Raw genomic sequence first — 72,089 nt, 5'->3', positions numbered from 1 at the left:
TCTTCCATTTCTTCAGCACTTACTTACACATCTTAATGTTGCGTGGGGTCTCTAGATATCTGGGGTTGTCTCAGGAGTGGTCTTAAAAGTGCTACGATCCATTCATGCAGTGACACCAGGCAAGGACATCTTGGGTGTGTACTTTTTCGGCCTGCTTGGCATCAGACTTGTGGTCATATGGGGTTGTCTCAACTAGAGAGCCCTCCTGCTTGGACCTCTGTGGCACCAGATCGGGGTCATCTCATTCCAGGCTTGCTTCTCCCAGATCCTGACTTTTTACATGAATACTGGGGACTTAAACTCAGGTCCTCATGCTTGCACAACAAACCATCTTACCCACTGACCCATCTTTCTAGCCCTTAAATTATTTATGTGAGCTTTAACAGGACTTTTGGAAACATCTACATTTCTGTCACATATTCTCAGACACTTCCAAGATATTGATCACCTTCATACCTACCCAACTTCATGTTTTTTCTCTCACAAAACAACAGGAAAACAATAACAAAGAAAGCACTCAAAGTAATAATTTAGAAAGAATTCTTCAAGTAGGAGTAATTGTTCTGAGCATAATAGTTTTTACCGCTGAGGCAATAATATTCTGACTAAGAAAAGTTTTAACCATGTAAGAATCATTTGAATATAACATTAAGACATATTTTTACTCATGTTCTTGTGGCACTTAGGTAAATTCTACTCATTGTGTTGCAAATAATCCATGCCACAGATGGATAGATCATAAAAATCTTTGGTCTCCAAACTAATTCACTAGTTCTTTTATCCTTTCAAAGTAAATACAAATCCTTAGTTTTGTAAGTATGAAGTCAGAATTAATTTTTATGTTAGTGTACATAAGAAAATTTTAATAGCCTTTAACTTAGTGAAGTTAATCATATATACAGCATCATTACATTTTATCTTTCAAGCATTGGATAATGTAGGTAAGCATCCCACTTTCATCCTTAATCACTTATTTTCATCCTTAATCATTTATGCATTCACATCTGAAAAAATCATTAACTGTTGGAGCCAAACTAATTTACATGCAAATTTTTTCCAATCTCAAAGTGTTTCCTTTTATGGTACTTTTCATAAAAAATATGTTTTAGACCTATCTTCTTTATATTTCTTTTTGCATTTGATAGCCATATTATATTTTACTTTTTATTGAAAATACCCATATAATACATCCTGATTATAGTTCCCCATTTCTCCACTCTTCCAATGTTTCCTCACCTTTCCCCTTCCCCTGATCCACTCTCTTTCTGTCTCTTATTAGAAAAGAAAAGGCTTCTAGGAGATAACAGCCAACCATGACAAAATAAAACATAGTAAGATGAAGCAAAAACTTCCTTATTGACTTTGAACACAGCAACCAAACAAGAAGAAAAAAGTCTCAAGGGTGGGTGAAAACATCAGAGACACACTTGTTTTCACAGTTACGAGTTCCATAAAAATAGTAAGCTAATAGCTATAATATATATCTGGAGGACCTGGTGTAGACCCAGATAGACCCTGTGACTGCAACTTCTGTCTCTGTGAGCTCATATGTGCCTAGCTTATTTAAATCAGAGGGCCATGTTCTCCTGACATCCTCATGACTCTATTTTTAGAAAATTGGATATTTTATTTATTTACATTTCAAATGTTATGTGCTTTCCCAGTTTCCTCTCTAGAAACCCCCTATTCCATCCCCTCATGACTCTTATAATTTGTCGACATTCTCTTCCACAGGATTTCCTGAGCTCTGAGGGGGAGGAATTTGATAGAGACTTCCAATAATGTAGACTCTCCTCACAATGTCTGCCTATGGGTCTTTCCATGTATTTCCATTTGCTGCCAGAGGAAGCGTCTCTGATGATGACTCATAAGATCTATGAGTATAGCAGCATATCATTAGGAATCATTTTAATGTTTGATTTTTGTTTTTTTTTACTTGTCATATTTGGTTTTACCCTAGGTATCTGGTCTATCTAGTCTTCGGTTCTTGGTTACCCAAGCAGTGTAGAGTATGTGTTTCATCTAATGTAGCTGGCCTTAAGTTGAATAAAACTTTGATTGGCTCCACTCACAAGTTCTGTGCAACCATTACACTAGTATATTTGACAGGAAGAACATATTGTGGGTCAAAGTGTTTGTGGCTGAGTTGATATCCAGGTTTTTCTTTTGGCAGCCTGCAGAATACTTTTCCCACACCAAAGATGGTAGAACGTAGGTGTGATGAAACCATGTAGACACCAGGTCAACTTCTTCATGTTCTATGAGTTATTTGTATGTTGTTTTCAGAAATGTGGCTTTGCTGTCAGTTTGTAGAAAGTATAAACTTTTGTCTTAGCATCATCCTGGGTTGTTTGAAGATACTCAAGGGACCCCTTTGGCCAGCAACTTAATTGAATGCAACTCAGTTTCTCTACTGTAAGCTTTGCCTGGCTTCCAGAGATGACAACTCTATATCTTTCTTTACTAAGAGTTCTCATTAGGAACACATTAATAGATTTCAGGAAGTTTCCACTGTACTAGGTTTCTACACCACACACCAAATACCCCACAATTCCAGATGTCTGTCTTTACACTGTCTCCCTTCATTCCATCTCCCCAACAGACACATGCTCTTTCTCATTCCTGTCCCTCATATCCCAACCACCTATAAGTTAAAATCTATTTCTCCTTCACAGTGGGGAGATCCACGCCTCCCCACTAGAGCCCTCCTCTTTTCCTGATTACTCAAGTTCTACAGATTGTAGAGATTTTTTTAGATGTATTTATTTATTATGTATACAGTATTCTGCCTGTATGTAAGCCTGCATGCCAGAAGAGGGCACCAGATTTCACAATAGATGGGTATGAGCTACCGTGCTATAGCTGGGAATTGAACTCTGGGCCTCTGGAAGAACAGCTGGAGCTCTTACCCTCAGAGTCATCTCCTCAGCCCAGATAATAGTTTTGTTCACACATACTTAATGGATAATATGACTTATAAATAGTATACTATATCTTTCTGTATCTGGGTTATCTCACTCAGGATGATTTTTTTTTTTTAGTTCTGTCAACTTGCCTGCAATTTTAATAATGTTATTTTTAAATAGATGAGTAATTTACATAGTCAATTTAAATTTATTTAAATTTAAATAATTTAAATAGATGAGCTCCAATGTGTAAATGTGTCACATTTTTTTTCATTATTTTATTGGGGGATGTCTAGGTTGTTTCCAGTTTTGGGATATTGTGAATAAAGCCCCAATGAACATGGCTGATCAAGTGTCTTTGAGGTAGGATTAAACCATCCTTTGAATACATGCACAAAACTAGTATACTTGGATCTTGAAGTAGATTGATTCCAAATTTTCTGAAGAAACACCATGTTGATTTACATAGTGACTATACAAGTTTTTACTCCACCAGCAATGGACGGGTGTTCCCCTTGTTCTAAATCCTTGCTAGCATGAGATGTCATTTGTGTTATTAAACTTAGCCATTCCCACAGGTGTAAGATGGAACTCCAAATTAGTTTTGATTTGCATTTCACTGGTGGCTAAGAATTTTGAACAGTTGTCTGTTTCTCAGCCATTTGAGATTTCTCTATTAAGAATTTTTTTGTTTAGATCTGTAGCCCATTCTTCAATTTGATTATTTGGTTTTTTAAATATCTAGTATCTTGAATATTGTACATAGTTTTGATATTACTCCTCTATTGGATGTGAAATTGGTTAAAAAAATGTTTCCAATTCTTTTGTCCAAATTGTGGTGTCCAGTACCTTACAGAAGCTTTTCTGTTTCATCAGGTCCCATTTATTAACACTGTTATCAATGTTCTGTTCAGAAAGCTGTTTCCTGTGCCAATGCATTCAAGGCTATTCTCCACTTTCTTTTTTATCAGGATCAGTGTATATGGATTTATGTTGAGGATTTTTATCCACCTTGGACTTGAGTTTTCTTTAAGGGTGATAAATGTGGATACATTTGCATTCAACTACATGCAGGCATCCAACTGGCCAGCACTATTTGTTAAAGATACCCCCCCCAACCCCCGCCAGTGTGTATTTCTGGATTCCTTATAAAGAAAAATTAGGTGTTTGCAGGTATGTGTGTTTATGTCTGGTTTTTTTTATATTACTGATGTATCTATTTTGCAACCAAATACCATATGGTTTTATTACTACAACACTGTACTATAACTTGAAATACAAAATGGTGGGATTTCCAGCAGTTCTTTTATTCTGTTTTTTTGTTTTGTTTTGTTTGTTTTTCCATATGAAGTAGAGAATTATCTTTTCAAAATATGCAAAAATTGTGTTGGAAAGTAAATTGAATCTGTGATTGCTTTTTCTATGATGGTTATTTTTACTGAGTTATCACAAATCCAGAAGTATGGGAGATCTTTCTATATTTTGATATGTTCTTCAATTTTTTTCTTCAAAGATTAGGTTTTTCTTATATAAGTTTTCTAATTGTTTAGTTATAGTTACTTCAAGATATTTTGTGTTATTTGAGACTCTTGTGAAAAGTATTGGTTCTCTGATTTCTTTTCAGCCCATGTGTTATTTAAGTATAGGCGGGATAGTGATTTTTTTTCCTTTTTTAGTTAACCTTGTATCCATGCAGTTCACTGAAAGTGTTTATCAGCTGTAGGAGCTGCCTTGTGAATTTTTAGGGACACTTATGTATACTATCGTAATACCTTCCTTTCCAGTTTGTAATCCTTTGATCTCTTTCAGTTGTCTTGTTGCTTCAGCTATAACTTCAAGTACTCTATGAAAATGGCCATCTTTTCAAAAGCAGATTACAGATTCAATATAATTCCTATCAAAATTCCAACACAATTCTTCCCAGACATGGAAAGAACAATTCTCAACTTCATTTAAACACACAAACATCTGGAGGAATTGCCATTTGTGACCTCAAGCTGTTCTACAGAGCAATAGTGATTAAAAAACACATGTGTTACAGAGACATACAAGTCGATCAATGGAATAGAATAGAAGACCCAGAAATAAACCCACACACCTATGGACACAAGATCTTTGATAAAGAAGCCAAAACCATACAGTGGGGAAAAAGCATCTTCCAAATGTGATGCTGGTCTAACTGGTGATCTGCATGTAGAAGAATGCAAATTGATTCATATTTATTACCATATATAAAGTTCAAGTCTAAGTAGATCAAAGCTTTCAACATAAAACCAGATATACTAAATCTAATAGAAGAGAAAGCGGGAAATAATTCTCGAAATTTGATAAAAGCATTCCATTTTGGGCTGAGTGCTCCAAGGTTTCTCACTGTCTGGATGTTCTCCACTTGTTGGTCTCTGTGTCAATTACCATCTATTACAATAAGTTTCTTTGATGAGTGTTGAGTAATGCACTGATCTATAAAAATGGCAATGTATCATGAGGAGCCATTGTTCTGTGATCATTTAACACAATAACAGTACTAGTATTTCACCTAGGGTCCATGGCCTATCTAGTCTCAAGTACTTGGCATCATTAACTGTGTCAGGTGTTAGCTCCATCCTTTGGAGTAGTCCTTAAATCCAAACAAACGTGCTTGTTTTTTCCCATAGCATTTTATACCACTGTGTTACCAGTATATCTGAATCTTGTAGTGAGGTAATATTAGGCCACAGGATTCATACTTGGTTGAGGCTGATAATTATTTTCTACATACATAGCATTTATACTACCTTCAGCACCATGAATACTAGTCAGTAGGGCTGAAACTTCTTGTTGGGAAGCAGCTCGATTTTTCCATAATCCATGATGTAAGCAAGCAGTGTCTTTGGCAATAGGAACTTAAATCAGGTTTTTTGGCAATGTTTGCCAGAGGTAAGGGAGTCTATGGGTTGTCTTTGGCCAGTGATTCAACAAGATATAACTCATTTCTTCACAGAAACTAAAAAATCCTCTTCAGCTTCATATAGAAACACACATACACACACACACACACACACACACACACACACACACACACACACTAGCTATAACAAATCTAAATAATAAAAGAACTATTGGAAATATCCATCATGCCAGATTTTAAGTTGTGGACACAATTTCACACGCCCAAAGTTATCTGGTTCACAATAAAGAAGTAAAAAATACACACTGGAAAAAAATAGCATTTTAAGCAAATGTTACTGGTCAATCTAGATAACTTCATTCAGAATGAAAATAGATTTATTTCTATAATCCTATGTAACACTAAAACCCAAATAGATAAAGCACCCTAATATAAGATCGGATCTCCTTTATATTCTGATAGAAGAAAAAGAGGACAATGTGTTTGACATCATGAGCACAGGAAAGGGCTCTCTGAACAGAACACTGATAGCAATGGAATTAAGACCATATACTCATAAAGGGGACTTTGTGAAGCTGGAAGCCTCCTTATAACAACGGACACCATCACTTAAAGCAAAATTATAGCCTACAGAAACAGAAAGAATTTTTCTGAATTATACCTTGAGTAGAAGACTAGTATCTAGAGTGTATAAAGAACTTAAACACTTGGACACCAAGAAAAATAACCCAATTTTAAAATGGAATACAGAACTAAGAATTCTCTAAAGACGAAACACAAATAAGGCAAGGTTTAAGTGCTCAAATCTTTAGCTGTAAGAGAAATCAGAGAAATATAAACTAAAAATACTTTTGAGACTTTATCTTACCCTAGTCATAATGGCCAAGATGAATATTACAAATGACAGCACATGTTTGCTAGGTTATAGGGAAAGAGAAACACTTCTTCATTGTTAGTAGTAATGTGTTGGATTGCAGTCAAAAGAATGACACATGGTGAAAAATTCCTTGGGGAACTGTGAGAGAGGCTCCAGGAAAAAAAAGGCAGAGGGTCTTTAACCTCAGGTGAGTTTTGTTCCCTGGATTGTTGTTGAATGTATTTTGTACCTCCTGTGACATACATTCACATTCTGTTTATAAGATTTGTTTATTCTTGTTGGATTTCAGATCATAGTTATAGAACTCGGTCTACTCTGTGTACCCTGAATCTGGATATCAGCTTCTGCCTTGCTTTTGTGCTTTCCCAGACATAATAGTAAGTATATGCCAGGCAACTGTGTTCAAATTGGTCTGTCTTGAGAAAGTTCTGGGAAAGGGGCTGCGGTTAATATTTAGTATGTGCTTACTGATGTTTACTTACGTGTTTCTCTGATCGTGTTTTTCTGAACTCAAACCACCTTCCTTGGGTCATTACTTTCTTTGTCATATTTGTGTATAAAAGTACATTGAAACCGAAGTGAAATTGTCTGCAGCATTAAACTGTAGTCTGCCTCCTTTCTTTTAGGTTCCCAGATCCCCGCTCTAGCCGACAAGATCTGCATATGTAGGCCAAAAGTGTGCAGGAATATAATAAAGGTGTAAATCCTCTACCCATGACCAGGAGAAGCAGAATCCATAAGTATACTCTGTATTTGCTCATGATACACTCACCATATCTCATTACTCCTTACCATCAGCAAAGTCTTCCTTCATCACCCAGGGCATTTTATGACCAGAGAACCACATATCCAAGAGTGGGCAGCACAGATTGGACATGATGGATGGAAATCAAACGAAATTGACACAAAATTGAATGAAGTTGACTGAATAGCAATGGGGCAAGGATCTGGGAGGAGGTAGGGGAAAGGGTTGACTATGATTACAAACATATTGCACAGGATTTTCGAAGAACCAATAAAATATATTTAAGGAGGAAAAAAATTTGGAATGTATTATTGTTCTCTTAATCCTCCACCAGAGTAATCTTCTCAATTAGTAAACTATACAGACTGTGACCAGGCCTCCAAGTCCTGTGTAATCTCAAACACATTGCTTTATTGGCCAATTCTTTCTCTTCTGTTTCTTTCACTGCAGAAATTTCACATATATAGTATTTAGGGTTTTTGTTTTCCTGATAATTTTGCTCTTTCAGTGATGGCTTGTCGACTACAGTGTCCTCAGGCATCACTTTACTCAAAGTAGACTCCTCCTCAGCCCACTCAACTACTTCAGCAGATTGTGCATTTTAACAAGGTCTACAGAAAATTTAGATGCCAGGCTTTGATGTCTGGAAATGATGGATATATTCTTTTCTCTACTGCAATCCTGTGCCTGCAGTTTCCTTTCTTCCTTTGTGACTAAGGTTTGCAATCCAATTACTAATGAACCATTGATAGAATTGTTTTGAAACATATTTTGATACACATGTAATTTTATCCATAATTAAAGAAGAAAGCAAATTTCAATAATGAATGATTGTACTTACATGTTTTAAAGTATTGATTAAGTCTGGCTGAATATTTACTACTGCAATATGGAAATCATTGTGAATACTTTTGAGACTTGATTACTATTTTGACTATATGACCTTCAATGCCAACAATATCACTTTGCAAAACCATTTAATACAAAATGGCAAAGTATATTCATGATCATTTCAGAAATTGATGGAAATTCTATCATAATTCCAAGTACAACTTCATTTAATAATTTTATTTTAGAATTATAAGCTATACTGTATTTATCTTCTTTCTTTCTTCCTTCCTTCCTTTCTTTCTCTCTCTCTCTCTCTCTCTGTCTATCTTTCTTTCTTTCTTTCTTTCTTTCTTTCTTTCTTTCTTTCTTTCTTTCTTTCTTATTTTTACACTCCAGATTTTATCCCCCCCCGTCCACCCTCTGACTGTTCCATATCCCATACCTCCAACCCATGAGGCTGTTCCCGCCCCCTACGCCCCCCACCCCCCCACCCCACCTGACCTCTAAACTCCCTGGGGCCTCCAGGCTATTGAAGGTCAGGTGCATCTTCTCTGACTGAACTCAGACTCAGCAGTCCTCTGCTGTATATGTGTTGGGGGCCTCATACCAGCTGGTGTATGCTGCCTTTTTGGTGGCCCAGTGTTTGAAAGATCTCAGGGGTCCAGGTTAACAGAGACTGCTAGTCCTCCTACAGGGTTGCCCTCCTTCTCAGCTTCTTCCAGCTTTTCCCTAATTCAACTAGAGGGGTCAGTAACTTCTGTCCATTGATTGGGTGCAAATATCTGTATCTGACTCTTTCAGCTGCTAGTAATAGTGTCAGGCCTTGGTGTTGGGGACCGCTCTGCCAAATGTTGAAACCCGCACTGCCAAAAGCTTGGGGTCCAAAATTGTTAGAGCCTGCACTGCCCCAAGCTTTGGGGGCTAAATTGTCCTGGCTCATACTGCTGCTCTGGTCCACAGGTCAGGGTTCAGCAAGAGAGAGAGTGAGGACAGACTCAAAGAATGGAGACCAGACAGAGTGTGATTCAGTCCCGTTTATTCCCAAGTCTCTCTTCTCTCTTGCCAAGTCCCTTGTTCCTAGTCCAAGTCCCAAGTCTCGAGTTTCTAGTCCCTAGTTCCTAGTCTCTAGTGCCTCCAAGTTCCAAGTTTCCAGTACCTCTTCTGTCTGCCTCTCGACTTTTATAAGTCTCATTTCTTAAGTCACACCTTTAAGTCATGCCTTTAAGCCACACACACCCAAGGGAAAATCCTGTGTATATAAAACAAGATGTTATCAGAGTGTGCTCAGCTGTTGTAGGTTGTTGAAAACAAGTCTCTTGTCAGGGTATATGGCTCAAGATGGCTGCAAGGATGATAGCCGCCTTCTGTCGGCTCCCCACACCTTGGGACCTCCCTTTGAGCTGGATCCCACTTTGAGCCTGTTGCTGGACCTTTTTTTCCTCAGGCTCCTCTCCTTTTCCATCCCTGTAGTTCTTTCAAACAGGAATAACTATGCATCAGAGTTTTGACTGTGGGATGGCAACCCCCTCCCTCATTTGATGGCCTGTTTTCATGCTGAAGGTAGGCTCTACAAGTTCCCTCTCCCCATTATAGGGCATTTTTTCTAAAGTTCCCCACTTTGAGTCTTGAGAGTTTCTCACCTCCCAGGTTTCTGGTGCATTCTGGAGGGTCTCCCAACCTTCTACCTCCTGAGGTTGCCTGTTTCCATTCTTTCTCCTGGCCCTTAGGGCTTCAGTTCTTTTCCCTCACCCAATACCAGATCAGGTTCTCCTCTCCCCCGACTCCTGTCCACTTACCTTCCCAGGTCCCTCCCTCCCCACTTTTGATTGCTTTCTTCTCTCTCTCCAGTGGGACTAAGGTATCCTCACTTAGGCCCTTCAGATTCTTGACCTTTCTGAGTTTTGTGGACCATATCTTGGGTATTCTGTACTTTATTTTGGGGGGGGGTGGCTAATATCCACTTATTAGTGAGTACATACCATGCATGTCCTTTTGCGTCTGAGTTACCTCACTTAGGATGATATTTTCTAGTTCCATCCATTTGCCTGCAAAACTCAGAATGTCCTCATTCTTAATATCTGAGTAGTATTTTATTGTGTAAATGAACCACATTTTTTGTATCCATTCTTCTGTCATGGGACATCTGGGTTGTTTCCAGCTTCTAGCTATCACAAATAAGGCCACTATGAACATAGTGGAACACATACCTCTGTGGCATGGTGGGGCATGGGACTTAATTTTTAAAACCAAAACTCATTTGAATAGAATGGTATCAAAACAAAGGCCAATTTGATATTGCTATGAAATGATAAGATTTTTTGTTTTTAGTTATATGTAATAAAATCAATGTGCTGATGTAAAAGAAAAAATATACCTTGTATACAGTAAAAATTACAACTCATATCCCACAGTAACCTGCACTCTGAGTCAGGTGTTTAAAATAGAATTTTATGTTGCTTAAAACAATGGCGTTTGCAGTGCAAGCAGCACCAGTATATTCACCAAAGCTGTAGTGGAAATCTAGTGCAGCAGGATTAAGTATGGCCACAGCTACCCCGGATTCATTACATATGTCATTTTGAATGAATTTCAGGGCTATTATACATTTAGAAAACCAGTACAACAAGCAAATATTTCACATCCCACATGTGTGTGTGTGTGTATGTGTGTGTGTGTGTGTGTGTGTGTGAGAGAGAGAGAGAGAGAGAGAGAGAGAGAGAGAGAGAGAGAGAGATGATCATTGACATGATCTTGTCATGTTTGATGAACTCAGGAAAAGCACACTATTGTATGCTTTAAAAATATAAAATTGCATATTAGTTTGGCTAAACCTGTCACAGTGTGTTAGGAAATAGCACAATAAAGTATAATTTCTGTGGCAAAATTAGAGTCTCTTACAGTAAATGAAGATTTATGGTTTTGAAATCTACAGTGCCCAGTGGAACTAATTTATAATTTTGTCCAATCTTGAAGTGTCCAGCAGAGAAACCTCATCTTTGCCTCCAGTGAACCCTGGTGCTCTGGTGGGAATTCTAGTTCTTCCATCCTTCTTTATGAAAAAATGATGCAATGGTATAAAGATTCTTGTATTGGATGAAAAGTCATATAAACACAGTTTGCTGTGCTTAGTCATGAAACTTCCAGACAAATTGTGATGAAGATGATCATTGCACATTGTCTCATTGTTTTGTGCTATTGTGTTTTTTCTGCTTTAGAACACTCAACATTTTATAAGGACCTTTGCATTTTCTAACTAGAAATGGGTAAGAAACAAATAAGTTGTGTAGTATTCACCATGCTTTCCATAGAAATTTAAGAGGCCATTTTAATTCATAATAATTTTATATAGCTGATATAAAGGAAAATAGCAACTAAAAATTGCCTATATATTTCAATTCATGACTAAATATAAATGGGCAAAAGAGCTCTAATTGTTCTCCTTAACATGTTTTAGAAATCTTTTTACCAAACTAAATTTACTTTTTGCTGTGACCCTGGCATTAACATCTGGGCTATCTTTCCTGACTATAATGACTTTTAAATTCTCCTGAAGTAGGGTGCTAACTCAAAATTTAGTATGAAATAGGAATGATTCTCATATAAGCAATTATTCTGATAATTTTGGTAAGAGAGCCATCCATTCTTTAGTTCTGTTCCTTCATATGTCTTTAAAGTTCAGTTACTTCTAAGTAGAAGATTTAAGTTGCTCCTTCTACTTATAGCAATAATACTTACATTTTTACTTATTTATACATATGCATATTATTTATTAGAGAAAACTTTACATGTAGAATGTTTCATCATGTATTATACCTTGATATATATATATATATATATATATATATATATATATATATATATATATTGGAATATGACAAAGATATTTTGGTTATTCTTTCCTGTATCAATTATTTGTTTCAACTCCACATATCAAGAAATCTGAGAATTTGCCTCTCTTGATATGCTTTGAGATCTATGAAAGAAACACTATCCCCATAAAAATTACCCTAAAATACAAATTGTTGGCATGGTGCATATCATCTCTATGCAAAATTGATTTGGATCATTTTTATTCTATTAATCAAACTAAGAATAGAATTGAACCTGCACAATTGTTGGAGAGTAATGTGGATATGTGTTCTTAGTCAAACTATTAAGATTTTTAAAAAATATTTTCTACTTGTTTTGACATCAAAAATGCATCATATAAATACAGGAACAAAAATTTATCCACTCACCATATACATTCAAATACAAATACATCAACTACAAAAAGTGTATTTTGATTTTTATAAAAAGAAATGTTTTATGCAAGATCAATAATAGTTAATAAACAACAAAGCTAAGACAAACATTGAAAATATAGCATCAGAAATTTGTTTTTCTATATGTATATCAAGTGTACATTTAAATAAGCTTTAACTTATTTATTTTTAATTTGGAAGACTATAATATATTTATATCATTTTCTCTTTCTCTTCTTTCTCCAAATAGTCTCATGTTCTCTCTCCAAATAGTCTCATTAGTCATATGTATATATATATACATATATATGTATATATATATGTATATATATAGCATCATATATCTCATATAGATATCTCCCTAAATGTGTGTATATAATACATATATAATATATATGTGTATGTCTGTGTGTATTAGATGTATAAATGTGTGTGTATTATATATCTGTGTGTATATATTATATATAGTGTGTATTTATATGTATATAAGTATATATGTGTGTGTATTATGTGTGTGTGAACTATTATAGAGAAAGAAGCATTCTAAATTTTCAGTCCTATGTTCTGCACTATTCTTTCTCTCCTTTTTTCTAGATAAATCCATCTTTGTTAAGCACTGGCTGCTTCTCTTTCTCCATTTTATTTCTTTTTATCCATCCAAGTCTCTCATTCCATGTTGGTTGTGAATTTTCTCTTGTTAGTGCTCTCCTCTTCTCCTTTGATATTTTTCAGGTAAAAAGCTTTTCCTTATAATTTCTACAGGTAAAAGATAGGGCCACAAACAAATGACAACTCTTCCCCCATACTTTCCAGAACACAGAGCATCATTGCATGGCCCTCTCATCCTCATTCTCATTACCTGCTATTTTCTGATTATATGCAGAAAACTACTTTCACCAAGCCATTAAAATTTTCTTAATCTCAACACTTGGGGATCTCAACATTTACCCATAAAGATCCTTTATTTTTCCTTCTGACACCATATTTATCTGCTTTATTTTTATTAACGTTTTCCCCGTTAAAACCACACCTCTCAAATATCTGGTTCAGTTCTGGTCTGTATTATTACTGTATTATTTTCTGTGTTTACTTTGAAGTAACATGGACTCTGGAAATGATTGGCTTTAACATAGAAATTCTGAGAGTGTCAGAGTAATTGCCTGGGAAAACATGGTCATAAGAACAGAGCTAGCTAGTGATACCTAGTCATTAGTGTCAAACCTTCAGTAAACAAATACTACTAAATGTACCATTAGTGTTCAGTGATAATGGTCAGTAGAATATTGTGAAACCCATTTTAAAAAGACTGCATTCATAACCAAGAAATGTTATTTTCATTCCATTGAACATCAGGTTCATAAGGGGTATGTTGCTGTATAATAGTGGGTTGATATTACAAGTCGTTTCAAATTCATCTCTTTGTCTTCCTAGTCATTCGTGAGGTCCAGTTACTCATGTGTCAATAAATGTATTACATTTAATAGCACCTGGGGAAATTTTATAAAGGTTGGCCATTAGATTCTTGTTTATATACCCTAAGCCAAATTATGATCTTACAATCTACCATTTGAATAAATGTTCCCAGACAACTCTGCAGTACATAAAAGCCTCTAGGTACATTAAGAGTTTTCTATATTACTGACTTCTGTTTTCCATATTAGAACATGATTTTCTCCACTTAATTATCATAAATTTTGAAGGAAAATTTTAAGTTACTATATATTGTAAGATTTCACTTTATTAAATGAATGTATTTGAATTGACTAAGACCCTTCAGTTGAATTTATTGTTTAATCTAGATTCTTAAAACATTTCTTGCCTTGATTATGAACCTGTAATATAGATAAAGAAATTTCACATCTAGCCAATTTGTAATTTCATGCATTTCACACAAACTTAAAAGGTATTTTTTCTTTAAATTTGTTAACATGTTTGAGATCTTTTTTGGAACAATGAATTGAAGTAATTTCTTCACTCAGAAGAAAAGTTTTCATCATATATAGTGATATGAAATGAAATCTGGTAGTCATTCCAATACATAGGTGTGTTTTAAATTCTACTACCCAACATTTCATTTTACTCTACACATTTTAGTGAATGCTGTGTGACATCAATCATATTTCATTTCAGGGACATCCAGTGAGAACATGGGAATGGAGAACACAACACTGCTCATTCAGTTTGTTCTCTCAGGACTTGTTCATCTGCCCCAGTGGAAAATCCCCCTGTTCCTGCTGTTCTTGGTCATTTATCTCATCACTGTGGTGGGCAACCTTGGTCTGATCACTCTCATCTGGAATGACCCTCACCTTCACATACCTATGTACTTATTTCTTGGGAGTTTAGCTTTTGTGGATACTTGGTTATCATCCACAGTGACACCAAAGATGCTACTAGACATTATTGCCAAGAGTAAACCAATCTCTTTCTCTGAATGCATGATACAGTTTTTTTCATTTGTAGTGAGTGCAACCACAGAATGTTTTCTCTTGGCATCCATGGCCTATGATCGTTATGTAGCCATATGCAAACCTTTACTCTACCCAGTGATTATAACAAATAGACTCTGTGTACGTCTTTTAATATTGTCCCTTGTAGGTGGATTTATTCATGCTTTAATCCACGAAGGCTTTTTATTCAGGTTAATTTTCTGTAACTCTAACATAATATACCACTTTTATTGTGATGTTATGCCACTGTTAAAGATTTCCTGTAATGACCCTTCTCTCAATTACCTGATGCTTTTCATTTTTTCTGGCTCGATTCAGGTATTTACTATTACAACTATTTTTGTCTCTTACACACTTGTTCTGTTTTCAATCCTAAAGCAGAAATCTATCAAAAGCATGAAGAAAGCCTTTTCCACCTGTGGAGCCCATCTTCTGTCTGTGTCTTTGTACTATGGTCCTCTTCTATTCATGTATGTACGTCCTGCATCTCCACAAGTAAGTGACCAAGATATGATGGACTCTGTATTTTACACTATCATAATTCCTGTACTGAATCCAATTATCTACAGTTTGAGGAATAAGCAAGTAAAAACCTCACTGGCAAGATTATTAAAGAGAAATACTTAGATTTCACATTATTATCTGTTGTGCCCTTATTAAAACATGGCAAAACTGTGCAGACTTTGATGTGGCTGTATTTTGTACATTGTCAAAATATTTTTAAAATGAATCAAACCTAGAATTGTTGTTGTTGTTTTGTTGTGTATGTATGTGATGTGGGCATACTTATTTGTGAATTGTTACATTTGGTCATGGAAGCTTGCACAGAGGCCAGAGAAGGTCAAATGTCCTGTTGAATCACTCTTAATTACTTTCTTGAAACCCTGAATTATAATTTTAACCTGCTAACCACAGTAATCTTTCTACACCCTCTATATCACTGAAATAGAAAGCATGTGTGGAGCCATGATCTGATCTCCAGTGGAAGCCCTTTCCTACTGACATTTGGATATCATGTTGCTAGGGATGCAACCACAATTATTCATCTTGAGCAGCTAGTGCTCTTTCCCATTGCACTTTCACAGTCCTCCAGAGCTGGTGTTAAATTAGCTATTGTTTATGTAGCCATTTCCTTAAAAATATTTGAAATGAATTTTAAATTATCCAAAGACTTAGTATAATAAAATAAATACAACAGAAATCAAATTCAAACTGTTTAACATGTTTGTATATTATTATTATGATATCATCAGTACATTAGCTCTTGTAGTAGTGTAGTTCCAATGAAAGTAACACGAATATGATGTCATTGATGACTTGGAGACTCATAGAACATTTCCCTGATCTGATGAAGCAGTGCTACGTCTCTGTAACAGATGCAAACCTTGGGATTGCTGCTACAAATATGCAAAGGCCTTTTATTAAACTCTGTTCTGAAATGGTGATTCATACAGCAATTCTACCTGCGTTTTCCTCAAGGAAGGAAGAAGATACTGGAGTACAAGTGTAAGATTAAGGCAGTGGGCAGTCTGTCAAAGGATGCTCTGTGGTCAGTGTGCTTGGGAGAGTGAAGAGAGGCTCATTTTTTCTCACCATCTGGCCTGTCCTTGACGTTTCTCTACTTCTGTCCTGTGTTTTATCACCATCCAGGAAGTTCCAGAAAATCAAAATGTTAACAATGTTTATAAAATAAATATGTGGGGTATTTTATTGAGGAAATGTAGTGGTGGAAGATGGGAGAAGGGTTTCAGTAGCTTAGATTTTATAATAGTGAATTAACTAGCATTTAAATGGGTAATTTAAGAGTTATTAGAGTGTATAGTTGAAGAAACCATATCATAAATGTATTTAAGCTAAGCTCATCATGGTAAGATGCGATGTCATAGTCTCTAGTGTCTTGTTTTTCTTTGTTCGTTGTTCTTTCTGTTTCATTTTTGTTTTTGTCTATTTATTTTGGACATATGTGAAAAAAGAGAAAATTATGCATGCATTATATTTGAGATGACCTTGATTGCAAGTGTCATGCACATCATGAATGAAGAATAAATGAACCACCTTCAGTCTCAAATCTGTTTTTTTTTAATCTATACACTAAAACTGGCTATTGAGAACCTCACTGCAGACACCACTCCTCTTGTGTATATACAATGTACAACTGTTTTTTGCAATGTAACAACCTTCTGTAGTTCAATCTTTTCCTTTCCAAACCTTTTTGCCATTTAGTTTTTGGATTAGATCTTTTTTGAATAAATTTTTAGTGGAATTTTATTGCTAATGTATGTAGAGATGTAATGATACAGAGATGTACATATGTATAGAGATGTACATATGTATGCTTTTGTGTGAATTCAGAGTTTACATGTTATGTGATCTTATATGTGAGCATAATTGTATTCTTAGACATATTAAAGCATATTAGTTTCCCACATCCTATATTTTTCACCCTGGAATTGTCTGAGGTCCTTTCATAAGACATAGAATATTGTTCTGCCATGTGGAACTATTGACATATTGTGTGAACTTTAACATATGGGTTATGTGGAAGATTTTCTTAATAAATGCATCCTGCATCCTTTTGGAAAAGATTGAGTCTCTGATCCCACCCCATTGTCTCATTTTTGTTCTTCTGACATGAAATGAACAGTTTTGTTTCCCAATGCAAGTGGACTGTGGTGTCAAGTCTCATAAGAAAGGATTAATTAATAACACACTGAAACCTCTAAACTGTAAGACACATAGATCCTTCCTTTTTAAGAGTTGATTTATCTTGGCTTTCTTTTTACATTTGTAGAAAGCTGGGTTGAATTTACAAGTGAAATTATACATATTTTTAAGGGAATGACCAGTTTGATAAATTTTATATAGCACTTATTACAGTCTCAAAGAGAATATTACTAATTTAAAGTCTTTGAGAGCTTATTTATTGTTTTTGGATCGCATTTGACCGTCTATGATACTTAATTTTGACTACAAACTTGTTTAGATTACAGTTTAAAGTCTTAAAACACTTTTCATCTTTTGCAACACACAGTATGGTGGTTTGTAGACAAGAAGCTTTAAAGAAGAATTTATAAAATTAAAATTCATACTTTGTATGAAGAATGAAATAAAGATGTATTGCTCCTCTTAAACATATAATGAACGTAGGCAAACTGTCAGATTGGCATGCTTCCAATCAACTCGCCTTTAGACTTTATGGTAATCAAAAAGAGCATACACTGATAAAATAATGTTTCTCTTACAATTAAATGTGCCTCTCTGTATATAGATTATTTCTATATACAGCAGGAAGCTATTCAATCTTAATATTGAATAACAAAAACCATATTTTAACAAATATTGTTTTTTTTCTGTTTTATAAATATTTTAATGGATCCTTAGTAGTTAAATCTCTTCTTTGCCCAGGATTTCTTACATAAGAGGGAAAAGGTGTTGGATTTTCAGAAATTGGAATAGTGCTATGGGCAGGATGCTGGTGTTGACATAAGAGCTGGTACTGTAGACATGAACTTAATGTTTCTGCATGAGGCAGCTGCTTTATTTCTATGAGGACATCTTTTATATTCAACACAAGAGTGTTAGGCTCGACTATTCAATTATGTGTTATGAGGAAGAGAGAACACAGTACTAAAAAGTGTCCTGAGTCTCTTGCCAGGTGAGAGTTGTTAGCTATCGACCAACTAATTGCACAACTCTGCAGCTGTCAGCTAACTTGAGAGAAGAGGTTCTCTGTAAAAGCTGAATTGCACAGAATTCCAGTAAAAACACAAAGGTTCAGTGCTCAAATAAATTAAACAAAATTTAGACCTTTAAAACTGGTTTCTTTTTAGTTGATTTTCAGTGGTGACCTAATGTGATTGCAGTTCCCAGATAGTGCTCCAAAGACTACTTGAGTTTTCTGCAGTTCTTAAGAATAGACTTGCAGTTCCCCTTGGTAAACATTGGTATGGTGATTGCGCTGTTTTAGAATTGAAAAGTAAGGACCCCACAGGTGTGTTTGTCATGGTCCTTGGGTGTCAGTTCTGCCCTGAGCGTCTGTAATCAGTTAACTCTGTGTGTTTACTATATGGTTTCATGGCCATGAACAATTAACAGTCCACTCTATGGATTGTTGTATAAAGTTTGCTATGTATTTTCATGACCATGAACATTGTTGCCACAGGAAGTGAATCCAAGCCAACTCTTGTCCCTAGGAAACCTAGTAGTCTATTGTAATGGTCACAGTTTTCTTTCCAAGTGATAGCTATGATATTTTTCTCATTTTCTACTCAATGCATTTTCTGAGCTTGGAAAAATAATTGTAAATAAGAAAATTAAAGCATTGTATTACATATAATGGTGAAATTGCAGTGTGTGAGAAAGCCAGACTCCTTTCTCTTCTACAGTAGTTTGATTTAGACATCCAGACTGGATAGGGGCCCAGTTTATTAGTAACCTCTATTTCTCTTGGAACTGAATTTAAATAGATTCTTGTTCCATGTAAAAATATATGTGTGTCTGTACAGATCATGGACCAATAGGTTCATTCAGTAGTTTTTATGATAATTTCATACTAAGTTATTAATTTTAAGTCTTTTGGAAAACATTCTGTAGAAAATATTTCTTACAAACATTAATAACAGAAACTACAAACAAACCATATAATTTGCATTTCAGAAATAACACTGTAGGCCAAGACATAATCTAGGCAGAATGTCCTTAGCTTTGGATCAGTTATCTGAATGTCAGCCCTCTCACATGATGAGGCCTCTCATGGCATGGGTGTGAAAATCCGTGGTGCAATGAAACTTCAGTAAGCTAAACTGTACCCTCCTCACAAGCATTGTCTTTTTCCACACATACACATCTGTATATGCACACACACATATATGTGTGTATGTATTCCTTTCTCTAAGGAAGTTTAGAATAAATGCAGCTCCTTACATGTTGCCATTAGTTTGATTTTAAGGAATTTCTTTTACATTGAAATTTTATTTTTAAAAGGCTTCTCTAGGATTACCAAGTTACATACTTTTGACATTGAAATATAATTGATACACTGCTAAAAGTTATCATTTACTACTAGAACCTTTGGATACCTCTGTAAAAATCTAATTCTTGGTTCCTTGGGATAGCTGGAGGGATGTAGGTGATCTTGTGTGCTAATTGGCCTTTCTTTTTTCTTACTTTGTTTAAAAGGTATGTAGCATATTATCTATATCTAAACAATCTCAATTTAAAAATCAACAGACTGGCTGTTTATAAACTTAATCTTAAATAATATAACTATTGATACTAGGGGAGTAGCATGAAGCAAGTGTCAGAGGGCCCCTTCTCCCCCCCCCCCCCCCCCGCCTCCACATTCTTTGGCCCATACACTGTCTTTCCCTTTTCTTATATTTGTTTAGGCTACTCCTTTTCTTCAACTTGCATGGAACTAGAGAGATGGCTCAATGGTTAAGAGCACTGACTGCTCTTTCAGAGGTCCTGGGTTTGATTTCCAGCACTCACATGATAGCTTACAAATATCTGTGATTCCAGTCCCAAAGGATCCAGTGCTCTCTTTCAGCTTCTGTGGATACTGAATACACAGTGTATTAGTGTTTCCGTTGCTGTAATGAAACACCGTGACCAAAAAGCAAGTTGAGGAGGAAAGGCTTTAATTGGCTTATACTTCTATATTGCTGTTCATTCATTATTCAAGAAGTCAGGGCAGGAATTCAAAAAGGGCAGGCAGAGCTGATGCAGAAGCCATGGGGGTGTGCTGCTTACTGGCTTACTCCACATGGCTTGCTCAACCTGCTTTCTTATAGAACTCAGGACCACCAGTCCAGGGAAGGCACCGCTTACAGTGGGCTGGGCCTTCCCCCATTGAGAAAATGCCTTATAGCTGGATCTCAAGGAAGCATTTCCTCAACGGAGGCTCCTTCTTCTTTGATAACTCTATTTTGTGTCAAAACCAGTCAGTACACACATGGTACACAGGCATACATGCAGGCAAAACCAAACCAAACAAACAAAATGCAAAGAATGTTTTCATGTGGCCTAGCTGTCCTTACACTTCTGGTCCTCCTGCTTCTACTCCTCGGTGCAGGATTGATGATGTATAGCACCATGCTGGGTTTCATCTTCCTCCTCCTTTCTTAGCCCTGCCTTTAGCCACCTCAGACTCCACAAATTTACATGGCCAAATTTCCACTGTAGCTTTTCAAGGATCAGCTCAGTTTCAGGGGTGAGCACTCAGTTTCAGGGGTGAGCACTCCTTCACAGAACTCTCCAGTGTGGTAGGGTTGCTAAATATTGTTTTTAATTTGGAGTTCAGGTTTATAAGATTAGAGCAGGTCTTATAATCCCTAATAGAACACGCAAAGCCTGAGAAAGGGGATCTCCAAACTGCTTTGAATTCATGTGTACAACTTCATTGTTGTGGCCTTTTAATTTCTTCACTCCTTCTCCTGCAATAATCTCTGAAAATTAAGAGACAGATATAGATGCCCCATGTAAGGTGGCAAATTCTGTAGTCTCTTATTCTCTATCTCTTAACCAGTTGTGTGTCTCCATGATACTTGCCACCTACTGCAAGAAGAAGTTTTTCTGGTGAGGACTGAGAAAGGCACTAATATGTACATATAATAAGTCACTAGGACTCAGCTTAATACTATGCTACTTTAGGACAATAATAGTGTAGACTTTACCCCTAGGGCCTATGATCTGTCTAGCCATCGATACTTAGTACATGGTAATAATGACAGGTATGAGGTTCAACACATGGAATCATGGACTGTGTCTTAGGTACAATAAAAAGTGATTCATATAATTATTTCACAGGTATGCATGCCTTATTAGATTGGTTATAATTGTAGCTTCAAATGTTCACCAATCAAGACTGATAATTATCTTTCTGCTACAGCAATGTATGTTGCATCTTTCAGAACAGTGAAGGCTAGCTGGAAGAGGTGAAGCTTCTAGGTGAGTACCAGCTTGATTTTTCCAATATTCTGTGATTTAAATATGTGGTATTTTCAGCAGTTGGATCTTGCTGTATTCTGGGCTTAGCCAAAAGCCATGACAATAGCCTGTAATCTTTGTGAATCTATGGGCTCTCTCTGTTCAACAACTCCAAAAAGGGGTAAACTATTCCTGGCACTGGAATTCTTATTTGCCAGCCTATGGTATTTAATAGGAGTCTTGACAATCCATTATAGGATAACTTCTTTAAAGTTCCTCCCTATCCATATATATATATATATATATATATATATATATATATTATATATATATATGACAATAATAATGATAATAATAATAATTGTTATTGGAATGCCTCTATAAACCAAGAAATAAATAGAACTCATGGAAGGAATGCTATTTATGATAGCCATAAAGATGTTGCTCATCTTTTTAGATGTTGAAACAGATATAATGATATATGATATATATTATTATATATAAACTATATAATATATAATAATTTTCTTGTTCTTGTTACTCTTCTTCTTCTTCTTCTTCTTCTTCTTATTATTATTATTATTATTATTATTTGAATGCCTCTATAAGCCAAGAAATAAATAGAACTCATGGAAGGAAGACCATTCATGATATCCTTAAGATGATGCCCGTCTTTTATGTAAAGTTGACACAGATGTTTATATAAACAATACCAGTAACCTGAATATCCCTTAGCCCAGTTTTAACTTATTATGGTGTTCAACAAATGTCTTGTATGTCAGATAACATGTGATTATTGACAGGGAACTCAGGTCGCATGGTCACGGGGTAGCCTGAGGTTGTACATTCAGGCTTAGTGGAGGCCTATGATGAGTGGAGGTACTATTTCCCAAAAGCTGACTATTCCTACCAAGGATTTCAGGGCTTTGCTGCATCCACAAGACTTGTCACTAACCTAAACAGTGCCTCCTTCAGCTGTTGCTTTCTGGAGCAACAGTGGAGTTGCTGAGTCACAGGGTACAACATTTTGCAAAGCTGGTTAGGCTTGCTCTATACATCTTTTTCTTTCTTTTTCTGAGCTTCACACAAACATGGTGAGTTTTCTATCATTTTTCAAATAGGCTAGTGTAACAAGAATAAATGATGCTAATCCTGTTTCCACATTTAATACTTCTGTGGCTTTTGTACTTTTTGATGTGAGGAAGTGCTGGGTGCAGTAGGTCGGTCTGTCTCTGTCTCTGTCTCTGTCCCTCTCCCCTCCCTCCTGTCTTTCTCTCCCTCCCTCCCTCCCTTCTTCTCTTCTTTTCATTTCCCTCCCCTTCTTTCCCCTTTCTTTGCCTACCTCATTTTTTCTTTCCTTCTCTCTCTGTTGCCTCATAGGTTCTCACCTAATGGGAAGGGAGCCCCTTCGTCCTGTGGAGGCTCCGTGATCCAGCATAGGGGAATGCTAGGGCGCTGAGGCAGGAGTGGGTGGGATCATGGGGGACCACCTTCATAGAGGAGAAGAAAGGAATGGGGGTTGTGGAGGGAAAATTGGGAAGGGGGATAACCTTTAAAATGTAAATAAATAACATAACCAATTAAAAAAAACCAAATATGCAATCATAAACTTCTCTCTGCAATACAACTCTTTGGTCTCTGAGTTTCATTCTTTGAGCTTTCTCCACCCAAACCTGAAAGCCCAAGGCAGTTTTGGGGACCATCGAGTTTTCTAAGGTCCTGTACTCCCAAACCAGGCTCACCAAGAGTTGAGAAAGGTTTCCTTCCCTCTAGTAGACAGCTCAACATTCCCATATCATTTGTATAGTGACCTAAAACCTAATTGTCTAAACCTGTCAGAAGTGTTGTTAGTGGTCAGAAATAGTATTATGAGAGGGTGATTCCATCTTTTCAAGCTAGGCTTGGGCACTGTGCATAGATATTCACAGTGTAAAAGTCTGAAGCTCATGGAGCCATTTGGACTTCTCACGTGTGTCCAATCCACACTGTGCAGCAGGGCAGCGTTGCACTTTGTCTTCAGGGAATGCTTGTGACCTCAGGTGGGACTTTGAGTTCTCCTTTTAGGGCTGCCATTAGTTCACCTCGAGTCAAAGGAGAATATACAGTTAGCAATTTTTTCCCTGCATTTATGAAACAAAAGCTTCCAAACCAATCACTGCCATAAGAACTGCTACCAGCCTTCCAATATCTCTACACTGCTGACATCTCAACTGCTTTCAAAATCTCAACACTTTTTAAAGACCTCTATGATATCTGTCACAATATGGGTAAGAGAGATGATTTATGCCATAATATGAATCCATTGTCTAAAGAGTTAAATGCTATTTAAGTTGTGGTTGTTTTATATTTAGCTTGTCAGAACCCAGCTTGGTATAAAATAAAATAAGAACAATAAATGGTTAGTTATCTCTATATTTTAATTCTTGTTCACAAATATGAAGAAACAAAATAGTTTAACAATAATTTGTTTTACTAATGATGGTATGTTTACATTTAACAGTAAATTCAGTTTTCTTGAACTAAGATACTGATTTTAAAGACCTAAGTAACTATTGTTCTTATATATGTATTCATTCTCGTAATTCTAATAAAAGTGATTACTTTGTATGTTTAATTAAAATCTTTGAGACTGGTTACTTAAATATAATTCCCCTATATTGTCAAGTTCTGAGAATAATTTATTTGGAAAAAAATATATATGGCAAGACACTCCTGACAGGTTTAGACACACACACACAAAGAAAGATGCATACTTGTAAGGAAGAAGCAAGAGTAGAAGATGTATGTTTCATGAAGGCATACATAATTGATATATAAATATGCACATTTGTGACTGCATGTAAAGAAACACATTCCATACAATTCATTTAATGACTCAAAATATTGACATCCTATGTATCTCTTGCATAAGGATTAAATGTTTGGCACAATCTTACTCTGCCTGAAAAGAAATAAATCAATATAGATGCAAATACTATCAAATAAAACCAAAAAGACATCTAGAGAAACAATCCTAACTTTAGTTTTCACATCATAAAGTATGGTTTAAATATGCAAAGAACTATCAGTCAGACATGCATATGTGTTACTTCAGCACACAATTTGTGACATAAAATTTTTATCCAATGCCTTTTGGAAGCACCAATTTATAGAAAAATGTATTTTAAATTTTTCAAAAGGAAAATAAAAAATTCTCAGAACTGGAAGTAATCAAGTCATCAAACAGCAGCAGGAAGAAAAGAAGATAGACATTTAGCATGGGCATGGGGAACTGCCCTGCATTCAGCTTCCATCCTTTCTCTGGTAGCCCTATTTCATGGCTTCACATTTACTTTGTTTTCTTTTATGAGACTCTTGTTCTCTTCCTCCTTTTCACCCATCCAAATTCCCCTTTCCTGTACTTTTTCTCCTCTTGATAACTTCATTTTATCCCCTCTGATATATTTATTAGACATGTTCCACGGGTATCAGTTTGTAAATTATGAATGGGTAAACAAGCTACCCACAGCTTGGCTCCCCAAGAACATCTTTCTTCACTGTGGAATTCCTGATGCCACTCAGTTACTGCTACTCTTTGACATTACCTCCGTTCTCAGCACAGTCCCTAAGTTTCTTGATTTCATCAATCAGGGATCTCTATGGCTTATCCTACTAGAGCACTGGCTTTGTCTTCTGACAGTATAATTTTCTTTGGTAACTCTTAATACCTGTCTTTTCTTTAGGGTCACAATCCTCAACTCCCTAGTTGAATTTTGATCAGTATGTTTTTCTGATTATTTTTTAAATTGGCAGTATCTTGCTACATGTCCCAGGTATAATTTTTGTGCTCCCATCCTTTGAGTGTGGGAAATACAAGTATGCATAACTTTGATCAGGGATTTTCTGTTCTTTTTTTTTTTCTGAGTCATTTTTAAAATTTTATTTATTCATTTACATTCCAATATCAGCCCTTCCTCTCCTCCCAGTTCCCACTCAAGCAAGTCCTCTCCTGCATTCCACTTTGCCCTTATCTTTTGAGATGGGCAAATTCCCTTTCTGGGTGTCACCCCCAGGCTATTACCATCCATCCTTGCTCCCATACCTACACACACCTCCACAAATCAAGTTGCTGCAGGACTAGGCACATCCTCTCCCACTTAAGCAAGACAAAACCATCAGGGTGTGGGATCCACAGGCAGACAGGCAACCAACAGGTTCAAGTACAGCCCTTGTTCCAGTTTTGGGGGAACCTGTATAAAGACCCAGCTGCTCATCTGCTCATGTTCAGGGGTCTTAGGTCTGCCTTGTGCTCACTCTTTGGTTGGTGATTCAGTATCTGGAAGCCACCAAGGATCCAGGTTAGTTGACTCTGTTGGTCTTCCTGTTGAGTCCCTGTCCTCTTCAGTTCCTTCAACCCTTCTCCCAACTGCTCTGTAGGACTCCCCAAGTATCATCTAATGTTTGGCTGTGAGTCTCTGCATCACTTTCCATTGGCTGCTACGAGAAGCCTTTCCAAGGTTTTCTTTCTTATCTTCCCTTTGATTATAACTTGAATCTCTTACAGACATTGCTAGAATGCAGTTGGATGATATGAAAAGACCAAAAGTAATCAAGAATGTCACTCAAGAGGCAACTCCACACCCCCAACTTGTTATAGATGAAGGCAGTTAGTACTCTTGCAAAATATCGTTCTGGAAAGTGCAGTGTGCAGGGGCTAAATTCTCCATGTTTTTGCTTGGAAATTTTTGTTTGTTTGTTTTTGGTTTTGTCTATGTGTTTTCATTTCTATCTTTTCATTAAAATCTAAGAGGTGTAGAATTGAGTGAACAAATCTGTAAGACAAACACTCTGTCTCTTGCCAAGAGCCACTGAGTACAAGATGGGTAAGAAATTAGTTTTATAGATGCTTTTAACTTCTTCCACATAACTCCTTCAAATGTTATTCTTAAAAATAAATAAAATGCTATGATATGATTATTAGACAATATCAAATGTACTCTCCTGATATTTGATGTATGAATTCTGGTGAACATTCTTTTTCATGTGTTTTATTTCAGGGGCTATTCATTGAGGATTCAGAAATGAAAAATTCAACTGCACTGACAGAGTTTGTGCTTACAGGGCTCACAGAGTCTCCAGAGCTACAGGTGCCCTTGTTTTTGTTCTTCCTGGTGATCTATCTCATCACTATTGTAGGGAATCTTGGTCTAATTGCTCTTATCTGGAATGACCCTCACTTACATATCCCTATGTACTATTTTCTTGGTCATCTGGCTTTTGTGGATGCTTGTCTATCATCCACAGTGACACCAAAGATGTTACTCAATTTCTTACAGATGAGTAAGATGATTTCCTTCTCTGAATGCATGATACAATTCTTTTCCTTTGCTGTCTTTGTTACTACAGAATGTTTCTTGTTGGCAGCTATGGCATATGATCGCTATGTAGCCATATGCAAACCTTTACTTTATCCAATGATTATGACAAATAGACTATGTATATGTCTATTAATCCTGTCTTTTGTAGGTGGAATTCTTCATGCTTCCATACATGAGGGATTTCTATTTCTATTAACCTTCTGCAATTCCAATATAGTACATCACTTTTACTGTGACATCATTCCATTACTAAAGATTTCCTGTACTGACTCTACTCTTAATTTTCAACTGGTATTTGTTTTTGCTGGAATAATTCAAGTCTTCACCATTGTGATTGTTCTTGTGTCCTATACACTAGTGTTGTTTACAATTTTACAAAGGAAGTCTGTCCAAGGCATGAGGAAGGCTTTTTCCACCTGTGGTGCCCATCTCTTATCTGTGTCTTTATACTATGGGCCTCTTCTCTTCATGTATGTTCTCCCTCTGTCTCAAGAAGCAGATGATCAAGATATCATAGACTCTGTGCTTTACACAGTCATAATTCCCGTGTTAAATCCAATTATTTATAGCCTGAGAAATAAGCAAGTCATGGATTCTCTGAAAAAACTGTTAAGGGAAAAGGCTTAGACCTCACAAAGTACTTGTTTTTTTTGTTTAGTATTAAAAATGTCACGGTTTTCTCTGTAAGTTTTTTTTTTTTTTAATGTTTTAAAGAAATGTTCAAAGAATTTTGAATTTTAATTTTCTTGTCTTTCTTTGACAATGGCTAAATAAAGTTTTCAATCACGTTTATGACTTAAGGTGTGTAGTGTGAATTATTTAAAAGGAAAAAATGGTGGCTTGGCTTGGCTAGCTCTCTGTCTGCTACCATGTTCCTGGCTCCCTGGCTCTGCCATGTTCCAGCTCTAAGTTCCCATTCTAATGGTGGCACTGGCTTGTTAGAAGTGCCGGCCTAGAACCCACAAAATGTTGGCAAGGCGGCTGTCTCCACTGATCAGCTCTGTGAAGTCTATGGCTCTAAGCATGGCTCTTGGGCCAACTCTGCCACCCTCATAATGCTCGGCTCAACCCTCAACAGTATCCGCTGTGCTTGTGGTACCCAGTAGAATGAAGACTCTTAATGCTTAAAGATTAGCCAATAGATTTATATATCAACAAATAATACACAAGATGCCCACACAATTAGAATTGTTACCCAATATCTAACCTTTTGATATGAATAACTACCTGAGACTTTTAGAGACACGGATATCTCCTTCTCCTTCTCTTTTTCTCCTCTCTCTTCTTTTCTCTTCCCAACTCCTCACTCCACCTACCTCTTCTACTGCCCAATCACAGAGCTCCACTGCAAATACAAGGGGCAGGAAAATATCCTGTCACAAAGATGATTTGTTTAATAAAATACCTAAAATGTTGTTGCCTGCAATGATTTAAAACAAGAAATGTCCCCTAAAAGCTCATGTATTTAAGCCTTTTAGTACCCAGATAATGAGGCTCTCTGTAAATATCCTGGAATCTCTAGGACAACAGATTTGCTTAAAGATGTACACTTCTGGGGATGAGCTTTGAAGGTTTATTGTCTTACCCTACTTCCAGCTTGTTCTCTCTGTTTCCTGGTATGCTGACAAAATGTGATCAGCCAGCTTTCTGCTTTAGGTTCCAGTTACCAGGGTATTTAAGTCATTATGAACTCTGACCCTTTAGAACTATAAGTCAAGGTAAACCATTTCTTCCATAAGTTGCTTTTAGTCATGGTGTGTGACATGACTAGGGTTGTTTCAAAAGGGCCCTGAAAGGCCAAGAGGCCCTGAGTGACCTTTATACAAAGCTGTGGTAGCAAAGATTGAGTTGCACTGGAAACTTAAGATATTAGAGATGCCTGAGCCATGAGAAATCTGTCAAGGAGAGATACATAAAGGGAGAATAAATGGCTCAAGAAAATGCATTTTTGGAGGCAGCAAAGCTGGAGGGGCAGAATCATATAAGTCTTTTTAAACTAAAGCCCCAGACTAGACCTCAATCTAAAGGCTTTCTACTTGTCTTCCTGGGTTTCTGCCTTGCTTTGGCTCACCATTTCCTCATGATACCCTGACTCATTTCTCTTGGGATGGGAATATGTAGTCTGTGACAATATGTATTAGACTTATACAATTTGGTTTTTTGTTTTGGTTTGTTTTTTACAGGGTCATAGTTAAGAAATTGCCTTGAGTCTCAAAAAAAGACTTTGGACTTTGAAATGTTGAGACTGGTAAATACCATAGGAACTTTAAAACTGGAATAAACACATTTTATATCTTGAGATGGTCATTAGCCTATGGGAGTAGGGGAGTAGCCAGTAGTGGTTTGGATGACAAATGGCCCCCCAGAGTTCATGCATTTATATGTAAACACTTGGTCCCCAGTTGGTGATGCTGTTTGTGGGTGTTATGGAACTTTTATGAAAGCCAGGATCAAAAGTAAGTGTTTTAGTTAGGAGAGATGACAGAGGTTCTGGTTAGTCAACAAAATGATGGACTGGGTATTAGGACTATCTTGTACCTCACTGGTAGAATTAGGAATGTGTATGCTCTAATTGTATTTTGAGAGAAAAGTTTTACTTTAACAGGAGGAGTGATATGTAGGAGGAGCTAAGTGGGAAGGAGTACTGAGAGGAAGAGATGGAACAAGGAGAGAAGATGAAGAAGAGGAGAAGCTAGGTGATGAGAGAGAGAAAGAGAGAAGGGGCATGGAGGCAGATGTTCACACGTCTCCACCAGTCAAAGATAGTTTTTATATCTAGGTTGGGTATTGGGTTACGATTCTGATTGAGCATTACCAAACTTATAAATCCTTTGATTAACATTTAAAAAATTATATAAAAGTAAAAAGGAAAGGGGGGCATGGGACAGGGGTTTTCTAGGGAGAGGAAATGGGGAAAGGGGATGGCATCTGAAATGTAAATAAAATATAAAATAAAATAAAAAAGAAAGAACATTTGATGATAGTAAGTTTTGAAAATTATAACTTTGCCCCATTTCCATTTTATTCTGCTTCCTGATATGGTAATAAAGTGTGGTCAAATCAAATTCTTGCCCTAACTGCCTGTTGCCACCCTGTCCCCATCATTATGGATTCTAATTATCTGGAAGCAGGAGCCAAAATAAACTCATTCTTTCATAATTTTCTACTGGTCATAGAATTTTACCACAGTAACAGAAGATTAGCAAACACAGTTTTAAATATTTTATTCAAATATTTGTTTCATGATGAACAATATAGGTTGATGTTTAAACAGATAAAAATTTACTAACCTTTTGAAGTTACTTCCCCAGCTATTGAGAACTTGTATATTTTCTCTTGGTATTACTAATATCAGATATGATATAAGAAATGCATTTATCAGGGAGAAATAGAGAGGTGAGGGAGAAGAGGAAGAAGGAGAGAGAGAGAGAGAGAGAGAGAGAGAGAGAGAGAGAGAGAGAGAGAGAGAGAGAGAGAGATGCTCTTAACTTAGTCTGTTTCTATGTGGCGTGAAAAGAAGTGCCTTTACATGTTTTGAGCTTCTTTTTTATAAACTTTATTAATATGGTATTAGGTGAATGTGAGCAAGGCAAAAGAAACAAATCAAAGTATAGGAAATAAGTGGTTTTTGATCATCTAGAAATTAAGCAGATGAAGCCAATAGGAAAATGAAATCATTAATATGTTGATATTTATGAGATCACTTTTTTTTTGTTTTTTGAGACAGGGTTTCTCTGTGTAGCCCTGGCTGTCCTGGAACTCACTCTGTAGACCAGGCTGTCCTCGAATTCAGAAATCCACCTGCCTCTGCCTCCCAAGTGCTGGGATTAAAGGCATGCGCCACCACTGTCTGGATATGAGACCACTTTTATCATAAATAAGTCAATTTAATGTCAATAAGTTATTACAAAAATAAGATATTGCTAGGGAGATATAATTTTATGATGCTCAGTGAGTTGCTTGAAAAGATAAAAAATAAAATGGTCTTTCGATGTTTTATTTGTGAATCCTTGTCAGCTTTCCTTATCTCTATACCCTTTAAAAGTAATGAGTGAGCCTTCTTTTTTCTATTCTACCCTTTTGTGGATACTGAAATTTCACAGATATTCCTGCTAGTGCCCAGGAGGAGCCCACTATAAAAGTTTTTCACTCTGTGCCTTGAAAACTCTTACTACACATCTTCTCAATCCTCTTATAGTGCCTTATCTCCAACCACTACTAAACTGCTTCTCCAGCCCCAATATTGAGTGCTAGTAGACAAGCTCTCATGTTAATGATCAAAAGGAAAATCAGAACATGCTCCTGTCACATTCAGTCATCTTCTAGAGCCTTCCTTTAAGTTGGGGACTACATAACCTCTGACCATGCTTCCAAGTCATGTATAATCTGGAACATGGACATCCTACCTCCATGGCTGCATGGATCTCCTACCTCCTTGGCCACATGGATATTGTATCTCAGTGCCTGCATTGATCTCTTCTCTGCATCTCTCTAGGCAGAAAATTCACATCCAAAATTTTTGTTTTTTCTAGTGATCATGGTTCTCTCATAACTTTGATGAAAGTCTTGTGGGTAATTTTCTCAAAGTGCTTTCTACTCTGTGCTTGCTTCCTTTTCCTTCTTCCTGTATACTCGGGTATCTTGACCCAATTTCAGTTTAGGTTAAGGGAGCTTGGCATGTCTGTAGTTTAATATGTATTTTGCATGAGGAGAATAGCTATGCTTTGACTTGAACTTGAAGTAATTCTAGAGGGTGTCGGCTCTCTTCAAATCACATTTTGGTTACCTCAAAGAAAACAATATAAAAAAGTTTTTGGAGCAAGATATTATACCCATAATGTTCCTTCAAAATTAATAGCCATAAAACAAAATCACCCAGTCAACAAATGATCTAAAAGGATAATTTTACAAAGAAGAAATGCAAACTGGCAATAAATACTTCCTATCCTTAGCCATTAAGTGTGGGACTGTAAAAGGATGGCTTGGTTTCTGGTGAAGCACTGGCTAGAGATGGCCGGGGACCCAACAAGTATCCCTTTCAAGGGATGGCATACATTTCACTACACTCCCAGACTCCAGACTCCTGACACACAGCCGAAGACCTCCATTGATCCTCGCCTTTCAGTCAAGTAGGTCATGCCCCTACAACCCCTCTCAAAGAGATGTTTGTGTCACCCAGCACAGGTAGAGGGCATGACTACAGGCCTCAGTCTCAAGAGATCTCCATATTAATGAGATACCTAAAGGCCAGAGGGCATAGCCAATTAAACATTCCTTCCCAGACCCTCCTTTCTCCTCCCTCCCTATTTAATTCAGGTCTGCCCTGAGGTTTGGAGGGGAGTGTGTGCAGCCACATTCACTTTTTACCATGACAATAAACCTTTTAAAACTATGGACTTCCTTGTGTCTTTGGGGCCCTGCAGTAGGGAACCATGGAGAAGGCATTTTACTACCGAGCCACTGCTTAATCTCCTGTTAGAAGACTTCTCTACATTCCCACTGTGTAGGCCCCCAACTCAACCAAGCTAGCTGACCCAGCCAAGTAAGTGCCATAACCAAGAGTCTCTACCTGGCTGGGCACTGCCAGAGCTTTTTCCCTCTCAGCTGCAGGCCAGTCCAGCCCGTATGCACTCTGTCTCAGTTCTTCCACGGCTCCCAGCAGCATCTGAGAGCCTAAGGACAGAGACCACCAGTATCCCGGTCAGCTGCCACCAGTATCCCGGTCAGCTGCCTCGGCCTGGAGATCACCACTTAGGAGCTCTGTCACCGTGGGATTTCAGGCTGAGATCTCCCCACACCCGGTGGAATCGAATCTGGCAGCGTCTCATAGCCCAGGGTCTGCCCGGTGCCATGTGGAGTGAACTCAGACAAATTCCCACACTTCTGCTCCCCAGTGCTGAGGTTCCAGCCACCTGAGGTGGCAAGAAAACATAAGAGCCCAACAGGACTCACACCTATGTGTGAGCTACAGCCCAGCAATTAAGGAAGTACAAGTAACACTACTTTGAGATTCAATCTCTCCATTGTTATAATGGCTATTGCCACGAAATCAAATGGCCACCAAAGCTCTGGAAGACATGCAGAAACAGAAAAGCTTGGTCTCTGTTGATATGAATGGAAACTTAAGAAAAAGTAAACATGGGAGAGCCTCAAAAAAACTTAAAATGGAAATAACATGTGATTCAGCTATACAATGGTTGGAAATATACACTAAGGAATCTGAATTACTGTATCACAGAGATTCTTGTGCATCTTAGTTTATTGCTACACCTTTCATGATAGGCAGAAAATTAGTCCAATCTAGGTGTTCATCAACAAATGAATATGAGACACTTATATACAATGAAACATTTTTAGTCATAAAGAAAAATAAAATAGTGATATTTGATTGAAAATGTATGCAACTAGAAATCATTATAAGTGAATTGAGCCAGATGAGAAAGACAAAAAAACTGCATTTTCCTTCATATACGAACTTACATAATATGTGTGTGTGTGTGTGTGTGTGTGTTTATTTATATATATGTATGTTTGTGTGGCATGAAAATTAAGAGAGGATATTAGAAAGGAAAAGAGATCTCAGGCAGAGAGGGAAATGGAATACATGTCACTGGCAGGCTGAAGTGGGGAGGAACTAGAAGAAAGGGCACCAGCTGGTAGAAAGAGGGGACACACTGAAGGCAATGGAAAGAGAATGGATGAGAAGGAATGAAAATAATGTTTATATATGAGGACAACATGAAAAAGTATTGTAGGCAAACCTAAAGAAGTTATTTAAATAAGAGTTTGCCTAACCTGTCAGAAAAGTCAACTATGATTTTTAAAACTGGTGGCAGAAGATGCAGTTTCTGTATCTAAAGCCATATTTGGATGCTGAGAATAAATATTCATAGTGTAAATGTTCTCAATGCCCCATGGGATCATTTGGACTCCTCACATGCGTCCAGTCCACAGTGCCGAGCACAGCAACTGCACTTTTTCTATGGGGAATGCTGGAGCTCCTGGTGGGAATTTCAGCTTCTGTTTCTCCTCCAGCACAGGGGGTTACACCTGACTCTTGTGTTGAAAGGAAAATTATATAGAAAATTTTGGCATTTATAGAAGGAAGACTTCACAATGAACTACTGTGGTAGGAACTGCACCCTAGGTTACTGCTTTCCTGTAGGACTGTGTTTGTTTCTGCTTTAGACAGCCTAACACTTAGCAAAGATCTCTTCAACTTCTTCCAGGCTATAGGTAAGAAAGAAATGATTTCTGTATTATTCTGTATCCTCTCTATGAACAGCTAAAACACCATCAAATACACAATAATTTTAGATTTACCTTTTCAGATTCTAGATCAGTATGGAAAAAAAGCAAGAGCAATGTCTGTATATTTTATTTTCTGATTAAGTATGAATAAACAGAATAGTTTAACCTGGGTTCTTATAGATAGAGACCCTTTGTTACCTACTTAATTAACCATAATGTTTAGTGATGATGAGTTAAAAATACTAAGTTGCTCTTTCATAGCAAACAACTATGGCAATTTTAGTAAAGATGACTATTTTACTTATTTGGGAACATTCTTTAACTCCTCTATCCTCTCATTTTCATCTAATGATTTACATTAAATATATATACAAAGATACATAGGGGAGTAAAAAAAAGTATATATAAACTACATGTTTCATCTCTGTGTGTTTGCTTTACACAAGCATACACTTCATATATGAAAAGACAGAAAACATGCAGAGAACATCATTCCATGACATGATGACTCTTTCTCATACTTACAATTGAAACACGAATTTATTTGAGAATTTCTAATTTTTTTTATTTGAGACTGCAAGGAATAAAGCATTTAGTTTTATCTTGCAAAAAAACCTAGAAAAAATTAAGAATATTCTCAAATAAAATCAGAAAGATTTCTAGAGATACTTGGTTGAAATTGATGGCAGTTTCTCCCCATGGTTTGCGATTTGTCACTCCAGTGCTATGTCTCTTTCTCCATTGGTTCTCTTCCTGCCCACGCAAATATCCCTTTCCTGTCTTTTTATTTTCTCTCTTGGTTCCTTCCTCTTAACTTTTTGATGTGCTTATTCTTATATTTAAAACATGTATAGGTGTTCTGTACATAAAGTATGAGATCACAAGACAAAGTATGACTGTCCATGGTTCTTCAGCTCCTCATAGTGGATCCTACTGCTTACCAGTTCCTTTTAGTATCTCACACAGCATGTTTCACATACAGCACTTCTCAGCAAAGCTCCTGAGAGATTCTTAATTTCAACACTTAGATTTTCTTCACTTGTCTTACCAGTGTTTCTAGTTTGACTGGTGACGTTTTGCTTGATTTTGTCATCATTGGTATCTATCCTGTTTTAAGGATCAGTACGATCAGCTAGCTAGTTGATTTTACTTTTTGTTGTTGTTTTGTTTTATTTATTTTGAGAGAAATAAACAAAAAATAAATCACGTGCCTCAGACTCTTAAACATTAGGGATTAAATGTGTCATCATTTCCAGCCCTTTGCTTGTCCTGCCTCTGATTCTCATGGGAGCTACCCGTGCTTTTGATGTCCAAGGAAACAATACATCTTAGGTGCAAATTTGAGGATTTGAATACTCAGCAAGAGAAATGACCAATAACAGCAGGCATCCACTCAGTCACTAAATATCTAAAATCGGAAGCCAGCACACCACTCACTGAGGCTGTAAATACTGGTAAACCTAGCACACTATTTTATTGGAGTCAGTGGGGTGCTGCCCCTGTTACTATAAATAATCTATATCTGGATGTCTCTCCCCCTTGCTATTCTAAAGCAAATATAGCTGGGTGGATTTACATCTGGACACACATCTGTCATGTCAGACTGTAAGTCATTTTCAAAAGCTTTGGCTTCTGCAGTAGTGGACAGTCTCTACTATGTGGCAGAAAAATGCTCAGGTGCTTAGCAGAAAATGGAATCGACCTCTGTTATACTACATCTTCAACATAATGTTGCATTTATTTCTGTCCTCTTTTCCTTCTCTTTGTGTACTCAGCTAAGGCAAGTCACACATAATTCCACCCTTAGTCACTCCCGTCTTCCTTCCTGCCACTCTTTATTGGTCACTCCCCTTATTTGTCACTTGCATCCTCAGAAAATGCACTCTTGACAATGTTGCTACTGTGTGTAGTCATTGATGTCCATTTAAATGACCGTGCATACAGTCACCAAGTGATAACCCTGTTCTTGACCGAACATCTCATACAGGTGTCCTGTGTTGCTGTACACTCTAATTTGCTAATTTTTCAAAATCAATCTTGTCACGTCTCATCATTTTCAAGGTCATATCACTGCACACACATTTGTATTGCCTAGAGACTTTTAGAAGTCAGATTTTTAAACATCATTTTAATATTGCTGCATCTGTTTCTATGGAAATGTGTCCCAAATTTTGCACATTGTTATTCCCAGATAACTCCGATATGGGATGTGATTTGGAAGCCTCAGAACAACAACAATAATTTGCTAGCTAATATTTCTCACTAGTTTCCCCTCCCAGCAACCTATTTTCTCCACCACATATTTAATTTTAAAAATATTTTAAATTTTTCTAATGCTATGCCTTATTGTAATGTTTGAGTGTCTTTTAAATGGTCAGTGTGTTCTAACTGCTTAGCATCCTTGACATCCAGTACTGATGAGATGACTCAGAGGTTAAGAGCAGTACTGCTTTAAAAGGGACTGGAGCTTAATTCTTGTGCAGCTTGCAGGCTTATGAATGTCTGTAACTCCAGCTCCAAGAGATACTACACCCCCTTCTGATCTCCATGGATGCCTACACTCATGCATACATATCTTTCATTTCAGAACTGTCCAGTGACACCATGGAAAAGAACTCCACACTGCTGACAGAGTTTGTTCTCACAGGACTGAGTCACCAGCCACTGTGGAAAATCCCTCTGTTCCTTGTCTTCTTGGTGATCTATCTCATCACCATTGTGGGAAACGTCAGTTTGATCTCTCTCATCTGGACCGACCCTCATCTTCACATCCCCATGTATCTGTTCCTTGGCAGTTTGGCTTTTGTAGATACATCTATTTCTTCCATAGTGGTTCCAAAGATGCTTCTTAACTTCTTAGGTAAGAGCAAGGTGATCACTCTATCTGAATGTATGGCACAATTCTTTTTATTTAATATCAGTGCAACCACAGAATGTTTCCTCTTGGCAGCAATGGCCTATGATCGCTATGTAGCCATATGCAAACCTTTGCTCTACTCAGTAGTTATGACCAATGGTCTGTGTGTGTGGCTGATAGTCTTGTCTTTTGTAGGTGGAATTATTCATGCTTTGATTCATGAAGGTTTTTTATTGAGATTAACCTTCTGTAATTCCAACATGATACATCACTTTTATTGTGACATTATATCATTGTTAAAGATTTCCTGTACTGACCCTTCTCTTAATTACCTAATTGTTTTTATTTTCTCTGGCTCAATCCAAGTTTTCACCATTTCAACTATCCTTGTCTCTTATGCTATTATTTTGTTTACAATCTTAAAAAACAAATCTTCCAAAGGCATGAAGAAAGCCTTTTCTACCTGTGGAGCCCATCTCCTTTCTGTATCTTTATACTATGGGCCTCTTCTCTTCATGTATGTGCACCCAGCATCTTCAGAAGTATATGATCAAGATATGATAGACTCTCTGTTTTACACTGTCATAATTCCTGTGTTAAATCCAATCATTTACAGTTTGAGAAATAAGCAAGTCATTGATTCATTGTCAAAATTATTAAAGAGAAATGTTTAGATGTCTTGCAACTATCTGTTACATTTGGGTAAATAATCACTAAACAGTCAATGTTAAATGTGCCTTTGTGTTCACACTATGAAGATATTTTACTTTTGTAACTCACTTAAAACTTTAACTAACAAAAGCATAAGTGCCTAAAATCTCCTTAAAACATAAATGTATCAGAAGCAGGAGTCCTTTCTAACAAATGTTATTACATATAGGAACAATTACAGCGGAAAACAAATGGAATCAATGTTTAAGCTTTTTATTTAGTCTTTTTCAGTGTAACTATGTAAGTATATTAAGTTTTAAAAATAATATTTCTACAAAACATGCTTAAATACTATTCCTTGATACCAATAGTGCTGTGTAGTTTTGAGAAATACCACATTTACCTGTGTAGAGAAGGCAGGTTTTTATTTCAGTGAACAGAAACAGATCTGTGGTTTATGGCTAGCCATTGACATGTTTTTCATTTCACTTCTTTAGGACATGCTTAATTTTACTTCTTAGAGCAAATCAATCTAAAACTTACAAGAGAAATCATCAGAAGAGAGTGCAAGGAGATAGTCATGACAGCAAGGCAGAACTGTAAGGCAATGCTCTGAGTTTAGATTTCTTGTCTGAGTGAACAGAAGCCACTCCTGTAGTCTAGGGTTCCTTGTGAGGCAATTTCTAGTGTCGCTTTATATTGTATGACAGTAGTTCAAAAAGCCAACCAGTTGAGAGAAATGTGTTAAAAGTGTACAAGGTGGGGAAGAAAAGGTGTCGACTTTTTACAATTTAAGTAAACTAAAACTATTGAGTGAAACACTCTAGTAACACACAATTATTGAAATGTCTACTTGAAAAATGAAAGCGTCAAGTGAATATTAACAGAGATTAAACAATGGTAAAACCTTATAGTATTGCAGAACAATGTGAATTTTAGGAGAAATGTGAAAATGAGAACACACATACAAATGAGTTTACAAGTGTGTTTGAGAGAGAGAGAGAGAGAGAGAGAGAGAGAGAGAGAGAGAGAGCCTTTCATACATTGTATAAGTCTTCATGCTTCCTGAGCTATCCATCGACAGTTCCACCCTGCCTTTTTTTTTTATCATCACAGAAATGCCATACACAATTGTATTGGCTCAGCAGAGGCACTTGCTATACAATCCACTCTTTCCTGTTTATGTAAAACTGTAGTTCTTATATCCTCCAGTCTGCAGATACTCTCTTTTTTTTTTTACAGCTGTTGCTTTGAGGTAATTTTTCACAACTAAAACAAATGAAATAAAAGCCCTTTTAATATTTTAAAGTTATTTTCAAAATGATATAGCTGCCTGCACATACCTTATTAATATTTAATTGCATTTATTTGCATATATTTCACAGAGATCTATTCAATATGCTGATGTGGGCATAGTTACATTTTTTTTCTTTACCATGGATTTCTCACACTGGTGTGACTTGAAATCCTTTCCAGTGAAACTTACTTTAACTCTGAAGTCTCTTCCTTTATAATTCTCCAAATGAAAATTTTGGTATATATATATATATATATATATATATATATATATATATATATGCATCACTGAGAGCTTTCTGGACCTACCTTACTGTCTTACATATTTGCTTTCACTCAAAAGTCCTCTTCACACAGAATCCCTGCCATATCTTTTTCCACCCCTATCATTATTGTCTCATCTTAACTTAAAATTGAAACAATATATTTTCTTCATAGTCTGACTAAACTGTGACCATGGTTGCTTTCCTACAAGGCTTTCACATAGCCTCAACCAGAACAGAGAATTCTATCACTCATTAGAAGAATTTAATCACTTGTACTTCTTGGGCCTAACTTGACCTTGTGTGACACTTAGCTTTGGCTCATAGGTTGCTATCTAAAGTCCTACTGCTCGGTGCCTTTTATTGTTTGTATCACAAAAGCTTACACATGTGAGACCTTACAAAAATGTTTCTGAAATTGAAGTAAATTGGTCTTCACAAATATACAAAATGCAATGAGTATGCCACTCTCTTTAATAAAAACAGAGTCCATAGTTGGTGAGACATCTCTCCTGGTAAAGGTTTGCTGCCAACCCTTAAGAATTAAGACTTTAGAGGCTGGAGAGTTGGTTCAGCAGTTAAGATCACTGACTGTTCTTCCTGAGGTCCTGAGTTTGGTTCTCAGCAACTACAGTGTCCTCTTCTGATGTGTTTAAAGATAGCTACAGTATACTCATATACATAAAATATAATAAATCTTTTTTAAAAATAAAAACTTTTTAAATAAAAATTTTTTTAAAAAGGAATTGAGACTTGAATTCAGTTCACCCAGGGCCCACATGGTGGACAGAATTCATTCCCATAGAGTTTCTTCTGATCTTTGTAGATGCTCTGCACACTTTGTAGATGCGCATGCACACACACACACACACACACACACACACACACACACACCATAAAAATGTAAAAGAATAAGTGTAAATTCAATACTTTGCCTAGAACAATTTGCTGCATACCATTTCAAACTGCTGTTGCTGCCACTGTTTTTATCTTGGTAGTCATAAGTATCACACAACTAAAATGATAGTTTCCTTAAACTTGAATTTTTGATAGACCATGACAAAGCATTATAGAGAAACAATTGGAAGAATTAAAGTATTTTAAGTATTTAAAACAGGCAATACTGTGGTATGGTGTAATTCCAGAGACCCATATTTCAAGATACCTGCAAATCATTGTGTTCTTAGTGGTTCCCCTGAGGGGACACATCTGAAGCCAGAGAACCATTAAAAAAAAGGCTAGTACTTATGTGAAATCCAAGATTTGTCCTGGAAAGGAATTTCAATCTGGCTTTATTCTGAGATCTGACTATGAGAAAAAGTTGAACATATGCTAATGTGTCTTATTTGTCCTTGATATATCCCTCCTTCTTCTGACTCTTTCAGATGATGCATGCTTCTGAAAGTTTAGTGGGTGTCAGAAGCACCAAGAAAGTTATAAAACTGTAATTAATTCCTTTCACTGAATTTTGTGATTCAGTAATGCTACACAGCTCCTGGTGTAGGCATAGTACCAAAAGGACTATGGGTAATCAGATATCTTTACAGTAGAATGTAGAGTCCTCTGGGTATATGACCAAGAAAGGTATAGCTGGATCATATGGTAGACCAATTTCCAGCTTTTCAGAGAACATTCATAATGATTTCCATGTCACTATACCTGTTTGCACATTCACCAGTAGTAAATAAGTATTCCCCTTTCCACACGTCCATACCAACATCTGCAATCATCTGTGATTCTGATCTTATCACATTCTTACTGTGATAAGATGAAATCTCAACATTGCTTTAATTTTATTTCCTTGTTGCCTGAGGATGTTGAATATTTTTGAAGTGTTTCTCAGCTGTTTTATTCCATCTTTTGAGAATTATCTTTTTAGATCCGTATCCCATTTTTTAAATTGTCTTGTTCACTTTCTTGATATTTAGGTTTGTTAGTTCTTTGTGTATTCTAGATAAGGACCCTCTGTAAGATGGATAGAAGGTAAAGATTTGTTCCTGTTTGTTGGCTGCCCCTTCAGTAAAATGATGATGTACTTGGTTGTACAGAAGCTCTTTAATTACTTGAAGTCCCATTTATTAACCATTGGTTTTAGTGCCTGAGCAGGCAGAGTCCATGGAGAAAATCCTTCCTGTACCAGTGAGCTCAAGTATATCCCTTACTTGCTTCCCTATCAGTCAGTGTGTCAGGTCTTCTGTTGAAGTCATTGATCCATTTGGAGATGAATTTCATGCAGTGAGAGATAAGAAACTAATTTTACTTTTCTACATGTGACTACCAAGTTTGACCCCCCCCCATGTTAGTTTATTCTGTTTTTTTTTCACCAATGAATACTTTTGGCCACTTTGTAAAACTTCATATGGCTTTGGAATGTGAATTATGTGAGTACTAAATTCTTGTCCATTCATCAAAGAACTGTTTTATATGCAAGTACCACACTGTTTTATATTTATACTTTTGTATATAATTTGAAATCTTGGATGGTGATAGCTCCAGCAGGTTTTGTTGTTCTTGTTGTTAGTGCTGCTGCTATTGTTATTCAGGATTGTTTTTGATAGTCTGGGTATTTTGTGCTTCCATATAAAATTTAAGATTATTTTTTTTCAATTTCTGTGAAGAATTGCATTGGAATTTTGATGGAAATTTTGTTGAATATGTATAATGTGTACATATATATATGTGTGTGTGTATATGTGTGTGTGTGTGTTTTCACAATATAACTTTCATAGATTCAGGATATTGTGAATTATTTTTAATATTCTGGAACAGGAAGACATAAATTGGAGTGGAGGAAGGGAAGGTAGGGTAAAGGATTGAACATAAAGGGAAATAAATAAAATAAGTGATTTTCTGAAGAAGTCATTCAGAAACTTACCTACCACTGTAGACACTTCCTAGTACATAAAATAGAATTACCCTGTAATGGGGTAATAACATCTCTACCAGACACCCACTATATGTTAATAAAAAGTCTTAGTTCCAGAAATGGGTGTCTTCTTTTGGAATTGTTGACCAGTAAGTTTCCAAACATTCAGACTATTGTAAATGTTATTGGTTACCCTCTAGCACTTGATGGTAAGACTCTATGACTCTATAGTTTAAACTACAACATACTTTTGTCATAGAAGCTTGTACTGACTTGGACATTTCATCTCTACTGGCTATTTTTTTTTTTTTTTTTTTTTTTTTTGGTACTGCAAGGTGCTATGCAAGCTACTGGAGGAGGAAAATAATCATCAAGTTGATTCAGTTTTGAGCCCTAAGAGCTACAATAATGGCTAGCTTGGCTACACCAGGAGTGCAATAGTGATGTGAATGTCACAGGAGTAACCAATCATTTGATTGGATTTAAGTCCTATCCCACAAGACAAAACCTTATACCTGGTATCATTATTTGTTGTACATTAGATGCTTACTGGCTGTGAGAATATTAAGTTTATCTCAAAAAATCACTTTCTTTGTAAAATTTATTTAAATGTATTAGGAACTTAGCTTCCGAGTTTGAATCAACATCAAATCCCTTGGTATTTGAAGAAGACTGTTTGAAAGACTTCTCCTGCATACCAAAGTATGTGGATGATCAACACCATTACAGAAAATGTCTTTGTATTTTAATCTATTACAACCTCTTATAATTAAAATTACTCATGTACTTTATTTATTTTAACTGCTTAACAACTTCAGTAGCACATTTTGCACTCTGTTGCCCAAGCTATCCCCAATCTATTTGCTCAGGCGACCTTAACCCTTCAGTTTCTGATTATCTGATACTCTGTGGCATAGATTGTAGAACCGACTATAAAAGGGTGATTTGGCCTCCCCGGTAGAGCACTGGTTTTGAGATAGCCAGAAACCCAACAGGTGTTCATTGCCTGGGTAGGGATGGCACCATGCCCCCGGATTCCATACTCCTGGCATGGGGCCCGAGATCTCCATTTAACCTGCGCCTTGCAGTCATTTTTTGGCTATGCAGCCACTCCCAAAGGGGTGTCACTTAGCACAAGTAGAGGGCATGACTACAGGCCTCAGCCTCCAGAGATTTCCATATTAATGAGTTACTTAAAGACCAGAGGGCATAGCTAATTAAGTTATTCCCTCCCAGATCCTTCCTTCTCCCACTCCCTATTTTAGTCAGGCTCACCCTGACCTAAATGGGGGGCAGTGCACCTAGACCATCTACATTCACCATGAACAATAAACCTTTGAAACCCCTTTGGACTTTTCATGTTATTGGGGCCTGTCGTCTTGCAGCCATTGTGGAGGACATCCCTGCGTCCCAGCTACTGGTTCCCTCAGCTTTTTCCCACAATAGATCATACTTTGTAGTGATTTCTAGATTATTTACAATAAGTTATACCAAGTAAAACTTTTAAAATAGTATATGGTTTAGGAAATAGACCATAAAATAAATGAAAATTTATATAATTAAATTCAATGAAACAATTTATCAAGACTATCCAGTTAATAATACTCATGGCTCAGAACTACAAAGGATCAAATTACCATTACCATGCCTTTTAAAGTACCATGATCAGAAGATATATTTGCTGAAGGAAAAGAAAATAAATAATGTATAGAAAACTATAATATAGGTTTTGACTTTATTATCAGTTCAAGAAATAAAGATATTATTGTTATGAGATATTCCTCTGTTATAAAAATGTATATAAATATGTGTATGGATACACATTTACAGATAAACATGCACACTCTAATATTATGTTTTTTGAATATACAATGCCTATTAAAGGTTAATTAATTGAAATAAATTCTCCCAGGATGACAGCATCGCCGAGAGGTGATTGGTTGGTCTTTCACATTTTCAAATTCATGGGCCTTTTTGGACAGCATGGCTATTGGCTGCTACCCTATAATATTTGCTTTTCTCTTTCCTCTGATCTATCCCCATAGCTTATTGTAATTTTGTTTATTAGATTTGTGATTAAATTAAGTGAGTTAAGACATGTTTAAACATAAGATGTTATTTGTATTAGCAGAACAATGTCATTATTTTTCTCTTGTAGAAAAATGTAGACAGCTGCTTAATTAAAATTGTGTTTTGATTAGTAGATACATCATGACATCAAATTACTCACAGCATTCAATTTTATATCTCAACCAAAGTTGCCACAAAGCCATCAAGCATGTCACTGATGATGAAATATGATGACATTACATGTAAGTTTAATTTCTTAAGCTAGATTTGCTCAGAGTGATTTGATGTTTATCGATCCTCTGGGGAGACCTGAATTTTGCACACACCTCCATCAGCAATGCCCAGTTGATGATCTTCTTTTTATCCCACAGAGAATCCTAAGGCATTCTGAGGGGAATTTCAGATCTTCACATCTTCTTCCTAGGAAAAAATGCACAAGTGTGTTCTTCTATGTATGATGCAGGAACAATGCTATAAATATCATTTTCCTCAGCTCAGTTAGTAAAGCCATCTGAGTGAGTCAGTGAACTACACACTCCTCACATAGGCACTGTCATGTGTTATTTCTGCTTTTGAAAAGTTCGAAGACTCTTAAAGGATTTCCATAATTTCTTAGAAGATACTGGTAATGCTGAAAATATTTCCTAATAATTATTGTAAAGAATATTTAAAATTTACAAGGTTTAAGGTCTACAAATTTATAGTAATTTTAGAATTTATGTACAAAATGCAAAAATATCCAGGAGGTATTTTTGAAAAGCAAAAATTGAAAATTTGTATGTTTTATTTTTATGACTAAAATATGGACAAGAAACATGGTTATTAACTTAATTGTTTTATGTAACAAGTTTTATTTTCATGTCCCATATTTATGACAACCTTATCAGTTGTGCTGAGATAAAATATAAGTGCCTCAAAGGTCACTTTTCAGATTGATGACATTATTCTTGTATAAGAAATAATTAAACAATTATATAAAGATCAATTCAATTTCTGATTAAAATTGAAGATCTACCTAATTAATGCTTATTAAATAGTAATTCTTTTATGGCTCTTCATGTTATAATTATATGTAGATAGACAAATATATGATAAGACTAGAAAGTTATTGTATAATTGAATAATTTATATGTAATATTAATTATATATTCACAGAAGAATATATCTAAATGAATGTGTGTATATTTGACTATATGTATGTGTACACAGACACACACATATATGTTATTTGAAAGATACTTATACATACTTTGAGGATTTTCAATAATTTTGAGATAGCAAGTAAGCAAACTAATTCTATATAAAATTTTACTTTATATGTACAAGGATTGACATATTCTTCATATAATATGTATCTAGTCAATATTTGGCTCTTGTTATTTACAAAATAAATGAGATAAAGAATAGAATGATCCTTCAGACACTATCCCTCTACTTATACAAAAACAAGAAAAAAATTCAAGTTGAAGCCTCTTAATTATAAGTAAATTCCATAAAATAGACTTGCATCCTTAAATAATGTGAAGTGATTCTGATAAAACAGGTTATTAATGAACACATGTTTAGGGCAAATGTTTCCCTCAGGCCTCTGAACTTTTCCCATTATTTTGCTATGTGAACCTTTCACGCTCTCTCTTCTCTCCATGACTTGCTTTTACCATACTTAGCAACTTCTGACGGCTACTTTTGCCATTTTTTCATGGCCTTTCGTTTTCTTTCATCTCATATAAATGTATCTCTTTCCTTTCTCTTCCCTTTTTTTCCTGTTTAATCTTTGTTTCTTTTTAACTGCCTACTCTTTATTTTGAAATTTTTCTTAAAATATTTTATAGAAGAGTCAGGCGGATCTACTGCCCTCTGTGTTCTGATGGAGTGTATTGTATCATTCCTTTTTCTTTTATTCTCATGCCACTCCTTTTACATGAACAACTTATTATTCTATGATTTTAAATTCCATTCAATAAAGGAAAGTCCTCTTGCTGAAGCCACCGACAATCTCTATATTTTCAGTCTTAGAAGTTCTCTCTCTCTCTCTCTCTCTCTCTCTCTCTCTCTCTCTCTCTCTCTCTCTCGTCTCTCCTCTTTCCATAGAAGAGGAGTTCTCAAGTTCTCAATCTGGGAGTTGAACAATCCTTTCCCAGGGATACCTAAGACCATCAGAAAACACAAATACTCAATTATGATTTATAAAAAGTAGCAAAATAACAGATATAAAGTAGTATTGAAAATAATTTTATGGTTGGAGAGCACTACAACATAAAGAACTCTATTAAAGGGTAGCAGCATTAGAATGGTTGAGAACCACTGCCCTAGCACATTGTTTTTGCACTTTGCAGTTGATTTCTAAACAATTCTTATTATCTTTCTTTTTTTATTGTTCACAATACACAGTCTTCTGGTTCACTTCTGATGTTTTCTTTGATCACTGTGCTTAATATTACTTCATTGCCTTTTTCTTTTCTCCTGTTTGGCTATGTAGGGCTCTGGTTTAACATAGGAACTGAGTTAATTGAATGGAAGTTGGTGCTGAAATAAAAAATGGAGAAACAGGGGCTAGATGGATGGCTAAGAGGATGGGTGCTTGCTAATCTTGCAGAGACCCCAGGTTCAGTTTCTAGGGCCCACATGGAGGCTCACAGTCATCTGTAATCCCAGTTCCAGAAGGTTTGGAAAAACTAAAAGACTGTTCTAGTAAAAATTGTGATTTCATATCTAATCCTGTTCCCATGTTAAACTTAAAATATTAGTGAATGCTTATTTCATTTCAGGCAATGTCTGGTGAGCAGCACATGGAAGAAGAGAATACAACACTGCTGACAGAGTTTGTTCTCACAGGGCTCACAGATCATCAAGGATTGCAGGTGCCCCTGTTCCTGTTATTCTTGCTGATATATCTCATCACTCTTGTGGGGAACCTAGGTCTGATTGTTCTCATCTGGAGTGACCCCCACCTGCATATCCCTATGTACCTTTTCCTTGGGAGTTTGGCTTTTGTAGATGCCTGGATATCATCCACAGTGACCCCTAATATGTTGTTTGACTTGTTATCTGAGAACAAAATGATATCACTTTCTGAGTGCATGATACAATTTTTTGCCTTTGCATTTGGTGGGACCACAGAATGCTTTCTTTTGGGTACAATGGCTTATGATCGTTATGTAGCCATATGCAAGCCATTACTTTATCCAGTTATTATGACCAACAGACTATGCATCCGCCTACTAGTTTCAGTATTCGTAGGTGGCTTTCTTCATTCCTTGTTTCATGTATTGTTTTTATTCAGATTAACTTTCTGTAATTCTAACATAATCCATCACTTTTATTGTGATATCATACCATTATATAGTATTTCCTGTACTGATCCTACTCTTAACCTTCTATTAGTATTTATTTTGTCTGGCTCAATACAGGTATTCACCATTATGACTGTCCTGGTTTCATATACACTCGTGCTATTTACAATTTTAAAAATGAAGTCTCTCCAAGGTATAAAGAAGGCTTTCTCGACCTGTGGAGCTCATCTCTTATCTGTGTCTTTATACTATGGGCCTCTTCTCTTCATGTATGTGCTCCCTGCATCTCAACAAACAGATGGGCAAGGTATGATGGACTCTCTGTTTTATACAGTCATAATTCCTGTGCTAAACCCAATTATCTATAGCCTGAGAAACAAGCAAGTCACAGATTCACTGAAAAAAAAGATTAGAGAGGCATGTTTAATGCTTGAAAGTCTCTTATCCATTCGCTAAAAACATCCACAGAGGGCTGGGGATTTAGCTCAGTGGTACAGTGCTTGCTGAGCAAGCACAAGGCCCTTGGTTTGGTCCTAAACTCTGAAAAAAAAAAAATTAAAAAATAAAACAGCCACAAAATTTGCCAGTTTGGTATGTTTTTGTTTTAGAAAATATTGAAAGATTTTTGAAATTATAATCATCACATTTTTACAATCTGATTAAATGAATCTAAGTATTGTTACAATGATAAGGTGACATACCTAATAAAATTCTTAAACTGTTGGGATTTCTAATCTGAAAGTGTTAAAGAGTCTCATTAAGTTTTTATGTCATGCTAAATAAAAAAAAACATTCCACTGGGTATGTGTTCTTCTGTGTGGCTTTACTAATTCACTAGTTACTAAAAGCATCCCTGGTTCTTTACAAATGGATAGGTAGAAAACATGCCGCAGCAAACAGGGCCATCTAGGTTGAACCCTTTAAGTGTGTTTATCATTTATATGCTTAGCTTCCTGTTTGTTTAAACACATGAAAAAAATTCCAGGAAATCTAACAGCTCTTCACACTTTCTTCCCCCAAATTATTTCTTAGTGCTTATAAAAATTCATACCATATGTCATAGTGACAAAATCAACAGAAAATGGAATGCAGTCGTGAAGAAAATGACAGTAAAGGGAAGGACAAACTATCAGCATTCTCTTGACTTTCCTTCCCCATTTCTGTTCATGGGGAGGGAAGCTTATACTTTCTTTGTTAATGATGTCTTGAAAGGCCTCTTTTTGGAGTGAGGATTACCTTACTTCGTGTTGTTTTGGTTTCTTTATTTGTATATACCTATATATTTTAATGATATCACATACTTTTATTTATATATTTTTCACTGATTTTGATAATTTTATACTGTGTTACAAGGCCATATGATATCTACACTATTTTCTCCCTCCAAATTTTTCCATATTTATCACACATAATTTTTGGTTTTAGATAGTTGTTTTCAATTATATCATACATGTTCTTGACTAGGTCATTGTATGTTATTAACCAATGTACACAACTTCCATAAGTCAGGAGCAAAACAACAAAATGAAATAGTTAAGTTTGTATGGATTTAAAGAAAGAAAAGTTGCACAATACAAAGGAAATGGTCTCAATTTGGCAATTAAAAAAAATTAGTCTTCAAAAAAAATGGACGTTGATTTTTTTTAAACAAATAGTATTTTACTATGTTAGACGTTTCAGACCTATATGCAAGTTTCAAATTTAAATAAATGCAAAAATAAGTAAATTAATCTATTTGTTTTCATTGAATGTTTATGGGAAATTCTGCATTTTTATTGTTATGTATAATTTTACCAAATCTTCTTCTGCCCTGGAGCTACACAGTCACTAACCTACCATGGAAAATTTGTACAGCTGTCTGCTTCTCTCTTCCTAGGAAATGCACATTTGCAACTGGTTTACTAAGTGTTCACACTTTTCTTGTTATGTCTGTGCTTGGCAAGTGTCCACAGGATCACTGTAGAATAAAAGATGGTGCCTGAGCCCCAACCCCACTACTGAAACAGAATCTGAATTTTTAAAACATGTTCTCTTACAAATTTGGTGGTAGTCCTATTTGGGAGGCAGAGCTCTAGACACATGCCATCGAGATTCTTTGTCTATTTTCTTGCCCTTCTCCATCCCTTGACATTCATTAGTATACTTTCCCATTAAATTTAAGTGGAGAAAAGCTGTCCATCTGGAATTTGGGGTAGCATTCTCTGCCAGGTCCATCTGGGGTTGGTACCATCTAGATCTTTGACCTTACTAAAATCACACTTAGATTAGTTCAGATGTACACAACTCAAATCAGAAGGAATATATTTTCCATATAAATGAAAATTTGTCTAAACATATCAGACATTATCTACTTGATGTAGAGATTTGTCAAGTCTTCTAAATTCTACCCTTAGGTAAAAAATCACAAAATGTTAAATATAATATACATTTTAGGCATGTCCCCCAGTTGAGGGATGTTGCCATCCACCTATTTCAAAATTTTTAACCCAGAATTGTTCCTGTTTAAAGGAATGCAGGGACAAAAATGGAGCAGACTGAAGGAAAGGTCAACCAGACACTGTCCCACCTAGGGATCCATCCCATCTGCAGATATCAAAACTATTTATATCAGACACTATTGCTGATGCCAAGAAGAGCTTACTGACAGGAGCCTGGTATAGCTGTCCTGTGAGAGCCTCTGTCAGCACCTAACTAATACAGATACAGATACTCACAACCAATGATAGGACTGAGTCCAGGAACCCCAATGGAAAAGTTAAGGAAAGGAATGAAGGAGCTGAAGGGATTGCAACCCCATAAGAACAACAATATCAACTAACCGGACCACCCAGAGCTCCCAGAGACAAAAATGCCAACCAAAGAGTATGCATGGATGGGTCTGTGGCTCCAGCTACATATATAGCAGAGGATTGCCTTGTCTGGCCTCAATAGGAGTGGAGACCCTTGGTCCTGTGGAGGCTTGATGCCCTAGCATAGGGGGATGGTAGAGGGGTGAGGCAGGGAGTGGGTGGGTGGGGGGGTGAAGGTGCACCTACAGAGAGGTAAAGGGGAGGGGAGATGAGATTAGGGAGGTTGCAGAGGGGAGACTGGGAAGGGGGAACAGCATTTGAAATGTAAATAAATAATGAATAAATAAAATAGACAATGAACATCTTTTTCTGGTGTCTGTATGCACCAGCACACACGTGTACAGACATCACTTACATTCATCATATGTACAGACATACATACATGCAAAAATAGAATTTTAAAAACTTAATAGAAAAAAAGGAAAAAACCCCTTTTCTATACTTTGTCTTCTGGATACTATGAATTATAGATTGGAGGTTTCAGGGTTCCACTGTACCTGTCTCCATAGCATTATGATAATAAGTCTCAGGGGTTGTGTTTGGGTGCTGTTGGCCCTCCCAGGCTTTAGTCACATATCAATGACTCTACTAGTTAGAGGTATTAACTATGGTCTACCAGCATGACTCCACCTAGAAATGATGTACTTTGACTTCTGGGCAGTAGCCTTGCTAAGGAATGTTTTTCGCCTGGGTGCATACATCTTGATAAGATCAGGACTCTCTGTGGTTAATCTCTGTACCAATGAGAAACTCGATACAGTGGGTATATGCATGTCAGTTTTCTGCCAGGTAAATATTTATGAATGTTGGGAGCCGCATGAGCATTCGCCATTCCAAGATGGCGCGGGCATCCTGTCCTCCCACTAGTAAACAACTGACTGCGCAGGTGCTAAAGGCAAAAAGCACGCCAAAGTCACTGCCCATCCCGGGGCATAATATGGGGTGATGAGTGAACAGCCAATCAGAAGTGAACACGTCACTCTAGGGTGTATATAAGCAGTGCCTTTTCCAGTCTTTCCGTCTTTCCGCTTCTGCTTATACAAGAAGTAAAGCCTTGTTGTAGTAACCACCCGAACACTGCCTCACATGTCCTTTTTCGCGGGCGAAGGGGACACGGAGGGGCTCGGAACATCTGGCGCCGAAAACCCGGGAATTTCAAGGCACAGCGGAGACCCCCCAAGTTTTGGGGCAGGTTAAAAGACTACAGGAACGAGGTACGTCTCTGGGAGGTATGCTTGGGGTGGAAGCCTTCGTTGCGAGCGGATATTCACCCATTGCCGCCGTTGTAGTAGTTGACCTCTTGCTTGTGTTTTCGCTTTTAGCTTATTTGTGTTATGAGGATTCAGCCGGCAGCACAGCTATTAGGGCAAGTCAAGAGGTTTCAAGAGAGGTCTGCTCCAGGCTATCAGAACCAGAGCGTGTTAGCCGGCATCAGGCCAAAGAGCGTGGAGATCAGGCCAAAGAGCCTGGAGAAACAGATAAGGCCAAGGAGCCTGGAGAAAGAAAAGAGTACTCAAAAGAAACAAGGGCTACTGCAGAGCCTGTTAAGGTTAAGGACCCTCCACCGGCTGGTGGAGAGAGAGTGGAGGACGAAAGGACCCTCCTTTATGGCAGAATCTTTGGGGAACCAGAGCAAGCAATGCCAGTGATAGAACAGATGATCTTTGAAAATGCCACAGCTGAATGCCGTGCAGCCATTGTCCCTCGTAGGAACAAGAGGCTACAAGATTGGCTGAGAGCCTGCTGCAGCCTGGGAGGCCTCCTCACTAAGGCAGGACTTGCTGCGGCCCTTCTCCAAGGTCAGGGATGCGATAGGCCCCCGCCATGGCCAGGGTGGGGAGCTGTTTGTGCTTATTCCACAGGTGAAGACAATTCAATTTGGGTCCCTACGCGGCTGGTGCAGATTGTGAAGAATGAAGCTAGATTGCAAGATTACAGCTCTGAGTCTCCTGATACTGATGTTTGATTTGGGGATAAGTATACCACTATGGGCCATAGTTAGATCTTGGCCTGTTCCTATGCCAGTACATTCAAATTCTGCAGTGCTGCCTTTGTTTACAGCTATTGAGTGTTACTTGGTTGCCGGTCCTCAGGCACACCGGGCAACAGCCTAAGTTATATAATGCTACAAGTTTTCCATTAAATTTTACACTTTGTTTTGTGGCAGCAAAACTTTATAGCACAAAGGTAATCTATTTGGTGTTGATTTTAGAGAAAATAGATTGCTTACATTGTTAAAGATTGGTTTTGTTTCTCAAAAATATGGTTATACTCTAATATTACAAAAGAGGCTTAAAAACATAGTTAAACTGCCAACATTCCATTGGCTACAGTTGGTAGTTCAACCAAGAGTTTGAAAATTTTTGATTTGCCTATGTTTATAGATAAAAGATACAACACGTGTCTTTTAAGTTTTACAGTTTAAATTTAAGGTTTAAAGTTAAAATTAAAGTCAAAATCACACAATTCAGGCCTAGCCAAGCCTCAGAGAACAGGCTGGAGGGAGGTTAAGTGCATTTACATTTGAATTAAGACAATGCAGACTGAGCTCTGCAGCTCAGGTGCTAAAAGCTCCTTTTGTTCTGGGTCTTCACCACCAGGTCCTAGAAATGTGCTTACCAGAATTTGTCTTTTGTCTTCATTGTTTCTTGTGAGAAGAGGGATAAATCTAAGACCCAAAGACTTTACAACAGTCTGTGGGCTAAAAGTTATGATTATGCTGGAGACATTAAAATTATGCCTACTTCCCTCCATGAGTATAACTGTACCTGCTGATAAAATATTGTTCAAATTGTTTTAATTACTTTATATTCAAAGTTGTTAAAAATGAGATGCTTTGGATTCCTCTAATATATGTAACAATTATTAGAGAATAAGGTTGGCTTTTATCTGATATATTCATTGGACTTAAAAAGATTGGTTATTAAATTAATCCAAAATAAAGTTCAAATTTAAGATTTATACAGCCTAACTTGTCTACTCCAGCTGCCATTTCAGTAAATGCTTATAGAATTATTATAGATATAAAAGATGTTTTTATACCATCCCTTTACGTTTCTGGTAAAGGTGAGAGGTTTACAGGCAGTAAATTTATTCATAATTTTTAAGAGCCCATGAAGCGATATTTGTTAGAAATAATTGCTTCAGAAAATGGTTAATTGTTTTGCATTTTATATGTATAAATATTGTTGTTGCTTTAATACAAAATATTAAGAGGTTAAATCTTTTAGTGTATATTATTCATTGTGTGATACTTTATTAGTGGATTTCTCTAAAGAAGTTTTTTCTGCAAGCCTTTGCTCCAAAAATTTTTTTTTGCTTTAAAATTTTTTTGGACTACTTGTTGCTCCAGAAATGATTCAAAGGCAGTGTCTTTTCAATATTTGAGACAAGTTGGGGCTAGAGAGATGGCTCAGCCGTTAAAGGCTAGACTTAATTTAAAATATAAAGGCTGAACTCCCAGCAACCACATGGTGGCTCACAACCATTTGTGGTGGGGATCTAATGCCATCTTCTGGCTTGTGAGTGTACATGCAAAAGGAAAATGGTTTACTTTTAATCTTTATTTGCTCTTAGTGATTTTTAAAAGTTGTTTAGAGATATTAATTGGCTAAAACCTCATCTTAAGCTTACCATAGGAGGATTTAAACCTCTGTTTGATATTTTCAAAGGAATACAAGTCCTAATTCCCCTTGACTATAAAAGATAGATAGCTTTGCTGAAAATAAAGTAAACTGTTAGTTATCAACAGATAAATTATATAGACTATGATAAATTGTTGGCTGTTTGTGTTGTTACTACTCATATGTCCACAACAGCCCTTTGATAAAAGAAACCATTAATGTGGATTTATACAAGATTATATGATAAAATCCTAAAAACATTTTGGATAAAAGGTTTATTCCTTTATTCCAAATAGCAATTAAATTGGTTATTGAAAAATAGTGATTTTGGCCTATTACATGACAAACATTTTAGACAAATTTGATAATCATAAGTTACATTTTTTCTCTATACATGCTTTTATATTTCCTAAAATTTACTATGCATACAGACCATAGAAAAGATGTTTGTTTGCTATATTTACTATATTTACAGATGCCTCATCTATTGAGAAGACAGTATATGTAATTAAATCATATGTGTATTTTCTTGAGTTTACCCTGCTTCAACACAATTAAATTATGTGTTGTAGCCACTGTTTAGAATGTTAAAAAAGGTGTATCTGCCTTTGTCTTGTTGAATGGTATATTTCATGAAGTACAAAATGTTTCAGCTACACGATCTAATATCTCTAGCCATTTAAATAACATTAAAATTAATAAGGTATTTAGGAATGCATCTACACAACCAGTGTTGGTGTGTGTGTACCCCCCATTTTTCTTTATGTTATCCAACTTTCAGAATAATTCTGATATCTTGGATTGTAAGACTGTTACATGCCTTTTGGCACAATGCTGGAATGGATCACGTGCCTACCTTTGTGCCCATCCCAGTAGAAGCTGATCCTGAAACTTTTCTTACTACATCATTATTGAGACATAAAAGAGACTTTGGCATAACTGCAGCCATTATCACTGCTATTACCATCTCTGCAGCTACAGCTGTGACAGCCGACACAGGCATGGTTAATCAAGTTACAGCAGCTACTGTTGTTAATCAAATCTCAGAAAAGACTTCTGAGGCTTTGACCATTCTGCAGAAAGTGGATGCATACCTGACATCAGGCATCCTGTTGGTCAATCAGAGAGTTGATTTGCTCCAAGCCCATGTGGAGCAGCTCACGGATGTGGTTCAAATGAGCTGCCTGTCAGCAACCCCACATCTAGGTATTACATCTCTGACATTTGTGAATGATACATTTATTCAAAGCCATAATCTTTCTGCTTATTTAAAAGGGAATTGGACTGGGGAGTTGGACCAGGTGCAGCAGCAATTGCAGATCCGGATCTTGAGCCTTGATGGAACACGAGTGGACCCTGTTACCCCTGGCGATTTTACTTCTTGGCTTACCTCTGCCTTTTCCTTCTTTCTTAAAGGGTGGGGATAGGTCTGTTTGGTGCAGCCCTATATTGTGGATTAGTGTTCATGATGGTTGGTCTGTAAGCACAGAGCCCAACAAAAACGTGACAAGGTCGCTATCCTCTCAGCTATTTCTAAAGAAAATATAGAAAACACCCTAACAATAAACTCAAAGCCATGAATTTGCTATAGGCCCTTAACTCTCAGTCTAACCATCTCAAATAAGTTAAAAAAATTTAAAGAATGACTGGGTTTAAGCCTTGTATTCCTAAATGTGTTATACCAGTGCAATACCTATGATAGTAACAATATTCATCTCACTTTTATATTAATAAGAAGCTCGTACCAGTGAAAACCTTAAATTTGAAATCAAAGTAAATTTTGTACCACTTAAGAAATCATAACTTCATCTTAAGAACAATTATACATATTTCTACCAGTAGCTTATGGCTATGCAATAAATCCTAGCTAATCCTCCCTGTTCCACCAAAACCACTACTTTTCCTTAGAAAGACAGCCCAATATTAACCACCTCAGTCCCCAAGCCCAGGGAATAGGGGCTCCTGACTCTTCATTAACTTCTTCAAGCTGATTATGGGTGTTGAGATATTAGAAGAGGGGTTGGGGGAAGAGTAAATTGATAAGCCTCTGACACTGTGTCTTCACTGCATCCAGCTGGAATTCCTGGACATCAGAGGTTCGAGCAGGTCTGCTCAGCTTGCCTGATGAGTAGATACACCAAGGCTATGTATTCTGCAATATAAAATTCTCAAAAAAAATTAGTATCAAGATATTTGTTTGTTTGAATTCTAGAATCTAGTCTTCTGGCGGCCTGCCTCTGTCATGTCTAATCCATATAATTCTGGGAGTTTCTATGAGGGTGTGCTCCCACCGTCCTCCCATTTTTGTCTTCCTGCTCTCAAATTTCCCAACATCAGGGAATCCAAACTTTCAGGCACCTAGGCCCTCCACTTCCACTGATGCCTAACCCCTTTCCCCATTTCCCCCCCTCCAATTACTACGAGGGTGTGCTCCCACCATCCTCTCATTCCCACCTCCCTGCTCTTGCAATTCCCCAACACTAGGGAATCAAAACTTTCAGGTACCAAGGCTGTCCACTTCCACTGATGCCTGACAAGGCCACTCTCAACTACCTATACAGGTGGAGCCATGAGTCCCCTCCTTTGTGTTCTCGGGCTGGAGATTTTAGAATGGCCACTCCAGCTTGTTTCTTAGGACCATTTGCTTTTAAAATTGTTTTCCAGCCTTTTACTCTAAGGTAGAGTCTGTCTTTGCACTGAAGTGGGTTTCCTGTATGCAGCAAAATGCTGGGTCCCATTTATGTATCCAGTCCATTACCCTATGTCTTTTAATTGGGGAACTGAGTCCATTGATGTTAAGAGATATTAAGGAACAGTGATTGTTGTCTCCTGTTATTTTTGTTATTAGAGGTGAAGTTATCTTTGTGTGGGTATTTTCTTTTGGATTTGTTGGAAGAGGGTTACTTTCTTGCTCTTTCTAGGGTATAATTTCCCTCCTTGTATTGGAGCTTTCCTGCAATTATCCTTTGTAATGCTGGGTTTGTGGAAAGATATTGTGTAAATTTGGTTTTGTCATGGAATATCTTGATTTCTCCATCTATGTTAATTGAGAGTTTTGCTGGGTATAGTAGCCTGGCCTGGCATTTGTGTTCTCTTAGGGTCTGTATGACATCTGTCCAGCATCTTCTAGCTTTTATAGTATCTGGTGAGAAGCCTGGTGTAATTCTGATAGGTCTGCATTTATATGTTACTTGGCCTTTCTCCCTTACTGCATTTAATATTCTTTCTTTGTTTTGTGCACTTGGTGTTTTGATTATTATGTGATGGGAGGTATTTCTTTTCTGGTCTAGTCTATTTGGCATTTTATAGGCTTCTTGTATGTTTATGGGCATCTCTTTCTTTAGATTAGGGAAGTATTCTTCTATAATTTTGTTGAAGATATTTATTGGCCCTTTAAGTTGAGAATCTTCATTCTCATCTATACCTATTATCCTTAGGTTTGGTCTCCTCATTGTGTCCTGGATTTCCTGGATATTTTGTGTTAAGAACTTTTTGCATTTTCTTTTACACTTGTGTTGATATTTTCTATGGTATCTTCTGCACCTGAGATTCTCTCTTCTATCACTTGTATTCTGTTGGTGATGCTTGTGTCTATGACTCCTGATTTCTTTCCTAGGTTTTCTATCTCCAGCATAGTCTCCCTTTGTGATTTCTTGATTGTTTCTACTCCATGTTTATGTCCTGGATTATTTTGTTCAATTCCTTCACCTGTTTGGTTGTGTTCTCTTATAATTCTTTAAGGGATTTTTGTGTTTCCTCTTTAAGGGCTTCTCCCTGTTTACCTGTGTTCTTCTCAAATTCTTTGAGAGTGTTATTTATGTCCTTCTTAAAGTCCTCTATCATCATCATTAGAAGTGATTTTAAATCTGAATCTTTCTTTCCTGGTGATATGGGGAATTCAGAACTTTCTATGTTGGAGAACTGGGTTCTAATGATGCCAAGTACCCTGGGTTACTGATGCTTATGTTCTTGCGCTTGCCTTTTGCCATCTGTATCTCCTTAGTGCTACCTGCCCTGTCCCTGACTGGAGCCTGTCTTTCCTATTATCTTGGTTGTATCAGAATTTGTGGGGTGGGTGTAACTACTGGGGTAAGCATTGGGGCCCAAAATCTGCTCAGTGCTCAAGCGCAAATAGGATGCTGCCCAGGTTAGAGCTCTCGGAGCCCTGTTTCCTCTGGGTTCTTAGAGATTGAGGGCAGAGCTGCCACCCAAGATCTTCTCAGTGCTCTGGCCCAGACCCTATCAGCTAAATTTCTATCAAGGTTTTGATCATACCCACTTGATATATTCTAATCTCATTGAAGATTTTTTGTAGCTTTCATTCCTCTCAATACCACATTCATGACAATGTAGTGGTTTTGTAGCATATTACCTACAATTTTCTTATTGTCTACTCATCATTTGCTTCCAAAAGTGGTACTTTATACAGGTATATATGTATAGTATGTTTGTGTATGTTCATATGTATGACTGTGAATACACATGAATCCTGGCATATTTGTGGGACTTAGAGAACAAATATCAGTCATTACCATTTGCCTTGTTTGGAGACAGGGCATCTTTCTTTTTCCCACACTATAAGGGGCTCCTCCAATACCATAGCCAGCAGAGTAATAATCCCTGTGAGGCAAGAAGGCAAGATCAGACTTGATTCACTATGATTTAGTAACTATCACTGGTTCAAACTACTAGAGAACTTTTTATTTTAGGTATATTTAATTATAGTACAATTTGTTAAAAAGCAAGTATAATGTATTATCTGGTGTAATACATTTTGTGTGCACTATGAGGCATAATTATATTGAAAGTTTTTTCAAGATACATTATTCTTCCAGTAGATGGGTTCTGCAGATAGGCTATATGTGTTATCTTATGTGTTATGTGTTCTAGAGGAAGAACTTGTATGTTCTCAGTCATACAGATAGCATAAAGATCATCTAGACTATTAACTATCTCCATTCTATTAGCATGAGTCTGGGAGAACCTCTGGCCATATAAATAGAGCAGAGGTCACCTAATTAACCATTTCTCATCCTGTTAGGGAGCCTGGGAAAGCCAGATGTGGCTTGGCCCTACCAATAGCATAGAGGTCAACTAAGCCATTAATCACCTTCATTACTAGTTCTCTGGCCAGAAAACAGGTCATATACCTTTTCCATTGCAGAGACAAACCCTGCATATTTAATATTCCTGGCTTCCCTAGTGCTTATCTGTGAGTGCAAGGACTTCTGTTTCCCCATCTTCATACTTTGTAAGTGTGTATGTGTGTAAGGTATGTCTGTGTACATGAGTTTATATATACACAAGAACAGAAATGTGTGTGGGTGTGCTTGTCATATGATGTCAGGAATCATCCTGTATTGCTCTGACACCATATTCACTGAAGCAGAACCAATAAAACCCAGGGCTGGTTGGAATGCTTAATTTTGCTAGTCAACTTGCTCTGCAACCCTCACCTCTGACTTTGAAGATGTAAATCACAGGTGAGCTACCACAGCCACTAGGAGTTTTGTGGGTTTCTAGAAATCTAAATGTTGTTCCTCATGCTTGTTCATCAAGCACTTAATTGCTGAGCCTCACACTACATGATATTATTGTTTGCCACTGTATTTGCCAGGCTAGTTGGCATCCAAACATTATGGAATTTATTTTTAACAGATATCTTTATTTACTGTTTCTGGCTCCCTTGTTCTATTGTTATTGGTATTGTGTCTGATATCATTTTAACTAATAAACATCATATTTCAATATCTAGATTTTAAAAATATTATAATCAATATCATTGCTTGTTTCCTGGTAGAGCTGGTCGTTACAATCAGTACATTTGACAGAAGGTTCATAAAACACTGCTGAGATACATACATAGACCAGTTCAAAGAAATTGTGTCTATTCCAGCCAAGAGCAATTGTTTCTTTAAACTTAATGGAAATTTCTGCTTACAGCTCCTGATAAGCCCAACCCAATAATCAAGATGAATTTAAGCCTGGCAAAAGAAGGTATAAAGTCCTGAACCAAGATATTCAACCTAACAGTGACAGAAGAGAAATGTATCATAACTGTCATAGACATGGCACAGGCAGAGGTACTCATATTGTTTAGTCCCATATCCATTGAAGATAATATATCAATGACAGGACTGCAGGAATAAATACTGAGAGCCTATCATGTGTAAATATTGTCTAAAATATAGCTGTCTAAAACTACCAGAAGTTGTTCACTTTTTCAAGAACTCAGAGACTATGTTCCTAAGATATATCCATTCAAAACACATGTGAAAATAATTTAAAATTATGGAAAAAATCAAAGCATCATGAGTTCATTAAAAGTTCATAATTCTATACAATCTGACTGTAAACATATTTAAATAGATGAAATTCCAGATAAATGATTCATATTTGAAATTATTTGAAAGGGGACTAGAATGATGGATCCATGAGTAAAATGCAAGGTAGAAATATTATAATGGTCCAACATTAATGAACAAAAACCATCAAGTAATATTGGTGGAGAATCATTATAACAATTTAATTGTTTAAATTCCTGATATAAATAGAAGGCAAGGTCATAGAAAGATATTAAGTATAATAGTAGGAGACAATTTTACAAATATTAAAAAAGATATGGAGACACATGAATAGGAAACATTTAGAATCTGAAATAAACATGATCACAAAAAAACTGCACTCCATATTATATTTAACTCTCAAGCCACCTTAGTTACTTTTCTACTGCTGTGATAGTATGCAATGACCAAGATAACATACATAGAGGAAAGAGTATATTTGAGGCTTACAGTGTTACAGAATTAAAGACCATTAACATAATGTCAGTGAGTGTGGCAGTAGTCATGAAGGCATGGAAGTGAGGCAATTTTCCCCACCCATGACATACCCTCTCCAACAAGGTAAGACCTCCTAATCTTTCCAAACAAGTCTATCAACTGGAGACCAAAGATTCAAATACATATAGAGAGAGAAAAAAGGAAGGAAGGAAGGAAGGAAGGAAGGAAGGAAGGAAGGAAGGAAGGAAGGGAAAGAGGGAGGGAGGGAGGGAGGGAGGGAGGGAGGGAGGGAGAAAACTGCAAGAGAAAATTACAAAGTCTATTTTCAGACAAATCTATGAGAATGGCAGAATATTTTTCAGCATGAACTTGTAAAGGTCAATATGGTGTCGCTTGTTGTGCTTCAAGTCATGAAGAAATAGACCAAAGGAGAGAAAACAATTATTTCCTTCAACTGCATAGCCTCTTATGAGCATAGAAGGCTCCAGTGAATAGTTCTAACTCCATGGTAATAAAGGTGGTCCTGGTTGAACTAAATGAGTCACACACACACACACACACACACACACACACACACTTGTTCATCTTGGAGAGACTAGACTAGTAGGGTTGGAAGTGGTTTTGTGATGAAGGAGGATGTGAAAAAGGGGAGTGGTCAGAATACATTACATGCATGCATCAAGTTGTGAAACAATAAAAATCAGGAAAAATAATAGAAATAAAGTCAAACTAGGTAGTTATATAAAAATCGTTTAAAGGATTAGAGAAATAACATCTTTCTCTAACGCGCCCCCCTGAGCCTTGCATCCGTGGGGAAGAAAGCACGAGACGCAGAAATCAGGTAGTTACTGCAAAACGAGGCTTTAATCTTTCTCACACACGTGGGGAAACGCGGAGAGGCATGGAAGGGGTGAGCTGAGGAAGGGGCTTGGCTTAAATACAGTCTAGAGTGACATATTCACTTCTGATTGGCTGTTCGCTCACCACCCAACATTCAGTGACTATAGCACGCCTCTCTGCCTAGCAACTGCGCAGATCAATGTAGCGCCAACTTGGGGTGGCAGATTATATTGCGGCTCCTAACATCTCCCCCTGTTTAAATTATTAATATGAAACAGCTTTTTGCCTATTAAATGTAGTACCAATTAAGATTCGAACTCAAACCCGATCAAGCAAACTCCATCGTGGGGGAATAAGCGATCAAGAGCTTATAGCCCGAAGATTTTTCCTTACCCTTCCAGGTGCAATGGAAACCAGTCCTCTGGGTGCTCGGGCTAAGGAAATATAAAGATAATTGACACCCATCCCTGTGCAATGGAGTATAGCTCCCAGGAGTGCAAAGGCTGTCAACCTACTATTAGGTACCACAATTATTTAGGCAAGGGCTGGCTGGACTTAGACCTCTCATCTAACCCAGTGCAATGAGCTGAGCTCCTGGGGTGCATAGACTGAGAGGGTCTCTGTCATAGGCTATTTTCTAGCCTAGATCGTCGAATTTCAGGGAGGGATGCTCTTGCTCTAAGGCTGCAAGTGCTTAGGCTTTAAGTTACCTTGTCACTTATTTTGTTGGGCTCTGAGCTTACAAACCAACCATCTATGAATACTAATTCACATCATAGGGCTGTACCAAGCAAGCCTATTCCCGCTCTTTAGAAAGAAAGAAAGAAAGAAAGAAAGAAAGAAAGAAAGAAAGAAAGACAAGGGCAGAAGACATTTAAGAAGTAAAATCTCCACAGGAAACAGGTTCCATCCACACTCCATCAAGGCTGGAAATCCGGATTTGCAATTGCTGTTGTACCTGGTCCAACTTCCCATTCCACTTTCCTTTTAAATAAGCAGAAAGATTATGGCTTTAAATAAATGCATCATTCACAAATCTCAGAGGTGTAACACCTGGATGTGGGGCTGCTAACATACAGCTTATTTGAACCACATCTGTGAGCTGCTTCACATGGGCTTAGAGCCAATCAACTCTCTGATTGACCAAAGTCTATTTTAAGTCTCCATAACGATGTACTGAGATGGGCACAAAGGTAGGCACATGCACAACCAAGGCTAGGTCTAGTGATCCATTTCAGCATTGTGCTAAAAGCATGTAACCTTTTTACAATCCAAGATATCAGAATTATTCTTGAAGTTGGATAGCATGAAGAAAAATGAAGGGTCTACACACACCAACACCGGTTGTGCAGATGTATTTTTAAACACCTTATTAATTTTTAATGTTATTCAAATGGCTAGAGATATTAAATCTTGTAGCTGAAACATTCTGCACTTCATGAACCATATTTAACAAGACAAAGGCAGATATACCCCTTTTTAACATTTAAAACAGTGGCTACAACACATAATTTAATTGTGTTGAAGCAAGATAAACTCAAGAAAATATACATATGATTTAATTTAGGACTTACATCCCTTTGAAAACATTAAACAGAGGTTTAAAATCCTCTTATGGTAAGCTTAAGATGAGGTTTTAGTCAAATAATATCTCTTAACAACCTTTAAAAATCACTAAGAGTAAATCAAGATTAAAAGTAAACTATTTCTCTTTGCATGTACACTCACAAGCCAGAAGATGGCGTTAGATCCCCACCACAAATGGTTGTGAGACACCACGTGGCCGCTGGGAGTTTAGCCTTTATATTTTAAATTAAGTTCAGCCTTTAATGGCTGAGCTATTTCTAAAGCCAACTTGACTCAAACATTGAAAGACACTGTCTTTGAATCTCTTTTTTGAAGTAACAAGTATTTTAAAAATTTTAAAAGCTCGCTATATTGAAGCAATAGCTTGCAGAAAAAATTTCCTTAGAGAAATCTACTAATAAAATATAATACACACCAAAAGATTTAACCTCTTACCCTTTTGTATTAAAGCAACAAAATTTGTATATATATGTAAAATATAAAACATTACCCATTTTCTGAAGCAATTATTTTTTAACAAATATCGCTCCATGGGCTCTTAAACATTATGAATAAATTTATTACCTGTAAACCTTAAACCTCTACTAGAAATGTAAAGGAATGGTATAAAAATATTTTTTATGTAAACATTTATTGAAATGGTAGCTGGAGAAGACAATGTAGGCTGTATAAAACTTAAATTTGAACTTTATTTTGGATTAATTTAATAACCAATCTTTTTTGTCCCATGAGAATATCGGATAAAAGCCAATTTTATTCTCTAATAATTGTAACACATATTAAAGGAATCTAAGGCATCTCGTTTTTAACAACTTTGATTATAAAGGAATTAAAATAATTTGAACCATATTTCATAAGCACATTTTTAGGATCTGGTCTTTAGACTCAGAACAAAAGCTGCTTTTTCTGGCCGCAGCCTGCGTGTCTTAATTCAAATGTAAATGCACTAAACCTCCATCTGCCTGCGCGCAGTCCCGAACTGAGCAATTTTGCTTTTAATTAAAACCTTAAATTTGAACTAAAAGCCTCTGGAACAGTTTAAGATTTGACCAAATCCCACAGCGATATACTCAGCCACAAATGGCAGGAGAGTCAGAGCCGAAATCTTGTAATCCAGCTTCCTTCTTTCTGATCCTCAGATGGCTCCAGCTCCTGCAGCAGTGCCTGCACCACGGGGGGCCAGCGACTCCAGGCCGTGCTCCGCCATCACGACCGCGCTCCTCATGGCGAGAGGGGCTGATGGAGGATGGGCTCTCAGTGGCCGCCAAGAGCCGCCTGCACCGCTATGTGCCACGGGCCCAAATTAAATTGTTTTCACCTGTGGAATAAGTACAGAAAGCCTCTCTCCCCAGCCCGCAAAACGCGCCCAGGCAATTTCGCAGCCTCCCGTTCCTGCGAGAGGCGGCTGCCACTGCCGCGGTTGTACGGAGTTCCGCCGCTGCCGTATGGAATTCCGCCACCGCTGCTGCTGTGCGGCATTTTGCAAAAACCCTTTGTTCCATTACTGGCATTCTCTGCTCTAAACTGTGCCTCCCAAGTGCTAGGATTAAAGGTGTGCGCTGCCACCGCCCGGCTTGCTTTGTCTGCCGCATGTAGCGGGACTCATACACTCTCTCAAAGACTCGTTTACAAAGGCGGATTCCTTTTTTCAACCTTCTCCCACCTGCCGGTGGTTCCATGGACTCTGCAGCAGTTCGTGTTCCCTTTGAACACTCCCTTTTATCACCAGGCCCTTTTTGTAGCCTGCCAACACACTTTAGTTCTGATATGCCCGAGTAGCCATAAAACAATTGCGATATGAGCAAGAGTTTAATTAATGAAGTGGCCACGGTGGATTTAAATCCGCTTGTCAAGATTTCTATTTCAGACATAACTTCCAAAGATGTACCTCTTACAGCCGCAATCTTTTAACCGTCCTCGAGCTCAGGGTCCCTCCGCTGCACGTAGAGATTTCTGCCGCCTGGAAATACCGCACGCACATGTGTTTCGCGCTCGTGGAAATTCCGCGCGCCTGGAATTTTCACGCGCCTGGAATTTACCCGGGTTTTCGGCACCAGATCTAACGCGCCCCCCTGAGCCTTGCATCCGTGGGGAAGAAAGCACGAGACGCAGAGATCAGGTAGTTACTGCAAAACGAGGCTTTTAATCTGTCTCACACACGTGGGGAAACACGGAGAGGCGTGGAAGGGGAGAGCTGAGGAAGGGGCTTGGCTTAAATACAGTCTAGAGTGACGTATTCACTTCTGATTGGCTGTTCGCTCACCACCCAACATTCAGTGACTATAGCATGCCTCTCTGCCTAGCAACTGCGCAGATCAATGTAGCGCCAACTTGGGGTGGCAGATTATATTGCGGCTCCTAACATCTTTCTACTGAAAATATAAATTAAAGGTATATAAATACCACAAAGCTATCATTACAGAAAATATTTAAAGCAATTCTACAAAGGGATACGGAAATATTACAGATTTGGTCACCAGAACTCAGGAAAGAAACAAAAATCTTATTAGGAGAAGAAATTTAAAACTTAGGAAAGAACCAACTGTGATCAGTCAGCATACAAGTAGAGCCCTGAGATGAGTGAGGAGGAAGAGGTTGGGGAAGAAAATAAAAATGCAAATGACTCAGAAACAACCAGAAGGAAAACAACACAAGGAGAATTAGTAAATTTCTTATAGCAATAAAGAAAATGGACATGACCTGGAGGTCATGGTGCTGCCTAATTGAATGATAAATAAAATAAACAGACTGCTCCCAGACAGAAACTCATCACACATGAAAGGCTATATGCAGACTAGAAATGAACTGAAAGAAAACCATAATTCAAGACAGTAGAATCCAAATCAAGCAGGAAATCTACACTATTAAAATTAAAACAAAACAAAACAAAACAAATACTACTGATGTGAAGTGATAAATGGATCTCACAACCGTAGCAGTGACCAACTGTGCGACATTATTTTCACCAATATTTATGTTTTATACACACACATCTCTCTCTTTCTCTCTTTCACACACACACACACACACACACACACACACACACACGGGAGTCAGAGTTAAATTGTATTACATTTTACAACTTGTAGTTTTAATAATATTCAAAGATTTCTAATTATGGCTGTTTGACAACTGTGCACAGGATCACCATTCCACAAAGCAAGATTCCTGAGCCCCCACCCTAGTTGCTGAAAAAAATTCAGCATTTTCTCAGACTATTACAGGACCTTACAAGCTTTTAAGTTGGAGAATAAAGTTCTATACACCACTCAGTGAGGTCTCTTGCTTTCATTTTTTGCTGTTCGTCTTCTCCATGACATTCACCTAATTTAACTACCCATTGGATTTCGATTTAAACTAGTGAGGTTAGGTATAGGACCATAGTTTAAGCTACAGTTGTCATGGCTAATTCAATTGCAATTGTCTCTTTAAAGGAGTCCAGACCTTTGGTCTTACTAAAATCATGTTTTGATTAACTCAGACTGAGCTATGAAACTTGAAATGCAAAGAACACATTGTATTTATAAACCCAACTTTGCCTAAGTATATCAGAAATATCACTTGAACTAGAAGATAGAATCATTTTCCACATTGTCAACTTTTTATATAAAACTACCTGCAGTGACTTGATGTCTGTGATTCCAGGGGCTATAAAACCCAATGGAACTGTTTGAGCTTCTGTAAATGGTTCTACTCTACAAAAATTAGGGGAACAGTCACTGTTTTAAAATGACTTTTCCTGGTCCCTTGGATAATTTCCTTTTCTATACATTTCTCTGTTGACAAGAAGATGTACTTGTCCAATTGGTGAGCTCTTGTTGTGAAGACATTTTACTTACCCAGTATTTTCTTAGTTTGAGAAATGCAGCCCCTAAGATGAGTAAAAATGGAAACATTACTGCCTATACATCCTCAGTTCTGTGCTAAAATCATGTTCTATTTTATGCAACCTAAGACCTTTAATCTTTTCATTGAGTTCATTCAAGATATATATGAACAAGAAAAAGTAATTTCTATATTAGTCATATTGTTAAGAAAATAAAATTCTTACTTAATTCATAGTTTAAAATTGTGCTAATGAGATGTTCAAACACACAAGTGGAAATGAAAATCTGTTCCAGAATTATCTGAGAGCCTCCAGAAAAGCAAAATAGGTAGCTAGAAGATTCAAGTTCCTTAATGATTTTAATTACTCGTGACCCTATTTGTGAAGACCTCCTGAGATAATTTATAGAAAATCAGATTATTAATTTAAAACATTATTTAAAAATATACTTGTAATTTTCTTACAGAAAACACTCTTGATTGATTCTAAGTAAAAGATTTATTTTGTTTCAGTTAACCACATATTCAAATAAAAACTTAGAACATACTGAAAGGGTTAAAATTTTTCAAAAACTCCTAGCAGACTGAACAGAACCAAGAGTGCAGGTCAGCTTGGTTGTGAGCTCTGTGTTTCAGGAACTTTGCTGACCACAAGATAAAGATGGTTGATTACAAATAGGCTCTTAGAGAATAGCCTATACAAAATGTTCCCCATGACTGTTCCTTGGACCCTGTCACAAACTAAATAATGGGCTGGAACTTTCCACAGGTACTCTCCAATAACCCTCCTTTACTCCCCCTGGGTTGTGGTTTCCCCCCTGAGTTGTGGTTTTTGGCTTTAAATTCTCTCTGTCTCCAAAGCCCCTGCGTGGGTCATGGGTCTTGACCTCAACATGTTGATCGAAATATAACTCTTGCTGATTGTATCAAGTTCAGTGTCTTGTGAGTTAATGGGTGGCTGCAAATTCCTGAGGCTTGGGTGAGGTCCTCCCTTTGTGGGGGCCTTACAAGTCAAAAGTTCTATCTTAAGTTCTTTATCCACTTTTAATAATTATTATGTCACAGAAACACACATACACAGACACACACACACATCACACACACATACACATGTACCTGTGAAACAGAAAATACACAGAAAATGTCTCTGTTACTGTTTCTATTGTTTATGACCAAAAATAAAATTGAGAATTTTTAATTATGTTGTGTTTTGGTATTGCATAGGACAAGACCTGCCAAACTAAAACATACTTAATCACTGCAATTACTGCTTATTTCTGCTGCTTGTATTCTTGGCTTTGGAAAATTATTCAAAGTAATTTTCTAAAAAAAAAAATTATTGACTAAAAAATAAAATTATCTCATCTCAGTGATCTCAGTCAACCCCAGAACATACTAGTTTTCTGGGAACTGTAGAGTATATAAAAAAAAATATTTTGTCTGACACATGGAGACAGGGTATTCACTCAACTCTCCCTAATTTTCATGTTATCACATAAATGCATAGTTTTATTTCAAGTCACCTCCAAAAATTTTCACTCTGTAAATAATGAACCTTCCTTTATATTTATTTTGGTAGGCAACTCAGAAGATCATAGAAATGGAAAATGTAATACTGCTGACAATTTATCTTAGAAGAACTCACATATCAACCACAGTGAGTCCTTTCTCCCTGGCATTTTTGGTCACCAACCTCATCTCCACTGCAGGGTGTTTCAGTCTGATTAACTTCTGGGTGATTCTCACCTTCACATCCCTATGTACTTACCCCTCAGCAATCCAACCTTTGTGGACAGTTGGTTGTCTTCTGAATTATTAATCACCTTGTCATTTGACAGTACAATTCTCTCTCTCTCTCTCTCTCTCTCTCTCTCTCTCTCTCTCTCTCTCTCTCAATTCCTGATATAATGTTTTCCTTTTCTTTCAGTGTGAGTGTCAAGTACTTCAATTTTAAGGGCTAGTGTTGAGAACCGCTCTGCCCCACGCTTGGGGGCCAAAATGTTGCAGTCCCAGCTATCAGTGTTGGAACCCGCAGTGCAAAAAGCTTTGGGAGCTAAATTTGTTCTGGCTCATACTGCCCCAAGCTGCTCTGGTCCACGGGTCAGGGTTCAGCAAGAGAGAGAGTGAGGACAGAAGCGAAGAATGGAGACCAGACAGAGTGTGATCCAATCCCGTTTATTCTTCAGTCTCTCTTCTTCTCTCCAAGTTCCTAATTCCAAGTCCCTAGTTCCTAGTACCAAGTCTCAGGTTCTAATCCTAGATCTAAGTTGCTAGTCTCTTTCCCAGTTCCAAGTTACCTGCCTCAAGTCTCAAGTCTCAAGTACTCTTCCAAGTACAAGTGTCTAGTCCAAGTTGTTTGTCTCAAGGGCCTGCTTGCTTTCTTCTGTCTCAAGTGTCTGTCTTCTGTCTGCCTCTCACCTTTTATATGTCTCACTTCTAAGTCATGCCCTTAAGTCACACCCTTAACTATTATCTCTAAATCACACCTTTAAGTCATGCCTTTAAGTCACACACCTTTAAGTCTCACACACCCAAGGAAGATCCTGGGTATCTAAAACAAGATGTTATCAGAGTGTGCTCAGCTGTTGTAGGCTGTTGTAAATAAGTCTCTTGTCAGGGTATGTGGCTCAAGATGGCTACAAGGATGATAGCCGCCTTCTGTCGGCTCCCCACAGGCTAGGATTGGTATATAGCTATATGCAAATCTTTATCCAATAATGACGACCAAGATCCAATGCTTCCTCCTAATGATTTTGTTATTTGAGGGTGGTTTTCTTCATGTCTTAACTTATGAAATATTTTTTATTCAAACTAACTTTCTGTAATTCTAATGCAATATATTCCTTTTATTGTGACTTTATGCTTTTTTTTTTTTATAAAATACTTCCTGTTCTGATTCTTCTATTAGCTTTTGGTTAATGTTTGGTTTAGCTGGTACAGATTGAATATACACCATAGTGACTGTTCTAGTCTTTTATCTATGTATTCTATTTACAATCTTACTAAGTAAGTGTTTCAAGGGCATAAAAATGCCTTCTCTACCTGTGGAGCCCATCTCCTATATGTATCTTTGTATTATGTCTCTCTTCATGTATGTATGCCTTGCCTCTAGATAAAGAGATACTGAGAAGTTTGATTCCCTATTTTACACTGTCATAATTCCTATGTCGGACCAAATTATCTATAGTCTTTAAAAAAGCAAATCATAGAGTCAATAAGAAAAAGCTGTTTAGATCTTGTAAAATATTTTATTTTTAACACAATGGACACATTTAGTGAGGTTAAATCTGGATATTTTTTGATGTATGCTGAAAGTTTTTTTCAAAAATAGTCCTCACATTTCTGACCCATCATTAATATCTAGCTAATTCCTTTATTTCTATATACCCTCCAAAACATATAATAAAATTTAATTAAGTGTCCAGTGCAAACTATGATGATTAAATGGGAAACTAAAAGAAAATTATTTCCTTCCTCCAAGTCTTCCCAGATCTTCTCTACCTTCCTACTCACCCCAAATTTAAATTTTCTCTCTTTCTCTTTCTAGCTTTCACACAAAACAAGAAAAAAATAAACAAAATAAATAAACAAAAACCAAGAAATACAACCCTCCACATAAATGCACACACACACACACACACACACACACACGAAACAGTGAAAACCAAAAATAACTAAACAAATAACAACAGCAAAACCCAGTAAGACCAAATATGCCTAAATAAAGCAAAAAGGAAACAAAAGGTCTATGAAAATACCATTGGGTTCCTTTTGTGTTGGCCAAATACTGCTGGGCATGATAGCTGGTCTGGATTATGCTTTATATATCCAGTGAGACTCCAATGAAAACCACTGGTAAAGAAGCATAGCAATAAAATGGTGCCTAATATCATGGTGCTACATCTACAGATCAATACCTTGCAAAGACCAATAAGACACAAAAATGTCTAAATAATCAAAAAAGAAAACTTAAAACTCCTCAAAAATATCATTGACTTCCTTTTGTGTTGGACAACTACTCTTGAACATGAGGCCAATCCTGGAATGTAATTGGTATAGCCAGCAAGACTCTATGGGAGTAGATTCCTTTGCCAATGGTTAACACTTGCACATAAGATCTTGATTATGAGTATGATCCAGTGGCAGCTTCCCACTCTTAGTACTGGGAACCCATATGCCCTGAACCTGTGCAGGTCTTGTGCATACTGCCAAATTCTCTGTGAGTTCATATGTGAATCAGCTTTGTGTGTTGAAGACATGATCTTCCTGGAATCACCCATCACCTCTAGCTCTTACAAACTTCTGCCTCCCCTTCTGCATAGATTCCTGAACTATAAAAGGAGAGGTTTGTGGAAAACATTTCATCTTGAACTGAATGCTCCAAAGCCTCTTGCTTTTTGCACAACATCCAGTCAATTCCCATCTACTGACATCTCTCACTTATCTGTGGGTCTGTTAAAGTTTAATCACTCATTTCTTTCATCATGCTTACCCTCTCTTTATTCCTAAATGTTACATATGAGTAGGTAGACTTTAGGATGAAAATATCAGCTTCAGTATGAAAATGTGTGTAATGCCATTTTGGGGAGGTGGGTAGTAAGTTTAGATCTGTAGATGGAACATTTCTTATATATAAAAAACCTGGATACAGTAACCCTAATATCAAGGACTTTTTATTCCCAGCCACCCAACAGGTGCTATGGCATCAAATCCTCTTAGTACTATTTGAATTTAAGTACTTTTTCTTCAAAATTATCTGTCTACACAAGGCATATCAACAAGTGTGTGCTTTGTGAACTCAGGGTTTGGCTT

The 72,089-nt window shown here is 37.0% G+C and overlaps 4 protein-coding genes across 6 annotated transcripts in view; 3 read left to right on the top strand and 1 right to left on the bottom strand.

Moving 5' to 3' along the window:
• Positions 1 to 11,370: 11,370 nt before the first annotated feature.
• Positions 11,371 to 17,525, top strand: LOC117717970 (olfactory receptor 5H19-like). The gene is made up of 2 exons (XM_034515476.2): positions 11,371 to 11,509; positions 14,621 to 17,525. The coding sequence occupies exons 1-2, from the start codon at positions 11,506 to 11,508 to the stop codon at positions 15,565 to 15,567; spliced, it is 951 nt and encodes a 316-aa protein (XP_034371367.2). The 5' UTR covers positions 11,371 to 11,505; the 3' UTR covers positions 15,568 to 17,525.
• A 6,442-nt stretch (positions 17,526 to 23,967) lies between these two features.
• Positions 23,968 to 28,016, top strand: LOC117717921 (olfactory receptor 5H19-like). Its single transcript, XM_034515426.2, has 2 exons — positions 23,968 to 24,134; positions 26,904 to 28,016. The coding sequence occupies exons 1-2, from the start codon at positions 24,114 to 24,116 to the stop codon at positions 27,849 to 27,851; spliced, it is 969 nt and encodes a 322-aa protein (XP_034371317.1). The 5' UTR covers positions 23,968 to 24,113; the 3' UTR covers positions 27,852 to 28,016.
• Positions 28,017 to 37,231: 9,215 nt separating this feature from the next.
• LOC117717923 (olfactory receptor 5H18) lies at positions 37,232 to 49,501 on the top strand. 3 transcript variants are annotated; one of them, XM_076943051.1, is made up of 3 exons: positions 37,232 to 37,335; positions 47,247 to 48,078; positions 48,804 to 49,501. In XM_076943051.1, exons 2-3 carry the CDS (start codon positions 47,250 to 47,252, stop codon positions 48,998 to 49,000), a joined length of 1,026 nt encoding a protein of 341 aa, XP_076799166.1. In that variant the 5' UTR covers positions 37,232 to 37,335; positions 47,247 to 47,249; the 3' UTR covers positions 49,001 to 49,501. The 3 variants fall into 3 exon arrangements, with proteins under 3 accessions (XP_076799166.1, XP_076799165.1, XP_076799167.1); XM_076943050.1 differs by lacking the exon at positions 37,232 to 37,335 and adding an exon at positions 38,010 to 45,103; XM_076943052.1 differs by lacking the exon at positions 37,232 to 37,335 and adding an exon at positions 38,010 to 45,103 and having other exon boundaries at positions 47,247 to 49,501.
• A 22,541-nt stretch (positions 49,502 to 72,042) lies between these two features.
• LOC117718028 (olfactory receptor 5H17) overlaps positions 72,043 to 72,089 on the bottom strand; it is a 7,522-nt gene continuing 7,475 nt past the window's right edge. Inside the window, exon 3 of the mRNA XM_076943049.1 lies at positions 72,043 to 72,089. This exon is cut by the window's right edge and continues 3,237 nt beyond it. The gene's annotated coding sequence lies outside the window, so the exon portion shown is untranslated.

This window comes from Arvicanthis niloticus, chromosome 12 (genome assembly GCF_011762505.2).
Source record: "Arvicanthis niloticus isolate mArvNil1 chromosome 12, mArvNil1.pat.X, whole genome shotgun sequence".
Lineage (NCBI taxonomy): Eukaryota > Metazoa > Chordata > Mammalia > Rodentia > Muridae > Arvicanthis > Arvicanthis niloticus.
The sequence above is the reverse complement of the archived record's forward strand: the minus strand, read 5'-3'. Positions and strand labels throughout refer to the sequence as shown.

What these genes read in the sequence shown, in the direction of transcription:
- LOC117717923 (XM_076943051.1), top strand. Translation starts at nt 47,250, where the DNA reads ATGTCTGGTGAGCAGCACATGGAAGAAGAGAATACAACACTGCTGACA. An exon ending in TCAACAAACAGATGGGCAAG is followed by an intron (nt 48,079 to 48,803) that starts GTATGATGGACT and finishes ATTATTTCTTAG; the next exon opens with TGCTTATAAAAATTCATACC.
- LOC117717921 (XM_034515426.2), top strand. Translation starts at nt 24,114, where the DNA reads ATGATATCTGTCACAATATGG. An exon ending in TGATATCTGTCACAATATGG is followed by an intron (nt 24,135 to 26,903) that starts GTAAGAGAGATG and finishes GTTTTATTTCAG; the next exon opens with GGGCTATTCATTGAGGATTC.